The sequence below is a fragment of the Staurois parvus genome, unplaced genomic scaffold (genome assembly GCF_062004578.1).
Source record: "Staurois parvus isolate SC_StPar_1 unplaced genomic scaffold, SC_StPar_1.0 ptg000155l, whole genome shotgun sequence".
NCBI lineage: Eukaryota > Metazoa > Chordata > Amphibia > Anura > Ranidae > Staurois > Staurois parvus.
In genome coordinates, this window is record NW_028317951.1 from 29,311,911 (window position 1) to 29,378,519 (window position 66,609).

General features: G+C 40.8%; 1 protein-coding gene across 1 annotated transcript; it reads right to left on the reverse strand.

Annotated features, from left to right (window-relative positions):
- Positions 1-22,684: 22,684 nt before the first annotated feature.
- Positions 22,685-48,597, reverse strand: LOC149463372 (fetuin-B-like). Its single transcript, XM_089675597.1, has 7 exons — positions 48,346-48,597; positions 44,849-44,959; positions 43,102-43,189; positions 32,699-32,862; positions 31,488-31,595; positions 27,182-27,277; positions 22,685-23,347 (listed from the first exon to the last, which is right to left on the reverse strand). Exons 1-7 carry the CDS (start codon positions 48,562-48,564, stop codon positions 22,799-22,801), a joined length of 1,335 nt encoding a protein of 444 aa, XP_089531723.1. The 5' UTR covers positions 48,565-48,597; the 3' UTR covers positions 22,685-22,798.
- Between the last annotated feature and the right edge of the window lie 18,012 nt (positions 48,598-66,609).

The following is a 66,609-nucleotide window of genomic DNA, read 5'->3' on the forward strand; positions in this document are numbered from 1 at the left end:
ATAAGTAACGTGGACTTCAGGCTTCATCCTCCCTTAGTACAAAATTCCTCAGCCATGCACCTGTCAGTGTGATGACACAGAGGCTTGGGAGGGGGGGCACTGAGGAAGAATGTCTAGTAAGGACACCCCAAACTCAGTGCCTGGCACCCATAGATTCATGTACCTTTCTCAGACAGTTACATAATTTAGGCACAGGCACTGTCTCTTTCAGTGTTGCATCCCAACAGAATTCTAAAGGGTGTCTGTGACTCCCTTTATGAATTCACCAGACTGTCTTTTAGGAACCTTTTTCTAAATACTAAAAAAACAATGGATAGACTAATTTATTCAAAGGCTGCGAGACACCCTGTGCACATCTGAGCCCAAACTATACCCTGCCTAGATTCTATAGGTAATCTGTGAGCATCTAGCCATTTTTCCTGTGCAGAGATTAGCCTTACAATACAAAGGATTGGTGTTAATGTATTACAATGCACTATGGTATGCAATACAATAGAGTTCACCCAAGAAAACATTACTACTGCAACAAGTGCCCATGGGTTATCAGATATGCTCCTGGCATACACAAAACTAAAGCTGCCCACTAACATTGTTAGGTGATCACATGCATCCAATTGCTGAATGATTTCTTTATTTTGTAAAAGTATGGTGCTATGATTGCCTTGGGGTAATGATGTAAGATGCCATTTACAGACAATACGATGCACTCTTCCCAGTTTGACACTGGCGTGATTGGACATCAGTCATCTCAAGACCATTGCTAGTACTATGCTGTTACACAGTTAATATTTATGTTAATGTACATGAGAATTCATATAGTTTATTTTTTGTACCATTTTCTATGGACATTTCTATAGTTAGTAATGCTGCCATCCAGTGGTCTTATTTGGTATACACTTTGTTTTATATTGCCTCCCTGAGATCTATGACACAGTTCCTTTGTATATGAAGCTCCTCCCTTCTTCTTGAGTTCAGCACTTCCTGTGTCATGGATGCAGCTAACAGACCACATGTAACAGGGACACATGTATTCTGCATAGTACGCTACAGAAAGTATCATCTTTTGACCGCATAATACTGGAAACCATTCATTCTGCTGTATCCTGTTGTCACATGTACAGAATAAAGCAACTTCTGGATGAACACAGTATTGGTGAGTTCAGCTATCTGATAAGGATTGCCCACAGTGATTATATCTGCTTATACAGGCTAGGCATAGAGGTCTCACAAGGGATAAATCGCTAACACAACAATCTGAGTCAGAATAGTCAAAAGATGCATAGAATCCCTACAGCCTGCTGTGTATATGTGTGTGCCTAATCTGCAATCAAGCTCAGTGCCATCCGCCATCTTGCAAAGCACATGGTCGCACAAGCTTATTGCACTTCATGTGAATGTTGAAAACTGTTTCTCTGCATTGAACTGTGTTACCCCACCTGTCTAAGCTGCTGTTCGTCTTCTTAAAGAGACAGTACCAATTTTTGCAGAACAGTAAAAAATGTCTAGACAAGGCTCTGAACACTCCTTTATGGCCGAACCAACGCAGATACATCATTCCTCTGAACCAGCAGATGTACAGGGAGGAGATTCTGCAGACATTCCCGAACAGAGCGTAAAACCCAAACATACAATAAAACCGACACAGAAACTCAGGGAAAACTATGAAGCCACTAGAGATGAGTTCTCCAGTAATCTGTCAGACCTTTGGGACCGAACTTCACAATGCATGTCAGTTTTGTCACACTTTAATGATCAACCAGCTGAATTAAGAGACTCTATAAATCGTCTATCTGCTGCGTATGAACGTTACCAGTGGCTGTCTGTAAAATACTCAGCTTTCTTGCAGGACTCTAATATAGAGGATTCTTCAGCAGAACTGACCAGGATTGATGCACTAAACCAACAAAGGGATCTTGCAGTGCAAAATGCTAAGTTTAAAGCAGAACTCCGCATTACTCAACTGCAGGAGACCAGATCTCACAGATCCACCTCAACCAAGCGCACTGCACTTTCTTCTAGATCCTCTCGCTCCAGAAGTTCGACGTTAAGCGATAAGCTAATAGAGGCCCGCGCTGATGCTGAATCAAAAAAGGCACAAAGCTCTTTTACCAGAAAGGAAGCAGAGGTAGAAGCACGCAAGACAGCTCAGCAAGCAGAGATGATAGCTCAGCAAGCAGAGATGGAAGCTAAAAGCAAACCTCAACAAGCAGAGATGATGGCTCAGCAAGCAGAGATGATAGCTCAGCAAGCAGAGATGGAAGCTAAAAGCAAGGCTCAACAAGCAGAGATGATAGCTCAGCAAGCAGAGATGGAAGCTAAAAGCAAGGCTCAACAAGCAGAGATGATAGCTCAGCAAGCAGAGATGGAAGCTAAAAGCAAAGCTCTCCAAGCACAAATGGCTTCTCAACAAGCAGAGGCAGATTCCCAAATAAAGATTCTGCAGATGGAAGGGGAGGAAGCAGCTTCCCTAGCAAGGTTGAAAGTCCTTGAACAACCAATGGGACAAAGTACTAATTCAGACTGCCTTATCCCAGGAGAACTGGAGGATCCAGTTGAACGCACCAGTGAATACGTATTAAAGCATAACATTTGCGAAGATACAGAGTCATCTCCTGTACCTCCTACTAACAACACTGTTCTGACTCTCAACACAGAGACCTCTCAGCTCCATATGCCTAAGCCTCTTCAAATCTACAACACAAGTACATCTATGCAGCAAACCACATCAACTCCTGCCAACAACAAGGTGACTTCCAGTGACAAGTCGCAGCTCAAGCCACAGCCAGCACAAGCCTAAGAGACTACACCACAGTTAAACGCTCATGCAACATCATTTTACCCTGGTAAATCTCACCCTACATCACCAGAGAACTTTCACACCCAAGGGGTTCCACAAGTTACTTTGGCACCAAAGAGTGAGAGATCAGACTTGAATGACTTTGCCAGATATATGATTCGCCGTGAGCTCATTAACACCAGCCTCTCAAGGTTTGACGACTGTCCAGAGAGCTACAGGGCCTGGAGATCAACCTTCAAGGCTGCTATTGCTGATCTCAACCTTACTACTAAGGAAGAACTTGATTTGCTCATAAAGTGGCTGGGATCAGAATCTGCAGATCGTGTTAAAAGACTGAGAACAGTACATGTTGACCACCCAGACGCAGGTCTTGTTGCTGCATGGGCAAGACTTGAGCAAGCCTATGGTAGCTCTGAAGCCATAGAGAGCGCTCTATTCAAGAGACTGCAAAACTTCCCAAAAATAGGAAACAAAGACTATCGCAGGCTCCAAGATCTAAGTGACCTCCTCATGGAGCTAGAGTTGGCAAAGACAGACCCACGTCTATCTGGACTAAGCTTCCTGGACACCGCTCATGGTGTCAACCCAGTGGTGTCTAAACTGCCATACGGCCTGCAAGAGAAATGGGCACAACAGGGCTCAAGGTACAAAAGAGACTATAACGTATCCTTTCCTCCATTCTCATACTTTTGCAGGTTCATTAGTGATCAAGCCTGGACGAGAAACGATCCCAGCTTCAGCTTCAGTGAACCAAACTTGCCTGCTTCATCCTCATCATCATCAAGGTATGATAACACAGCAGCTAAACGTAGAGACTATACTAGAGCAATATCTGTTAAAAGGACAGACATCTCACCCTCCACAACCTCGCCTACTGACCAAGGCATTGTGGATGCCAGAGATAAAGACCCTAATCGTCAGTGTCCTATTCACAAGAAGCCTCACCCTCTTAAGAAATGTCGTGGGCTTAGGGCAAAGCCTTTACAAGAGCGCAGGGAGATTCTCCAGAAACTTGGAATATGCTACAAGTGCTGTGCTTCTTATAACCACTTTGCTAAAGACTGTAAAGTTGTCATCAAGTGCACAGAATGCGGTAGCGACAGACATGTTACAGCCATGCATCCTACTCCACTTCCAGACAACCCGCAGCAGCTACCTACCTCAACCCCTGTCCCAAATTATGGCGGGGAGCAACAAAGTCATGCTCTAGCCAAAAGTAATGTTTCTTCTTCATGCACAGAAGTCTGTGGAGAGGGACTGGATCACAAATGCTGTACCAAGATATGCCTAGTCAAGATATACCCCAAGGATCATCCTGAGGAAGCTGCTAGGATGTATGCCATAATAGATGAACAGAGCAACAGATCCCTGGTTAAGCCTAAATTCTTTGAGATCTTTGGCTTAGAAGGTCACGCCACACCGTATACTCTCAGAACCTGTTCTGGTCGTGTAGAGACCTTTGGCAGAAGGGTCGATGGATTCATGGTCTCTCATATCAAGGATGGAGAAGGCATACCCCTCCCAACATTAGTTGAGTGTGATCAGATACCAGACGAAAGAGAAGAGATTCCTACTCCAGAAGCTGCATATCATCATCCTCACTTAAGGCACCTTGCTGATGAGATTCCTGCGATAGACAAGAGTGCTGAAATCTTGGTCCTGCTAGGAAGAGACATTCTCAGAGTACATAAAGTACGCGACCAATGCGATGGACCTAACAATGCCCCTTATGCACAAAGACTTGACCTAGGCTGGGTAATAGTGGGCCATGTATGCCTGGACAGAACATCAACTGAGATCCACTCCTTCAAAACTTACATGTTGGGAAATGGACGTGCATCCCACTTCAAACAGTGCCCTCACCATTATGAAGTAAAGGAGAAGCCTCTTGACATCATCCAAGTACCTGATGTTACTCCTGTTCTTTGTGATGACAACCTAGGTACCACAGTGTTTTGTACTACAAGTGATGACAACAAAATAGCCTTGTCGGTCGAAGATAGAGAGTTCATCAAAATAATGGACGAAGAATTCTTCCAGGATGAGTCTAACAGCTGGATCGCACCATTACCTCTTCGTGCTGCAAGGGCCACACTCCCAACCAATCGTGAACAGGCTCTATCCAGATTCAACTCACTTCAACGAACACTAAAGAACAGGCCTGAAATGAAGGAACATTTCATCGCTTTTATGAAAAGGATCTTTGATAATGATCACGCCGAACCAGCGCCACCACTTCAAAGACATGATGAGTGCTGGTACCTGCCTTTCTTTGGAGTGTATCATCCACGTAAGCCAAAACAAATCAGGGTAGTATTTGACTCCAGTGCCAAGCATCAAGGCGTATCCCTGAACGATGTTCTTCTCACTGGCCTGAATCTAACCAACAACCTTGTAGGTATACTTATGAGATTTAGAAGAGAACCAGTTGCCATAACTGCTGATATTGAGCAAATGTTTCATTGCTTCATTGTACGTGAAGACCATAGGAACCTCCTAAGGTTTCTGTGGCACCGTAACAACAACATGGACAATGAGATAATTGAATACCGCATGAAGGTACAAGTTTTTGGAAATAGTCCCTCACCCGCTGTTGCAACATATGGTTTACGAAGGACTGCCCTTGATGGAGAAAAGGAGTATGGTGCGGATGCTCGACACTTCGTTGAGAGAGACTTTTATGTTGACGACGGACTTAAGTCTTTACCTACAGACGAAGAAGCCATAGACCTGCTCCAAAGGACACAAGGTATGCTTTCCGAGGCTAACCTCAGACTTCACAAGATTGCCTCGAATAGTGTTGCTGTTATGAAAGCCTTTCAACCTGGCGATCATGCCACTGGGTTTAAAGATTTAAATCTTGGGATGGACATGCCACCTGTACAGAGAAGTCTGGGCCTACGGTGGGACTTATTAAAAGATACCTTCGGCTTTCAAGTCGGCTCTGCAGACAAACCATTTACCAAGCGTGGTGTTCTGTCAGTGGTGAACAGTTTATACGATCCATTGGGATTTGTGGCTCCCATCACCATACAAGGTAAAGCCTTACTTAGACAGTTCTCAGAGTCTATTAAAGATTGGGATGCTCCGCTGCCTACAGACAAGCTTCCAAAGTGGGAGTCCTGGAAACAATCTCTACATGCCTTAGATGGAATCAGTATACCACGCTGTTACACCTCAGCTTCCCTTGCTACAAGTCAGAGGAAAGAGCTTCACATCTTCTCAGATGCATCTACTGAGGCCATAGCAGCTGTTGCCTACCTCAAGGTAATAGACTCTAATCAAACCCACATAGGGTTTCTGTTTGGGAAAGCTAAGTTAGCACCTAAGCCTGAGCACACAATTCCTAGGCTTGAACTTTGTGGAACTGTGCTAGCTGTAGAAATTGCTGATTTCATACTGCGCGAGTTGGACACTCAGATAGATGACACCAAATTCTACACAGACAGCAAAGTTGTTCTGGACTACATATACAACCAGACTAAACATTTTTATGTGTATGTCAGCAACCGTGTAGAAACAATCAGGAAATCATCTAAACCTGAACAATGGCATTATGTCCCATCTGAAATGAATCCTGCAGATCATGCCACCAGGCCAGTGTCTGCAAGTGTCTTTGCAAATTCTTCGTGGTTAACAGGTCCTGAATTCCTGCTGGATCATCCAGAAGAAACCTCAGCTGATATCTTCAGTCTTCTAGAACCTGACAGAGATCCAGAGATTCATCCTGAAGTCAAAACCCTTGTCACCAGAACTGAACAAAGACTCGTCTTGGGCTGTCAACGCTTTGAACGTTTTTCTAAATGGATAAGACTTGTACGCACCATCGCAAGGTTAGTCCATATTGCACACTGCTTTCACACAAAGCCCACCAATGTTCAATGTCAAGGGTGGCACATGTGCCAAAGGCTTCTTTCTGCAAAAGACATTGCTGAAGGTGAAATGATCATAATCCACAATGTACAACAGGATGTCTTTGGCTCAGAAATTAAATGTATCCGTGACAAGAGGGACATTCCAAAAAACAGTTCAATTGCTAACCTGAACCCATTCATTGACAGTGATGGCATGTTAAGGGTTGGTGGACGTTTAAACAAGGCTGAGTTGGGAGATCAGGAACAGAATCCTCTCATTATACCTGCTCGCCATCATATCACCACTCTGCTCATACGGCACTACCATGAAGGGGTTAAGCACCAAGGAAGACACTTCACAGAGGGTGCCATAAGAGCTGCAGGCCTTTGGATTATAGGAGCAAAAAGACAGATTACAACTACACTGCACAGCTGTGTTCAGTGCCGGAAACTAAGAGGTAAACATCAGCAACAGCAAATGTCAGATTTGCCAGCCGACAGATTAAGTACTGACCCACCTTTCACTCATGTTGGTTTGGATGTCTTTGGACCATGGATGGTAACAGCCCGCAGAACTCGAGGAGGCCAAGCAAACAGCAAATGATGGGCAGTGCTGTTCACTTGTATGAGTGTGCGTGCAGTACACATTGAAGTCATAGAATCTATGGATGCCTCAAGTTTCATCAATGCTCTAAGACGATTTCTTGCCATCAGAGGACCAGTCAAGACACTAAGATCTGACTGTGAAACTAATTTTGTTGGAGCCTGTCGAGAGTTACAGCTTAACTCTAGGCCAATCCAAGACCTTTTAGCTGAAAAGGGCTGTACATGGATTTTCAATCCTCCTCATTCTTCCCACATGGGTGGCTCTTGGGAGAGAATGATAGGCATCACACGAAAAATACTGGACTCTATGTTTATGGACTTGAACTCCACAAGACTTACCCATGATATTCTAACCACCTTCCTGGCAGAAGCATCTGCCATAATCAATTCAAGACCACTTGTTCCAGTTTCTACAGATCCAGAGACCCCAACTATCCTTACCCCAGCTACTCTACTTACCCAGAAGCTTGGGTCCGTTCCTGTTCCACCTGGAAACTTTAAAACAGGAAATATGTGCTATGACCAGTGGAAGCGAGTACAACACCTCTCCAACTGCTTCTGGAATCGTTGGAGAATGGAGTATATTTCTACTCTGCAAGGACGCAGAAAATGGCAACGCCTGAACCCTAACATTAAAGTTGGAGATCTCGTTCTGCTGAAGGACCAGCAAGCTGAAAGAATCGAGTGGCCTATGGGACTCATTGTAAAGCGCATTCCTAGTGATGACGGCAAGGTACGCAAGGTGGAGGTGAAAGTTGCAAGACAAGGGACTGTAAAGACTTTCAGCAGACCTATCACGGAACTTGTTCTGCTCTTGCCCTTTGGAGAATGAACTTGATTGCGTATGCTGCTGGATCCAACCTGTGACTTCAAGAAGGAAGTGTCTTGAACTTTATTTGATACAACTTGAAGCCTTACATTATAATTGTTGCACTATATGCATGTTCTCTTTTTTATGTCTTTCAGGTCTTCAAGACTTCAAGCAAATTGCACTGTTGTTTATTTGCAATTGTATAACTACCGTTATGGTTTAAATAGTGACATTTACAATGCCAGACGGGGAGTATGCTGTTACACAGTTAATATTTATGTTAATGTCCATGAGAATTCATATAGTTTATTTTTTGTAGCATTTTCTATGGACATTTCTATAGTTAGTAATGCTGCCATCCAGTGGTCTTATTTGGTATACACTTTGTTTTTCATGTTGCCTCCCTGAGATCTATGACACAGTTCCTTTGTATATGAAGCTCCTCCCTTCTTCTTGAGTTCAGCACTTCCTGTGTCATGGATGCAGCTAACAGACCACATGTAACAGGGACACATGTATTCTGCATAGTACGCTACAGAAAGTATCATCTTTTGACCGCATAATACTGGAAACCATTCATTCTGCTGTATCCTGTTGTCACATGTACAGAATAAAGCAACTTCTGGATGTACACAGTATTGGTGAGTTCAGCTATCTGATAAGGATTGCCCACAGTGATTATATCTGCTTATACAGGCTAGGCAGAGAGGTCTCACAAGGGATAAATCGCTATCACAACAATCTGAGTCAGAATAAGTACTGTGGTCGGGACTGCTTGTTCTGCATAAAGCCAAATTATGGTCTCAATAAAAGAGCTTGTTGGTCAATGGGGTCTCAACTAAGTCTACATAACACAGGTGTTTTGCTTGCATTGCATGCCTTTAATACCATGCCACAAATTTAATCACTCCTGCGCATGCCCATAGTAGGAAATTAAACTCTTAGATTATCTACTGTTTTATGCATAAAACCTTTATTTTACAATGTACGAGGTTTCTTACCCAGACTTACTTATGGTGGGTGCGGTGTCCCTTTAAAAAAATCTAGACTGCAGTTGGAGGTTCTAAACTGGGCAGATGCCCAGAGCCTGTATTTTCTGTGAGCCCCCATTATATACCTCTGTGGCTTCAGTGTGGTAGGATCTCCTTTTCTGGTTTAACTGTGCAGAGCTGTGGTCCCTAGGGCTGGAGTAACCCAAGTTCTAGTACCTGGGAGTGTCAAAAGATACAGGTCTAGGACCCCTTTATATAACACCTTTGTGGTGGGTTTTTCTGTCCTTATTTAAATCTGTATTAAACTAAAAATCAAACATTTATTATTATACAACTTACCAATTCTTAGATGTGACGGCTGAAGTTGTTTTCTTTTTTTAGGCTTTCTTTTATTCATTTTTACCTGGTGATCCTGCAAGTAAGTTTGTTGTTTTTCAACAGAACAAACTGTCCTGCAGATGTAGCAGTTAGGAGGATGAAAATAACCATTGATCACTAACGGGGTACTTACTGTACAATGATCAGCTTTTATTTATGTAAAACCTTTATCCCAAAAAGAAAAAAACTGTTGCTGTAACTGCTTATAAAGTATTAGCTGGAGTTTGGCTTCAATTTGTTTGTGTATCTAAGTTTACTAGTACATTTAATACTCCCTTCCCAACTGAAAATGCTGCTGTCCACAGCTGCCCCCTGTGCTACTTCATCCAGAGTAGGGGCACTATAACACAGAAAGTGTGTTACTGGCCAGATCACCAAGTGAAAACAGAGGGGAAAACTCCTAAAAAAAATAAAAGGAATTCAAACACTACATCTAATGATTGGTAAGCTGCAATATATTACATTTTTGGTTTTGGGTTTATTATTGCTTTTACTGTGCAGAGTGTCAGTGGTTGCCAGGGCTGCTGTGCCCTGAGTTCCACTACCTGGCACTTCTAAAAGATAGAGTAAAGTGAGGAAGGAAGTGATGGAATGGAATGGGCAGACCATCTCTTCAGTGAGAAGCCTGGTCACAATGATTGCTATCAGCTAAAGATCTTCATGTTGCTTGCTGAAGCACTTTGGGAGCTTTAAAAAATGAGTATTAGGCCATTTACACAAGGACCTAAGAATTTACTGAGGTTTATACTCAGGATCTTGTTGACAAAAATGTTCCATAAAGACCTTGAGTAAACACGTGTTTAAAGAGCTTAAAGGTGTATAAGTATATATAAGATGAACTTTCTTCTTCGTTGCCAGTATTGCAATATACACTTGTAAACATGCATATGGGCACAAGAATAGATATATAGTGCCTTGAAAAAGTATTCATACCCCTTGAAATTTTCCACATTTTGTCATGTTACAGCAAAAAATTTAAATGTATTTTATTGAGATTTTATGTGATAGAACAACACAAAGTAGCACATAATTGTGAAGTGGAAGGAAAATGATTAATGGTTTTCAAATTTTTTTTACAAATAAATATCTAAAAAGTTTGGCGTGCATTTGCATTCAGCCCCCCCCCAGTTACTGTCTATTACCACCTTTCACTGTCATTACAGTTGCAAGTCTTTTTTGGGGATGTTTCTACCAGCTTTGCACATCTAGGGAGTGAAATGTTTGCCCATTCTTCTTTGCAAAATAACTCAAGCTCTGTCAGACTCGATGGAGAACGTCTGTGAACGGCAATTTTCAAGTCTTCCCACAGATTCTCAATTGGATTTAGCTCTGGACTTGGCCTGGGCCATTCTAACACAAGAATTTGTTTTGATCTAAACCATTCCATTGTAGCTCTGGCTGTATGTTTAGGGTCTTTGTCCTGCTGGAGGGTGAACCTTCGCCCCAGCGGCAAGTCTTTTGCAGACTCTAACAGGTTTTCTTCTAAGATTGCCCTGTATTTGGCTCCATCCATCTTCCCATCAACTCTGACCAGCTTCCCTGTCCCTGCTAAATAAAAGCATCCCCACAACATGATACTGCCACCATGTTTCACGGTGGGGGTGGCATGTTCAGGGTGATGTGAAGTGTTAGTTTTCCGCCACACATAGCGTTTATCTTTTAGGTTAAAAAGTTAAATTTTGGTCTCATCATTATAACATAACCCTGCTTTAAACTTCTCCACAGCTTTATCCCTGACCTGTCTGGTGTGTTACTCTGCCTTCATAATGCTGTTTGTTCACTAATATTCTTTAGCAAACCTCTGAAGGCTTCACAGAACAGCTGTATTTATACTGAGATTAAATTAAACACAGGCTACTTATTAGGAAACTTCTGAAGGCAATTGCATATATGTAAACTGGCACTTAGAGCAAAAATCTACTCCATAGGGAGCTTTATAGAGAGAGATTTAACCCTTTTGCTGCCAGGCCCGTATTCCATATGGACCTAACAGCAGGGTTTTTTTTACACAATCCAGTGATTTCAGCCACTGGGATTGTGAAATAAAACTGACAGGCAGACTCCTGCCTGTGAAGTAGAAGCAGTCAGGTGGCTCTGCTGCCGCGATTAATTCCACAGCCCCCAACGATGGTGCTCCCACCCACGGGTGTGCTCCCACCATGTAACCAGGCTCCGCTTGCCCATCTGCGAGCCCAGGGAAAGCCATTGTGGGTGTTGGCAGGAGGAGGGGAGAAAGGAGAGCAGAAACATGTCCTCTCTCCTCCCTTTCTTTGTGTGACCTGGAAGGCGACGTCCATGATGTCACTTCCAGGTCATGGCTGTCACTTTCCTGGCTAGAATAGCCGGGGAAAGATGTATTGCAATGCAGTTTACATTGAAATACATCTAATGGATCACAAAGGAGACAAGCAGAGTCTTTTAGACTCTGCATGTCTCAATAAAGAGTACCTATCGTCCAAAAATCATCACATAGCGGACTTTGTGTCTCCTATGTGATGAAAACACATTTTTTTTGTAAAAAAGTAAAGTTACACCCAAGCACATAACATCGTTCACCCCCAAAAAAAATTTGAGACACCCCCACCCCCACATATTTGCACGTACAAATGTATACACACACGTTGGGGATGCATATGCGTGAAAACGTCAATTACGATACACATGTTACATATTGCCACACACGTCGGAGTTAGAGCAATCATTCTAGCACCAGACCTCCTCCATAACACTAAACAAATGACCTGTAGGGGTTGTCTATAGAAAATATAGGATACTGAAGTTTGACATGCACACAAATTTAAGATTTGGCATGTTGAGTATCTATTTACTCAGCACAACTTCATCTTTTATATTTTATCAAAATTTGGGTAATTTATTTAGTTTGTTTGCACTAAAATTCACCTTAGTGTGATTTTTACTGAAAAACCTTTGCAATAATTTCGTGTGACATAAAAAATTAGAACTGCCATAATTTTATTCTCTATTTCTCTATTTCTTTTTTCAGAAAATATATAATATTTGGGGGTTTTGTGTGCAAAAAATGCAAAAACGGCTCTGACAGTGAAAGGGTTATATAGTAAATGGTTTAGAAAAAAACAAAGCTTAAACTGAATGTGATCATGATGGTTAAAGTGGAACTTTAGTTAGAAAACCATGTCCTGCTAGATCACTTAAGGCTGGCCCCTTTTTGCAGGTATAGCTATGTAAAATATTCAAAATAAGTGGTTATACTGTTTAAAATCCAGTCTCTCTCTACTCTGCACATGCTCAGTTGCTCTCTATTTTTTGGCACTGTGCAAAATTTGTAGAGGCCAATCTGCTGACAGCCTAAAGATTTAAAGTGTACTAAACCCAGGACCCTACATTCACTCTATCTGGTCTCCCACAGTACACAGAACATGGAAATGCAATAATTTTAGTAAATATAAGCTACTAAATACCTTTTCTCATCAGCAGTTAGAGCAGTCATGTGACTTCTATCAGTGTTCAGCAGAGCACTGGTTAAAGTTTGCAGGAGGAGTTTTCTTTCTGCTCTAGGATGATGCAGAACCCCTGACCTTTGTCTGGACAGCGCTGATAGGTCCTGTGCTGATCATATGCACTCTCCCAAGAAAAAAAAAACTATCTAGCAAAACACACTAAACTGAGCATGTGCAGAGTGTCTCCACATGATATGTCTTATCAGGAGACAAGAGGGGGACACTGGATAAGGGGGGGATCAGAGGATTCAGGATCAAACAGAATTTTTAAACAATGCATTGGATTAATCCCTTAGCTTCCACAGTGAGTATAACAAGCATGCTTTACTGCATATACAGACTGATTTTACTGTTGTGAGTTTAGTAACACTTTAATGCTGCTCTGAGCTTCAGCATGAAGAAAAAGGAGCAATACTGGAGGCAATTTACAGCATACAGTAATTTTGGTAGCATAATTATAAATGTGGAATGTACGTTCCTTGCTAAAGAATGTTATTTTTTATCAAGTAGTTATGGGTAAAGTTCCACTTTAATGGGTCATAATTTGAGATAGCAAAGGCATGCTACAATGAAGAGTGATGGTAATGATGTTCACAGAACATAATTAATATAAAAAGCTTGATTCCATTGTTTTCTAAAAAATATGTACTGTATATCTCATCAAAAATACAAAAACTGTATATAATTTATAAATGTGAAAATAACAAAAAGTCTACATGTAAAATGTGATAATAATCCAATTGCTTTAAAATCTTTACAATGCTTCATTCATGCGTCCTTGTGAATATGTTTCTCTTCTCTCCAGAGAGTGTTTCACCATTACTTTATAGTGCCAAAAAATGACAGATAAAGTTGACCCAGATAAAGTTGATCCTAAGATAAAAATATCAGGCAAAGCCAGGTCAAGGCCTTTTTATCACTACAGCACGCATTTCACATGTTCCTCCTACTATATAATAAAAATGTTATTATTCTAATAAGCAAGAAAATTTAAAAACATAATTCCTATAGCATTTAAAACTTTTATTTAGGGAAAAATCATTAATATCAAGAGGTGCTCACAAAGAAACTAGATCAGGAATATTAACACCAATCCTTGCCACTATATAATTTTTCACTTTTATTATTTAGATGGATTATTTATCTTACAGTATCCCAGTCTTAGTCCGTAGGGTTCAATATTGAGTTGGCCCACCCTTTGCAGATATAACAGCTTCAACTCTTCTGGGAAGGATGTCTGCTAGGTTTAGGAGTGTGTCTATGGGAATGTTTGACCATTCTTCCAGAAGTGCATTTGTGAGGTCAGGCACAGATGTCAGACCAGAAGGCCTGACTCGCAGTCTCCGCTCTAATTCATCCCAAAGGTGTTCTATCGGGTTGAGGTCAGGACTCTGTCCAGGTCAGTCAAGTTCCTCTACCCCAAACTCGCTCATCCATGTCTTTATGGACCTTGCTTTGTACACTGTCATGTTGGAACAGGAAGGGCCATCCCTAAACTGTTCCCACAAAGTTGGGAGCATGAAATTGTCCAAAATGTCTTGGTATGCTGACATCTTAAGACTTCCCTTCACTGGAACTAAGAGGCCAAGCCCAACCCCTGAAAAGCAACTCCACACCGTAATACTCTGTCCACCAAACCTTACACTTGGCACAAGGCAAGTACCATTCTCCTGGCATCTGCAAAAACCAGACATGCCCATCAGATTGCCAAACAGAGAAGCATGGTTCATCACTCCAGAGAACACATTTCCACTGCTCTAGAGTCCAGTGGCGGCGTGCTTTACGCCACTGCAACCGATGCTTTGCATTGCACTTGGTGATGTAATTCTTGGATGCAGCTGCTCAGCCTTGGAAACCCATTCCAGGATTTTTGTTCTGCTAATCTGAAGGCCACAGGAAGTTTGGAGGTCTTTAGCTATTGACTCTGCAGACAGTTGGAAACTTCTGCACACTGTGCTCTTCAGCATGCGCTGACCCTGTTCTGTCATTTTACGTGGCCTACCACTTCGTGGCTGAGTTGCTGTTGTTCCCAGTTGCTTCCACTTTGTTATACCACTAAGAGTTGACTGTGGAATATTTAGTAGCAAGGAAATTTCATGGATGGACTTATTGCACAGGTGACAACCTATCACGGTACCATGCATGAATTCACTGAGCTCCTGAGAGCGACCCATTCTTCCACAAATGTTTGTAGAAGCAGTCTGCATGCCTAGGTACACCTGTGGCCATGGAGGTGATGGAACACCTGAATCCAGTGATTTGGAGGGGTGTCCCAATACATTTGGCAATACAGTATATATATAAAAATTGATTGTATGCTTATTGAAATATAGCAGAATGTATACATTGCACTAATATTATGATGGAAGAACGTTTTAAGAATGCAATAAAGACGGACTATAATTTGTGACTTTTGTTTAAAGTGGAAAGAACTTCTATTATTTGTTCTCTGTTAGCCTTTTAAATAAATCTTTTTTTGTATAACAAAGAGTTTTATTATAATTGTTTAATAGATGCTTTTTTGCACCTACTGTTTTCCACAATTTGGACATGTCCTGTGCACATTTCTTGTGTCATCTCAAGAAGTCTAAATCGCCCTCCTAGGTCTTGTCTTGTACTACAGAACAATTTGTTGTAAAGACAGTATATTGTAAAGATGAGAGCAGTGAAAAAAATTAGGAGCTGTTTTCACAGGTATTTTTCTGCACTATGACATAAAACAGCATCAAATATGGACACATATGCCCCTTATGGAAAATAATGCATGCAAGATTTGTGTTAGAGCGGAGGTATATATACAATGTAGAGGCTGTTACTTGGTACCCTGAATACGTTTTCTTATATGGAGGAGTTGGAAAAAGGATTTATTGATTAACAAAAATTTGGATTAATGGCATTGGTTCTCTCGACTTTCATTAATCAAAGCTAATACTAAAGTTCTCATGAGATGATATTTAGTTCCCTTTTACCTCTCAAAACTGTATCCAGATTCCTCCCCTCTCTGCTTTAGAGGATGTAATCTTAGGGGTTCCATGTATAAGATATGGTGGGATTGCTCTAGATTTGGGGGATTCTGGCCTTGCTGAGTCGGGTCACTGGATTATCAATGCAACAATCCCCTCAAACTGCTCTTCTTAATGAGCCAGTTAAGAATGCTTAAAAAGACTGATCATCCTCATTTTGTTAGAGGATAAAATAACCATAGACAGGTCATGGAAGACAGCCTTGGTGTCCCTATCTCTGACCAAACAAATCATTTCATGGATAATGACCCATGAGACGATGAATGATACCAAAATTCAAAATTCTAATTTTAAAAGGTATGGAACTTTTGGGTCCAATATTTAGGTATATCCCTATTTTTCTAATCTACAGTGTTATCACAGACTGTGTAAGGCTTCCAGGTCCTAAACTCGATTTTTCCCTCTTTGATTTTTAATTGGTTTCTTTATTTTCACTTGTCTCTTTCATTTCCCTCTTCTTAATTCCTTCTTGTTGAGCCACTGTATGATCAACTGTGGGAAACTCCGATGTTGAACACCCTTCATGCTTCTTTGGAAATGCTTAATTTGTGTGCTTAATTTTGAATTCTACATTTTTTATTGCATTTTGATGAATGTACACCTTTAAATCTGCTGAAGAAGCACACAAATGATTTTCTGGATTTGTTGATATTACCATTTTCAGATCTGTAATGACTTTCTTTGATTTTGTGTGCAATTGCAGCGTTATTTCAGGTGCGATTTCTGAAGACTTTATCACTACTTGTGAATATTTTCAACCATTTCTTGCAATTTGCAGTGCAATTTCCATTATATCTTATGTATGTGAAATTGCAACAAAAGTCCCGGAAAAGTAATGCAAGAACTACTTTAGAAATCGTGCTGCAGCAAATTGCAAATGTTAAGACACTGACATTCACATTCAGATGCAATAGATGCAATTTCAGGTGCGATTTCTATTCCAAAATCACACCTGAAATAACACCGGTATCACCAGGCACTAATAAAAATATTGAATGTAAAATATTGACAAATGTGCATGTATTGCATAGATGTACTGCATATGCATTTTTTTCTTTGCCGTGACATACTGTACACTTTGAAGAAGGCAGAAATTTGAATAATTTTGAGGATGTTGCAGCCACTATGAACAAGGAACTGTAGACGAGGACCTGGTAAAGATAAGTGTAGATACCTTTAACTCAACTGTGAATTAGTATCAGGAAATAGACACAAGACTGTTTAGTGGTAAATTAACTCAATGTATTGGTATAGGTTAGAGTAAATGGTGGTTTGAGCATAAATGAGACAGTATATTCACTATGCCAAAGTAACTTACAGTATAATAGAGTTCTGTATCACTAGACTGAAGTTAACTCGTGAATCAGCAAAGTTAGCAATAAACAGTGCATATACACCCACTGGCCACTTTATTAGGTACACTTGTTCAATTGCTTAGTAACACAAATTGCTAATCAGCCAATCATATGGCAGCAACAATGCTCATTTGTTCATATGCGAAGACTGTACACAGGGCCCCGTTTTTCATTGACAGCTTAACAGATTGTTGTTTACAGAGTTCAGCCTCTCAAGCTGTAATTTAAATAGAGACTTTTATGACTTTTTGCAGTGACTTGTTCCTTATTGGCCAACTTTGACTGAGGTTTCAATCAGACAAAGCCAGCTGCAAAAGTGGTTGTGCAATTTGTTTATAACCAACCCAGAATGCTCTGGGAATCCCTTGTCCTATAATAAATGTTATATAATATATGAGCCAGACAGAAAGTGCATTGATTAAGCCAGCCAACACATGACATGCATTGTGAGAATAGGTAAAGTACAACCATTGAGGTAGATTTACTAAAGTTGGTTCACTCAGAATCTGGTGCACCTGTGCATGGTAGCCAATCAGCTTCTAACCTCAGCTTGTTCAATTATGCTTTAGCAATAAAACCTGGAAGCTGATTGGTTTCCATGCAGAGCTGCACCGGATTCTGAGTAAACCAGCTTTGGTAATTAAACCCCATTGTGTATTGCTGCTAAATAATCAAAGTGTGCATATGTAATAATTAAAGGTGTTTGCACCAGATACACGTGACAAATGGTGCTGGATAACGCAGGGTATAGTCCTGAGTACTATTTATACTATATGGTACCCAATTCTAATGGTGAGGTTCCAGCAATGTAGATGTTATGTTTTTTAGATTTGCTTCCTATAATCCTTTACACAGCAGTACCAGACATAGGCTCCATGCACGCTGTGCGTTTTAACCACTTCCATACTGGGAACTTTCACCCCCTTCCTGCCCAGGCCAATTTTCAGGTTTCAGCGCTCTCACACTTTGAATGACAATTGTGTGGTCATGCAACACTGTACCCAAACTAAAATTTTATCATTTTCTTCACACAACTAGAGCTTTTTTTTGGTGGTATTTAATCACCACTGGGGTTTTTAGTTTTTGCTATATTAACAAAAAAAGACCGAAATTAAAAAAAACCCACGTTTTTCTTTGCTTCTGTTATAATAGTTTGCAAATAAATAATTGTTCTTCCTAAATTTAGGCCAAGATGTATTATGCTACATTTCTTTGGTGAAAATAACCCAAATTAGTATTTATTATTTAGTCTGTAGGAAAGTTATAGAGTTCACAAACTATGGGATATACAGTTGTGTTCAAAATAATAGCAGTCAGACATCACTAACCTGATCAATCACTGTTTTTGGTAGAAATGATATTTCTACATGGCAAATAATTTACTAGCAGGTAGAGTAGAGTAATAGAAATCCAACAGACCCAACAGTCATGACATGCATGCTGCTGATTCTGTGTAATTAAATCACTGATTGAAAGGGGCATGTTCAAAATAATAGCAGTGTGGAGTTCTATTAGTGAAGTCATTCATTCTTTGAAAAACAGGTGGCAATTATTGCCCTTATTTAAGGAAGGAAGGCAGCAAATGTTGTACATGCTGGTTACAGTGCATTTCTCTCTGAAATTCTGAGGAAAATGGGTCGTTCTAGACATTGTTCAGAAGAACAGCGTACCTTGATTAAAAAGTTGATTGGAGAGGGGAAAACATATAAAGAAGTGCACAAAATGATAGGCTGCTCAGCTAAAATGATCGCAAATGCTTTAAAATGGCAACCAAAACTTGAAAGACGTGGAAGAAAGTAAAAAACTACCATTCGAATGGATAGAAGAATAGCCAAAATGGCAAGGACTCAGCCAACAATCAGCTCCAGGAAGATCAAAGAAGGTCTAAAGTTACCTGTGAGTACTGTTACAATTAGAAGACGCCTATGTGAAGCCAAGCTATCTGCAAGAAGCCCTCGCAAAGTCCCACTGTTGAAAAAAAGACATGTGCTGAAGAGGTTACAATTTGCCAAAGAGCACATTGACTGGCCTAAAGAGAAATGGCGCAACATTTTGTGGGCTGATGAAAGTAAGATTGTTCTTTTTGGGTCTAGTGGCCGGAGACAGTTTGTCAGACGACCCCCAAACACTGAATTCAAGCCACAGTACACTGTGAAGACAGTGAAGCATGGTTGCGCAAGCATCATGATATGGGGATGTTTCTCATACTACGGTGTTGGGCCTATTTATCGCATACCAGGGATCATGGATCAGTTTGAATACATCAGAATACTTGAAGAGGTCATGCTGCCTTATGCTGAAGAGGAAATGCCCTTGAAATGGGTGTTCCAACAAGACAACGACCCCAAACACACCAGTAAACGTGCAACATCTTGGTTCCAGACCAACAAGATTGACGTCATGGAGTGGCCAGCCCAATCCCTGGATCTTAATCCAATAGAAAACTTGTGGGGTGACATCAAAAATGCAGTTTCTGAGGCAAAACCAAGAAATAGAGAAGAACTGTGGAATGTAGTCCAATCATCCTGGGCTAGAATACCCGTTCACAGGTGCCAGAAGTTGGTTGACTCCATGCAACACAGATGTACAGCAGTTCTCAGAAACAGTGCTTATACAACTAAATATTAATTAAGTGATTCAAAGGGAAGCAAAATCTTCAAACATTTTTCAGTTTATATAGTGAATGTTTGAGTTTGTAAAAAAGAATACAATCACTGCTATTTTTTGAACAGTCTAATATTCACTTTTCTTCATTTTTTTAGAGGAACAACACAAATTTGATATATTTTTCTTCATGTTTTGATTTGGAATAGAATGTGTAGTGTTCCCAATGCATTTGTGTGAATGAAAATAAAAGCTATTAGAAGAATTTTGAGCTTTATTCACTTTTTTCAACACACTGCTATTATTTTGAACACAACTGTATCTGAAAATTGATCAATCCTGAAGTAGTTACAGCCAATCAAATTTCTTGAGATCCAAGAATGTCAGAACAGTACAGATATCCCCAAAATGACCTCTTTTTGCAAAGTAGACAGTCCAAAATTGATCATTTGTTTTCAATTTTTTCATTTTTAATTTTTTATTACATTTTTTCTCTTTTTTAATATTTTTTTTTCATATTGCACTATGTCCAAAGTAGTATAATGTTACCATAGTAACATTGTACTACTTTGGGGAAGTGATCAGTATTTTCTTTTTTACACAATTTGCTTATAGCAAAGAATTACTTTGCTATAAGCAAGCATTTACCTGCATTACTCCCAGATAGCGCAGTTTGCCCGCTAATGCATGGGATTTTTTTTACCAAAAACATGTAGCAGAATACATTTTGGCTTAAATTTATGACTAACTTTGAGTTTACGATATATTTTTTATAGCTGAAAGTAGAAAATATTTTTTTTTTCAAAATTTTCGTGTTTTTTTGTTTATAGCGCAAAAAATAAAAAGCGCACATGTGATAAAATACCACCAAAAGAAAGCTCTATTTGTGTGAAAAAAGGACGTAAATTTTGTTTGGGTACAGCATTGCATGACCGCGCAATTATTTTAATTAGTGCAGCGCTGTATAGCAAAAAAAGGCATAAATTACAGTATCTATACCATAGTTTGTAGACGCTATAACTTTCACACAAAGCAATCAATATACACTTATTGGGATTTTTTTTACCAAAAACATGTAGCAGAATACATTTTGGCTTAAATTTATGACTAACTTTGAGTTTCCGATATATTTTTTATAGCTGAACTACTTTCTTATATACTTGTATACTTTTCTACTAAAATCGTGTTTTTTTTTTGTTTATAGCGCCAAAGCGCACAGGTGATAAAATACCATCAAAAGAAAGCTCTATTTGTGTGAAATAAAGGACATAAATTTCGTTTGGGTACAGCATTGCATGACTGCGCAATTATCATTTGAATTAGTGCAGCGCCAAACAGCAAAAAAAGGCCTGGTCATTAAGGGGGGTAAATCCTCAGGAGCTCAAGTGGTTAAAAAGTACGTTTTTAAGTGTTTTTGTATTTGCGTTCTGCCACGTTTTTTAGAGTTGTTTTCTGCGATTTACTATTATTTACCGCATTGTGCCGTGTTTTTCAGTGTCATAGCATTTTTACAGCTATAAAACTCCTCTTGAAACCCACTAGTTCTGGGTTTTTTTCCAGCCAAAAAACGCCCTGCCAAAAAACGTTGATAACAATCTATGTGTGCATGGACACATAGGATAACATGCTGGGGGGTTTACTAGCTATAGAAAAAAACATCAAAAGCCAAAAACAGCAGCTGTAAAAACATCTAGTGTGCATGAGGACTTAAAAAGGGAGAACTCTATTGTTATGTACAGTGTTACAGTGGTGTAGAACACAGGTATGACCTCATTAGCAGGCTGCTGTCCATTATGCAGGGTAGGAGCAGGTTAGTGACCAAATTAAATTGCTCTCCTGCAGTGTAATGAGCAAGGACCTGGCTGTGCTCTCTAGTAGGATTGCTTGATATCAAGGCTGTCTAAGCAGATTCTGATAGCCATAAGCAGGTAAAACAGCTCAAATATATGTAGCTCAATTGTGTATTTAGTGGTTTGTTCAACATTCTGAAACTGACATTGCTTTAATGGGAAAGGTGTGGTAAATTGATCCACAGTAGCAGAATTAGGGAAAGTTTGTGATATGGGCATCACCAGCGCAAGACCTGCTCTAAGGCATAATAGGAATGCACCTGAACGTGGCAGAAGCAAAGAAGTGGCTTTTCCCTGTACAGTTATTGGCCAAACATTCAACATTCTAAGGCATGTAAATGCTCAATATGAAAGAAGTGATGCCAGAAGAGGGCTGTTACTTAGAATGCCAATAGCCTCCACTGAGGGAAATCTGGCAATAGGTGTCATTGAATCAGATCAGAGTTAAGATCAATTTCAGAAAGTCAATTAGCTCATCACCTAGGTATTGCACATAGGCCTTGATAACAGTTTTTCTACATATACCTTAAACAATATGTATGATATTTTAGCTAGTAGAACAATGATAGAACAGAGAATACTAGCTAACAATATGCTTGGTAGATGTATACAATTTCAGGGAAGTGAAATAGAAGTTCATCAAATATTTGGTCATATAAAAGGGGCATAGGTATAGCAGGTACCACTATAATTCTACCAATACATACATCAATAGTAAGACAGCATCTTGATTATAGGATTATGTCCTATTATCTCTAGGATCCTCTGGATCATATAGGGTTTATGCAGATACAATTTTTTTGTAATTGTTGAACTGTGAGGACATTTCCCTAACTGCCGAGCCTGGATCACAAGATTCAGGCCATTTTAGTAAAGAAATAAAAAGAGTATATACAGTACATTTACAATCAAATAAAAAGCAAACCAAATTATCCTTTGAGGCTCCACTGTTTCTATTTATTTCATTTCAAATATTAAGCAAAATAGGTTATATAAAAAGATTGAACATTATAAAACTGTTTAATTAAACAAATCGCTTGTATGTATGTCTATTTTGGGATTGTAGTTGGGTCCTGTGGTGCTTCTATAATGGGAATGTTTTCCTCAACTGGAAAGATCTTGGGCTGTCCCGGACACTGATCTGATGTTGAGGCTTTGTCAGGAAAAGCTCTAATGAATGTTTTTTGTTGGTTTCCTTTGCCTCCTTTCTGTGGCTTTCCTCCTTTTTCTTTTTTATCTTCACCCCCTGTAGCAGCAGAGGTTTCATCTCCAGTGAGATATGTAACAGTGCCTTTTGTTTTGGGAGTTTCTGGTTGTGGGCCATGGCCTCCTCTGGATGGGGCATGATGATGCTCATAATTGTGAAGATGTTCATGTTTATGCTCGTGTTCATGTTCATGGCTTCCACTGTGATCATGGTCATGCTTATGGTCATGCTTGTGGTCATGCTTATGGTCATGGTCATGTCCATGTCCGTGTTTATGACCATGCTTCTTTCCTTTTCCCTTATCACTCTTTCCATGGTGATCCTTTTTACCACTGCCTGGTTTAATTTCAGCATGCCCAGCCTGATGATTTTGTTGTTCAACAATAGCAGCCTAAATATTTAAAAAGATATCCATGTTAGTGATAAACTGGTATGTATGTGGCTTTTCTGGGATTACTCTACACAGTAAAAAATGAGGAAGTTATGATGCACCTCATAGCCTGCACATGCACTCAGAATTCTGTTTCTAGGAAATCTGTCACAATGCTAACACTGAAGCTGACATACTCTGAACTCTATGACATGCTTCCAGGTCTGTCCCATTGCTGTCATTGCATTTGATTAGATTCAGTAATTTGAAAAGAATATATAGCCTTCTGTAAGAGAATGGCACAATATAAAGCTGGCCATACACATATGGATTTTCCTTTTCAGCCTGCAGTCAAAATAGAAAAAGAAAATCACCAATCACCAAAAGACAAAGAGAGGGGAAATCCAAAATTTTAAATTTGTCCCTAGAATAAATGGTCAGAGGAAACCTTCCAGTGGGAATCCCCATTCTGAAGACGGTTATTTAAGAGGGGAACGTTCCTCTTTGGACAATTTCCTAACTTCCTGTACCATGGTTACAATACGAAACAAAAGAAAGCTTTCCCAATGATACACAAACAGTAAAAATAACCTGGTAGGGGTTAAGACTTCCACACTCTATCCAAAACTGAAAAAAAAGAAAGTTTTAGCTATAAATACACTTTAATTCAATTGCGTATCAAATAGGGAGTACTTTGAGTGCTAGTATTAACCTCCCTAGCGGTATGATTATTTCAGATTTTTGGTGCTGAAAGCAGTACCATTATTTTGCATGGAAATATGTAGTTTTTTTTATTGTAGGCTGTAATTTTTAGGAATAACTCACTGAAATCTGTCTGAACAAGATTCTAAATCATACATTTAATTCAATAATATAATCAAACCAAAAACACTGAAATTTGAAATATAGCTCCAAGTTCGCACATCGCTGAGCAAAGTCGCAAAATTGTTTTCAGTGTCTGATGACGAATTTCTCCACGAATCATTATCACTCAATTCTGCAAGTGGTTCTGATTTACTATCGCTGTTCTCTAGCTGATCTAAACCCGCTTTTGACCTAAAGGGACACTTTTTGGACGCCATGGACTTTTCTACGTTTCCAGGCAGAAAGAACAATCAAAATGCAGACAGGGGACAGGACAAAGCACTAGGGACAAAATGTATGTGAAATGGTTTGAAACAGCAATGTTTTACTATGTAAAATTGTTTTGAAAAAAATTAAATTTTTTTTAAATTTTCAAATTTCCCGCCGCCTACGGCGCCCGTACGTCCCGACGTCATAGGGACCGGAACACAGGAGGCGGATGCCGGCATCAGCCGGAGGAGATGGCCGGGGATGCTGAATCATCGCGGGAGCCAAGGACAAGGGAAGTGCTGTAGGGACTCCCTATGCAGCGCTGCATGGTAAGCCCGAGTGTAGCTCGGGGTTACCGCTTTTGGTATAGACATTTTACCCCGAGCTACACTCGGGAATACCGCTAGGGAGGTTAATGCTATTGTCAGCATTAATCTTTGGGTTTGATTTATAACCAAATACCAGTTGTAAATCTATATTATTAGCTGTGTCACAGATGTGAGCACTTATTTAACAACAAAAATGAACCTCAAAATTGAGGCAAAAGTGCTAAAGAGCACTTTTGTAAACACAAGGAGCAATGTTCATTTTCAAATGTGGCTAATTTATTACACAAAATCTGTGGCAGTTTCTTTAGATTTCTTAGTGGTGGCACATTAGTCAAATGTTGTGATTTTACTATTGTTACATTAAAGTGATTTTAAACCTTTGCTTTTTTGTAAATCAGAAACATGTGATATGTACCTGCTCTGTGCAATGATTCTCACAGGAGTGAGAGAACTGTGAGAGCCTCTGCTGTCATGCACATCGCTGGATCGAGATTGGGCTCAGGTGAGTATAAGAAGTATAAAAGGGGGGGATGTAGCTGCATGCAGAAGGATTTTTACCTTCGTGTATAGAATGCACGAAGGTAAAAAACCTTCTGTTCTGACTATACAATCACTTTAAACTTAGGAAGGATTTATTTGCTTCCACTTCTGTGTGTGTGTGTTATATTACACTGCTCAAAAAAATTAAAGGATCACTTTTTAATCAGAGTATAGCATCAAATCCACCACTGGTGCCCTGTGCTTTTCACAAATGAGAGCAGGTTCACCCTGAGCACATGTGACAGACATGAAAGGGTCTGGAAAAGCCATGGAGAATGTTATGCTGCCTGTAACATCGTTCAGCATCACTGTTTTGGTGGTGGGTCAGTGATGATCTGGGGAGGCATATCTATGGAGGGACGCACAGACCTCTACAGGCTAGACAATAGCACCCTGACTCCTATTAGGTATCGGGATGAAATCCTTGGACCCATTGTCAGATTATGCGCTGGTGCAGTGGGTCCTGGGTTCCTCCTGGTGCACGACAATGCCCGACCCCATGTGGCGTGAGTATGCAGGCAGTTCCTGAAGGATGAAGGAATTGATAACATTGAATGACCCCCACGCTCACCTGACCTAAATCCAATAGAACACCTCTGGGATATCATGTTTCAGTCCATCCGATGCTGTCAGGTTGCACCTCAGACTGTCCAGGAGCTCATTGATGCCCTGGTCCAGGTCTGGGAGAAAATACCCCAGGACACCATCCATCGTCTCATTAGGAGCATGCCCCAATGTTGTCAGGTATGCATACAAGCAAGTGGGGGCCATACAAACTACTGAGTACCATTTTGAGTTGCTGCAATGAAATTTCAGGAAAATGGACTAGCCTGCTGCATTATTTTTTCACTTTGATTTTTGGGGTGTCTTTGAATTCCGTCGTCTGTAGGTTGATAATTTTCATTCCCATCAAACGATGGGGCATCCTTACATTTCTAGCACATTACCCTATAGATACCCAGCATGATATTTTTCCCCATTGAGATCTGATATGTTTTCAAGATGTCCCTTTAATTTTTTTGAGCAGTGTATATAAAATTCCTAAGGGGAAAAAGTTACCTTTTGTCAGATGTGCTAAATGCTCAGATCAGTCCTTCTCACTGTATACTTCATTAATTTGTATATGCTGGATACTATAGTTTGCACTGTTCAATGCTTTTGATGGATAACATGGTAGAATACTCTACTATAGCACATTATGTAAATTTTGAGAATCTACCATGGTATAACAAAATGATTAGAAATGTCTAAAAACTAACTATGACATATCAACACTGCCCTATGGACATCTATAATATCCCAATAAACAAAAACAGTTGAAACTTGGCTTATGTGAGAATGTGAATAGTCACTCAAATTATTATAAGTGTGCAAGCTTACATAAAAAAGTTTTATTCTTCCCCCTAATTAGTTTTTTGTTGTCTGACACGTTAATTGGAGAATCAGTATTCTATGCTTCCATGTGATCTGTCTAACTTCGTAGAATGTCTTTCAGCTTGGAAGTCCATTCTATACTGAAATAACAGCTCAGCAGCTAAGAGAATCTGTAAACAGCTCCTGGCCTGTAAATTGATATTTTATGCAATCCCTGGAGCTGGCAGTTTGTAAGGTCAGGCAGGTGACTATACAGGCTATACTATGTCAGGCTTCAGGTCACGGTTACCTCAAACTTAAAACTAATACAAATTAGGCAAAGCCGAATAAAGCAAGTGTAAGACATTTTCTGTCTAAGTACAATTTTACAGTAATATGTTTTTAAATGCTAAATATAAAAATTCTTTCATAAGCCCAGTCACGACTGATTGTCTTCACATTCCGGTTGCACCATTTGTGTATTTTTAATGCCAATAGCCATAATAAATAAGATGTTAGTTTTATGATAATGAAACAAAATACAAGTCAAATCTCATACCTCTGGTTCAAATATCTCACAGGAGACAGTTTTCACTTCCCTATCATTTGGAGTACTCCAGTGTGCTACAGCTAGAGACGTACAGTAACCAGAGTGCTAGGGGAAGAAAAGGTATGTATTTTAGTATGCAAATTACCACACCTTTTGGTAGATCCCAATACAACTTAGTTATCCAACAAAATGATTTTTATTAACATCATGGGATGTAAGGTAAATGCTGTATCTTCCAGTGTAAAAATAGAAAAACGATCATCCTTTTTAATGCTGTGTGTAAATATTTGTAGTGGAAAATGTTCTTGATGTGATAGCTAGACTGCACGAAAAATTAACCACTCACATCCACATAAAGGAGGAGAATCATAAAAAAAAATGAGAACACACTTAAAGTACAATTGAACTTTCAGCTGAAAACATTCCAGGTGTATCAAAACAAAAGATGTGCTATTACTGAGATCATATTTTGTCTCTCTATACCCTATTGGTGCACATGTCAATGCTTACAGTTGTTTTTTTAAGGTTTTCTGCTAATGTCCTAACCTCACTTTTGCATGGTCAATTCTGGTGTATGAATATAAATAAATTAGTGTAGCGCTTAAACATAAATAGAACAAAACCATTAATGATATAAATAATAATTAATGTGACAAGTGCTGTGATCTTCTCAGTGCTCATAAACCACTAAGTGCCACTCTATTACAAATAAAGTCATAATCCATAAAAATATATATTTTGTGATAGTGTCACTTCAAACAAAATAAATCAATATCGGGTGACGGTGCCACTTCAACTTCATTCAATGTCCAATATTCCAATTCACATCCATCTATTCAAAGTGTTCTTTATATACATGCATAGTGTTTGTAGGTAGTGCCACTCGTGAACCAACACACTTCTATCCACTTCGGCTGCAGTGCCTGCTCACCTCCTTCCTGCGACCCCAAGGGGCCCACAAGCCTTTAGGATCACCCTGGATCCTCAAAATTCCTGGTTTTGGCACCTTCCTGATATTCCTCCTATCAGGCCTCCTCCACTCCTTCACTGCTATGCCTCCCAGGTTCCTCACCAGCGATTGTCTGCAAGCTCTCTCTCACCAAGATAGTGAGTGAAAAAACAGATCCTCCATTGTGTAGTATTTCCAATCAGTAGGGTTTATTCACAAATAGCAAAAAGAGTGACTTACATTCGGTTGTACAGCCTCAATATGTCCCTCTATGGGTGAACTGCAACCTCTGATAGTACTTCCTGATAACCAGGAAAATGGCGTCCCACACCGGAAGTGCGACACTCCGGATACCGGAAGTAGCGTCTACGTTTTGCCTACGCGTTACGTCACGTACCTCGTGACTTCTTCTGGGTCCAGAATATTGGACATTGAATGAAGTTGAAGTGGCACCGTCACCCGATATTGATTTATTTTGTTTGAAGTGACACTATCACAAAATATATATTTTTATGGATTATGACTTTATTTGTAATAGAGTGGCACTTAGTGGTTTATGAGCACTGAGAAGATCACAGCACTTGTCACATTAATTATTATTTATATCATTAATGGTTTTGTTCTATTTATGTTTAAGCGCTACACTAATTTATTTATATTTCTACACTGATTAGGGGTATTGGTTTGAGTGTTAGCAGCACATTAATTAGGAGGAGGGGGGTTGTCCATAGAAGCGCAGGAGGATTTCTAATCAACCAATTCTGGTGTATGGCTATCAATTTAAATAAAGAATAAAAAAAAACAAAAGATGTGCAAAGTGTTGTGTTTGTTTTGACCATTTGACCATTTTTTAATAAAGAAAATAAAAGTATACATCCTCCAGGGATACCAGCTCAGCACCCCTGGCTAAATGCAGCTCTAAGTAATGTGTAAACTAAATTCTTCTTACCTCTGGTTTTAAAGCAGGGGCAGACTGACCATTTGGAAACTCGGGCACTGCCCGAGGGCCTGGGGTCAGTAGGGGGCCCCATGAGATGCCCCTGGCACCTTTTTCATAGGCTTTTTTGAGTTTGGGCAAAGACACAGGGGCCCCATGATCCCTTATTGCCCGGGGGCCCCATGAGTTGTCAGTCCGCCCCTGTTTTATAGTAATATTTACAAGGGTACAATCTTCAAGTGGAATCAAAATGCTGCCTGCGTTGTGTTGCCATGCATTGTGGCACGCTACAAGACAGATGTATTGTGTTGGGGTGCCATTTAAAATTCATTGAATCAACAAGCTCTACAATGCATTCTGTTTAAGCACTCAGTAACATGCTCATTATCGCCACATAAAAGTGTGATTCAGCATTTAAAGTGTTACTAAACCCAGGACCCTGCATTCACTATATCTGGTCTCCCACAGAACACAGAACATGGAAATGCAATTATTTTAGTAAATATAAACTGCTAAATACCTTTTCTAGTCAGCAGTATATAGCAGTCTTGTGACTTCTAGCAGTGTCCAGCTGAGCACTGGTTAAAGCTTGTAGGAGGAGTTTTCATTCTCCTCTGACTGTCTTATGAGCCTGTGTGACCTCTGACCCGCTGGTCACATGCACCCTCACCCCCAAAAAAAGAACATTTCTCTAGCAATACACACCAAACTGAGCATGTGCAGAGTGTCTCCTAGGGATCTGTACTATCAGCAGATGGATTGGGGACATTAGAAGACGGGGAGGATGAGAGAAGGATCAAACAGGATCAAACAGCCTTTTTACACAATGCAGAGGATTAACCCCATAGGCTCCACAGTGAGTATAACAAGCATGTGCTACTGCATACACAGACTGATTTTACTGTTGTGGGTTTAGTAACACTTTAAAGTTTCTTAAAAAAACATGGCTTAAACAGTCCCTGAGACATAACAAGCATGCAGCCATACAAAAAGCACCTTAGCATTTGTTTTTTCCCATAGACTTGAAGCTCCCATTCAGACACTAGACAGTGTTTTTATATAGCAAGCATATGATGTGCAGCACCAACAGGAAAAAAACACGTTAAAGATGCTGGGGATGCCGGAAGTCGTATAACTCCTATCCTTTATGATCACAGACAGAATCAATGACTCTTAATGCGAAAATGTATTTACCCAGGCTGGACAAAGCAACAGGTTCATTTTATCCTCCATTTCCATCCCTCAGCACATAATAACCATTTCTTCACTCTCTCTCTACTGCATTCAGCCAGGGGCGTATTTACCACAAGGCAAACAAGGCATTTTCCCAGGGCGGTATTTTTCGGGGGGGGGGGGGGGGGGGTAGCAGCATTTTTCAGTGGGGCAGTGCCATCCCCCGAAAGAAGGGATGGAAAAAGAAACACACGCAGCATGGGGATCAAGTGGTGAGAGAGGCTGCGGGCTTCTTGATGGTGTATGCAGAGCCTGACTCTTGTTCCTGGGGATATCCGGAGCTGTGAAGGTGAATGTCTATCTCTTTCTGGGGTGGGGGTGGGGTTGCCAGTGTAAGGGGGGTGGTGGTAGTGGAAATCTCACTTAGGGGGGGTGTTGTTGGTCAATGTCAGGCTCTCTTCATCTTCATGGGGGAGGGGGGTGTTGGTTGGTGTCAGGGTCTCTCCGCGGTGGTGGTGGAGGGAAGCCGATTTTTGTGTTGCCTTGAGCACGAAACCTAAATACACCACTGCATTCAACCACCCCATGTAAGCTACTAGTCACTCAAATTGTCAATTGCTCAGGGACTGTTGGGTTTCCCAGGGAAGTATACTTTCAGGTCCATGATATGAAGTGGCATTTAATCCAAAAGCAAACATTATATTATATTGCAGCTTTCCAGTTCTTAGATGTGATGACTGTATTAGTTTTCTCTTTTTGTCTTTCTTCTATTTTCATCTGTTGATCTGGTCAGTTAGTCTGTTTTTTGTTTTCAAAAGAACAAGCTCTCCAGTAGAATGTTTCAGTTACAGAGATGAGACAAACCATTTAACACTAGCGGGTTACTTACAATGATCAGCTTTTATTTATTTATGGAAAACTTTGCAGTAACTGCTTATAAACTGTTTATAAAATATTAGCTGGAGTTTGACTTCAATGTTAGTGTATTTAAATCTCCTAGTAAAGGTAACACACACCCCCTTTCCCAACTGACAATGCTGCTGTCAAAAAGGTGCCCCCTGTGCTCATTCATCCAGAATGCAGGCTATCTAATACAGGAGGTGTGTTACTGGCCAGATCACCAGGTGAAAACAGAGGGAAAAGTCTAAGAAAAGAAAACTGATGCCGCCACCACATCTAATGATTGATAAGCTGGAATATATTACATTTTTGTTTTTGGGTTCTTTGATTCTATTTATACATTGGTTAGTACTTACTGCGAATTCACAATCAAGAGGCTCACACTGGGAAATGTCTTCAGCTGATTTATTACAGGTAGATTCTTGGATGGTGTATTGTACGTGATAGGCTTTTCCGGCAACTACCTAGAAATTTTCAACATGAACAAAACCAATAATATAAATAGCTACTGTGAAAGTTTATTCTGTTCTCCTAACTTCATTTGAACTAAAGATGAGTGCTTTTATGGTTCTTGCCAACAACCCTTAACAGATGGTGCAGACCCCGATGCATTTTTTTTATTCACTTTCACAAAATTAAAAGAGAACTCGAGGCTATTACTATGCTTTCTGATATATGTAATTTTAATGTGCATTTTGAATTGTCTTGTTATCCTTTGGATAAACAGAACATTATAGAAGTAGAGATTAACAAAGAATGAATCAATCCACTGGCAGTTTGCTTAAAGTCCTAGTTTTCTGAGTTTGGATCCACAGTTTTTTGACCATTTTATCATTTATAAATACAGCAAATGAAAAAGAAAAAAGCATATATGCCACAGAAATACCAGCTCAGCTCAACAGACATACAGGCTGATATACCCATAGCAACAAGGCTGTAAATATGCAGATCTGAATAAATTGCACACTAAATTATTTTAATTTATTGCGAGGTATGTCTAGTTATGGATTTTAGTCATACACAACATTTTTAAATAGTATTTTAGTATTTTATTTATTGTAAATAATGCTATTATGCTTTTTACCAAATTGTAGCATTAGTGTCATTATACATGGCAACATGTTATGTATGTATGTTTATATTTTACAACTTCCATTGGTCAAGCTAAAAAATAAGTTAATTCTTCCTGTCAATAGGTTTCATAGGAAAGTTATTTTGCAAGAAAGTATTGCCAAAAGAAAGCCTTGTTTATATATATATATATATATATATATATATATATATAAAATTTATTTATTTATTATCATAAATAAGTAATCAGACAGAAGTTTGCACTGGCTATTTTCCCTTCAGATTTAATTTTAATAAAAAGAGTAAAGTTGTTCTTTGAACATAGCTTGCCCGACAAATAAAGACAGTCAGGACCTATGACCCCTGATTCTGACAGCAATGCATCAGAAATCATGTCACAGGCAGTGGTGAAAAATCTTTTTTTAATTCCAGATTCCAAATGATAATTTAACAACCATGCATGGTTGAATTAATGTCTTTTAGTAGCCATCCTTACCTGGTCTGCTGCCATTGTGATATTTCCAAGAAGAAAGTATTTGTTGGTGTTGCTCTCACTGTTGAATTTAAGCAAACTCTTCTTTGCAATTTCAACAAAGTTGCTGTCATTAAGTGGTTTAGCGAAAAGACAACCACCACAGTGAACAAACTCACCTCGAGCAGCTGATTGATAGAAAAAAAAAATACAAAACATCATTTCCATAATCCCTTTTAACTGGGATAAAACATAATGATGTTAAAAAGAATAACAGTGATCAAATATACTGATTAACTGTAACGTGCACATGGGTGTTTTTTTTTTTTGTTCAATACATTTTTATTTTAAATGCCATAAAGATACAAAACAGCAAACAGTGAAGCTCTCATTCAGAAAAATTCACTCTCCCATAAGAAAAGGGGTATCAATTAACACACATTTAACATACTCTACAAATGTGGTGCATAGTCATGAAGCAGAGAGAATCATTTTATCCAAAGAAGAGAGAATTAATAAAGGGAAAAGAAAGATGACAAGAAATGGAAAATGGGAAGGAAAGAAAAGGAAAAAGAAAGGAAGTGTGTGGGGGGGGGGGGGTGGATAGATATACAGTCAGGTCCATAAATATTGGGACATCGACACAATTCTAACATTTTTGGCTCTATACACCACCACAATGGATTTGAAATGAAATGAACAAGATGTGCTTTAACTGCAGACTGTCAGCTTTAATTTGAGGGTATTTACATCCAAATCAGGTGAACGATGTAGGAATTACAACAGTTTGCATATGTGCCTCCCACTTGTTAAGGGACCAAAAGTAGTGGGACAGAAACATATATAAAAAATATTTTTAATGGAATACTTAACAGACCAAAAGGTGTGAATAAGGGCTCATTCACACATGTGCAAGCCAATGTTGTGCCTTTTAAAATGCCTTGCTTAAAACAGCCTATTAGTTTAAATGGGTTACCAAAGCACCATAACAAAACTAAAAACGTACTTGCACCTTTTTTACTGATGCAGCCGGGGCCGATGCTAGACTATTTTTCGCCCTAGGCAAGACCAGCTACTTGTGCCCCCTTCAAAAAAAAAAAGTTTAAAAACAGTAGAAAATATTAAATCAACAAAGCATGAAACTTCTAAACTTCTTTTAATTTGCAAAAATAAGTGCCATAAGATGCTGCCAGCACCAATATTAAAGACAAAAGCAATGTCATGGACGGACTGTATCTGTGGTTAGCAGTGGCAGGGTGACAATTGCAGTGAGTTGAGGATGATGGATCCATACTCTGACAAATCCCAGGCTGGAATTCCGCAGGCAATGGGGGGAAATAAAACGCTGTGACAGCAGGCAGCTGAACTGAGTGATCCCACACAGTGACAGATAAGACACAACACACCACCACCAACACTGACACAGATCAGCATGCCCAGCAGGCACTAGAAGAGCAGGAGGTGGGATTGTGATGATGTCATCACTCATTGACACATTGCACATGTGATGGATGGCCGGCTGTCTGGGTCACACTCACACAGACATCAGAGTAAGACATTACATTCCTCTGGAGGCGCAGCTCTGCCTCCACTGATGAATGGGAAGAGAAGACCTGGAACTCAACAGTGATCAGCAGCCGCCAGCCGCCTTGCGGTAAGGGACTGAGTCTGAGAGGAACACTGTAAGGAGCGATTGCTCGGCTGCTACACTGGCCCCAGACACTTGGCATCCTCCTCTGTCCTTTCTTCCTCCCCTCTGCTGCCCCTCCTCTCAGCTGAAGGATCATTCATGATGTGGCGGCATCCCACACAGAGAGTGCCAGCCTGTGCTGTGCCCAGGCGCTTCTAGGTGGCAGCGCGCCCTTGGCGGCTGCCTAGTTTGCCTAGTGGAAGCACCGGTCCTGGATGCAGCACACCAAAGTAATACATTGTGATGTGCTACAACAAATATGCATTTAAGATGCATTGGTTAAGTGCATTATCATGCCATTGAAAATAAAAGAGATGCCCATAGCGAAAAGGAAGAAAAAGAAAAATAGCGCAGGGCAGACATGACTAGGTTGAGAGGGGGGTAGGAAAGACAGGAAAGGGTTAAGGAAAAAAGGTGGGAGTTAGAATATGGGCAAGTTACCTGATTGGTGACGGGTGTGCAAGGTGGGGTCTTCAACACCTTTGGGTGTGGTTGGGAGGGTTGTCCAGATCAGTGCAAGAGGAGATAGCAGTGGAGCGAGCTTCAAGCTTCTGCCCTTCCAGGTGTTCGAGGAGTTTTGGTGCCCGGGGCTTCATGGATCTGGAGGGGCAGATGTCCCAGCTGTGGGAGGCTGCTGCTTCCCGGGATGCTGCCTGGCTGCAGAGTCAGGTCTCGGCGGTGCTGTGTTACCTGGGTTCGGTGTCAGCAGCAGGGGGGTGGGAGTGCCCACGCGCTCTGAGGTCTCGGCCACCAGAGCGGTTCAGGCCGGGCTCCTCCCCCAGGGCTCAGCACCAACCTGGGAGCCTCGATCTGGACCCTCCGGGCCTGCTTGCAGGGCGCTCTCCTGCCTCTGCTGCTCTCTGGGAGGAATCCCCGTCCATGGCAGAGCTCGGCTGGCGGGGGACCTTGTGGTGGCAGTCCCTCCCTCCCACCCGCTTGGCGGAGTGGTCGCCATAACAACAGCTCCTCCCCTGATGAGGTGCCGGTCAGGGAGGAGGCCTGGTGAGGGAGACGGTCTCTCATGCGGCCAGCAGTCTCCCAGGAGGGTCGGGTGCCTCGGCTGGGAAGTCTGGGAAGAGGAGCAGTGCTGGGCAGAGAGCAGCTGGGCGTACGGCTGGACGGTGATCCGGGACTTCGGTAGGTGGGACCTGTGGCTCCTGGGGCTGGGAGGTCATGCTACCTGTGAAGAAATGTGGACCGTTCTGAGGGCGAGCTGTCTGGATCCGATGCGGGTGCAGCAATCAGCCATTCGGCGGCGGTGGAGTCTGGACCTGCGGCTGATGGGACCTCTCCTGGGCAGCCTGGTGAGTTTAATGTTTCTTGTTCTTCTTTTTCTTTTGTTCTGCTCTGTTGGGGGGTGGGGCTATGCTTTAGCGACGTCTGTTCCGGAAGGTGGTGCGACCTCTGCCTCTAGGTGGCGGATGTCGGTGCTTCCCCGTTGTATTGATGCGGGTTTAGGTGAGTTGGTTTCCGGCTTGCGGGACTTGCTGCTGCGCTTTGAGCACGGTGGTGGTGTTTGCTTTGTGTTGGCTTCTGCGTGGCTCCTTCGTGATAGTGGGAATGTGGTTGGGGTCCCGGGGCGGGGCCTCACTGAGGTTCGGGGGTTAGCAGTTTCTTCTTCTCCGTGTTCTGGGTCTGGGGTGGTTTCGGCTAAGGCCTCTGCTCTCGGTCCTGTGGGCCCGTCCACGCCATTGGGGGATGGTGTGCGGCTTTTGGAGCCACTCTGCCTAGCAGACTCTGCTAAGTGTAGGTGTATGTTTGCTTTGAGGGCCTGATGTCTGGGAGAAGATTTGGAGAGGTGAGTATGTCGAGATATTCAGGCTCCTGCCTCTGGAAAGATTTCCCTTGGACGGGTCACGGGTTGAGGACGGCAGGCGGTAGGATGCGGAGAAGTGGCGTTTTTTGTTTATCTTTTGGAGCTTTTTGAGCCAGTCTGCCTAGACGACTCTGCTAAGTGTGAGGTGTATGTTTGCTTTGAGGGCCCGATGTCTGGGAGAAGGTTTGGAGAGGTGAGTATGTTGAGATATTCATGCTCCTGCCTCTGGAAAGATTTCCCTTGGACAGGTCACGGGTTGAGGACGGCAGGTGGTAGGATGCGGAGAAGCGGCGTTTTTGGTTTATCCTTCTTTAACTGGTTGCAGGCGTTCGTGATTATGGCTAGTGTCATTGGGGAAAAGGCTCCGGAGCATTAGCAACAGCTCTTCTGTTATCTCTGTTATTAGCGAGGCTCACAGGGTTACGGGGGCACTGCTTGGCTCTGTTATGATGAAGAGTTTCAGAAGCGTAGGGCCGTCTGCCCATCCTTGCGTTGGGACCACAAGGACATTGGCCTTTGGATGCGGCTTATGACTCCGGCGTGGACCCCTAGTCAGTTTTTTCAGGACAGGGCCGGTAGTTCGTTTTCACTGGGACAATAAGCCACAAAGCGCAGGGGTTTCTGCTGGCAGTTCAACGAGGGATCCTGTCGGTTTGGTGGGTCATGTTGGTTTAAACATGAATGTTCCGGTTGTGGTGGCTCCCATTTCTTGTCACGCTGCTTCAAGCAGGTAAAGGCTGTGCCGGCGAGCATGCAAGTAAGAGGGACGCCGCCGGTGAGGGTGGAAAGGATGCGGCTTTTCCTAAATAGATACCCTGATTGGGAGGGTGCCTCGCTGCTGGCAGCGGGGTTTTCTGGGGGTTTTTGGATCCCTTGTAATTTGGCTTTGATTCCGCCGTTGGCGCGGAATTTGTGGTCTGCATTGCAGCATCCTGAGGTGGTTTCTGCTAAGTTGTGTAAGGAAGTGGGGTTGTGATGCATGGTGGCCCATTTTCTTGTGCGCCATTGCCAGATCTGGTGGTTTCTCACTTGGGGGTCATACACAAAAAAGAGCCCAATGCTTTTCGGCTGATTCATCATCTTTCCTTCCCCAAAGGGGGGGGGTCGGTGAACGACGCTATCGCTCTGGAGTCGTATACTGTGTCTTATATGTCTTTTGATGCGGCTATTTTCTGGGTTTGCCGTTATGGGCAGGGGGCTCTCATGGCCAAATCAGACATCGAATTGGCATTTCTGCTGCTGCCGGTGCATCCTGACAGCTTTCGTTTACTGGGTTGTCATTGGTAGGGCGCGTTTTATGTTGATCGGTGCCTTCCCATGGGGTGTTCCATCTCCTGCGCATTGTTCGAGACGTTCAGTTCCTTTGTGCACTGGGTGTGTTGGATTCCGGCACTATGGAGTGTAGTCTGCCTGAGGACAAGCTGTTGGCCCTCCAGGTTGACATTCGTGGAGTCTTGAACAAGTGTAAGATACAGCTGCGGGCCTTGCATTCATTGTTGGGCAAGCTTAACTTTGCTTGTCGCATCCTGCCGATGGGTCGGGAGTTTTGTTGCTGGTTGTCAGCAGCAATGTATGGGGTCGCCTTTGCATTTCATTCGCTTAATTCGCATCGGGCGGACTTGCGGATCTGGCACAGTTTTTTGGATTATTTTAACAGGTGGGCTCTGTGGATGTCTGGCCCAATGAGCAATTTTGATCTGGAGCTGTTCACGGACACGGCAGGTTCCGTGGGCTATGGGGCCTTTTTCCAGGGTCAGTGGAGTGCGACTCCATGGCGGGCGGTGAGTTTTCTTCACAATCTCGTTTTGTTGAAGCTCTTTCCGGTTGTGTTGGCGGTGGAAGTTTGGGAGGAGTGTTCTCAGAATTTGAAGGTTCGCTTTCACTGTAATAATCTGGGGTGATTCAGGTCATCAATCGTGTCTCTGCTTCTTCGCAGCTGCTGATTGGCTTGCTTCGTAACTTGGTGTTGCATTGCTTCAGTTGAATATTTTTCTCTATGCTGTGCATTTCCCTGGGGTTGATAGCGCTCTGGCTGATGCTTTGCCTCGTTTTCAGTGGGACAGATTCCGAGAGTTGGCACCAACTGCAGAGCAATGCGGGGTTCCCTGTCCCGACTGGCTGTGAGAGATTGCCTTGGGGTCGTCTCAGGCTGGATCCGGCCTTTGGTGAGTGAAGCGATGTGGTCTGTGTACTCCAGGGTCTGGCTGGAGTAGCTGGAACTGTTGCACCATGTCAGCCTTGATCCATGGGGGCCTGAGGTGCAGCTCGCTGTGTTGTACTTTGTGGCTAGGAACTGGTAGCATGAGGCAATACCTGGACCCTACAGAGGTTGCACAGGCAGTCCAACTTCCCCAGGATGGTACATCAATATGTGCTATTGTCAGAAGGTTTGCTGTGTCTCCCAGCACAGTCTCAACAGCATGGAGGAAACAGGCAATTACTCTAGGAGAGCTGGACAGGGCTGTAGAACATCCTTTACCCATCAGCAGGACTGGTATCTGCACCTTTATGCAAGGAGGAACAGGATGAGCACTGCCAGAGCCCTACAAAATGACCACCAGCAGGCCACTAATGTGAATGTCTCTGACCAAATAATCAGAAACAGACTTCATGACGGTGGCCTGAAGGCCCAACATCCTCTAGTGGGCCCTGTGCTCACTGCCCAGCACCATAGAGCTTGATTGGCATTTGCCACTGAACATCAGAATTGGCAGGTCTGCCACTGGCGTCCTGTGCTTTTCACAGATGAGAGCAGGTTCACCCTGAGCACATGTGACAGACGTGAAAGGGACTAGAGAAGCCATGGAGAATGTTATGCTGCCTGTATCATCGTTCAGCATGACTGTTTTGGTGGTGGGTCAGTGATGGTCTGGGGAGGCTTATCCATGGAGGGACGCACAAACCTCTACAGGCTAGACAATGGCACCCTAACTACCATTAGGTATCGGGATGAAATAATTGGACCCATTGTCAGACCGTACGCTAGTGCAGTGGGTCCTGGGTTCCTCCTGGTGAACGAAAATGCCTGGCCTCATGTGACAAAAGTATGCAGGCAGTTCCTGAAGGAATTGATACCATTGAAAGTCTCCCAAGCTTGCCAGACCTAAATCCAATAGAACACCTCTGGGATATCGTGTTTCAGTCCATCCGATGCTGCCAGCTTGCACCTCAGACTGTCCAGGAGCTCAGTGATGTCCTGGTCCAGATATGGGAGGAAATACCCTAAGACACCATCCGTTATCTCATTAGGAGCATGCCTTGACGTTGTCAGGCATGTATACAAGCACGTGGGGGCCATACAAACTACTAAATACCATTTTGAGTTGCTGCAATTCAATTTTAGCAAAATGGACTAGCTTGCTGCATCATTTTTTCACTTTGATTTTCAGGGTGTCTTTGAATTCAGTCCTCTGTAGGTTGATAATTTTCATTTCCATCAAACGATGGGGCATCCTTACATTCCTAACACATTACCCAGTCTATATCAGTATAGATATCCAGCATGATATTTTCCCCCCATTGAGATCTGATGTGTTTTCGAAGTGTTCCTTTAATTTTTTTGAGCAGTGTATAAGTTAACATATACTAGCCGCAATTGCCTGAGAAGATTTGGTAAAATCTGGTCCAATTGGATAAATGCCTCACTCCAAATGGGGCAAGTCTCCATATATCGATTTGTGTGCATAACTGGCTACTGCCTTTTTGTTTTTCTCCTCCCTCCCATCCCTTTTCTCTTCCTCTATCTCCAAGCTCCATCTTCTCCCTTTCCCCCCTCATCCCCCCCACTCTCCTTACTCCTGGCTCCCCTTTTGAATAAGATATCTGTGATCTGTTTAAAGCTGCAGTTCAAACTGTTATATCTAATGTTCTGGATATTCAGGCTATTATTATTACAATGCCTGTCAATATTTACTCAATATTTCCTCCCCCACGTGCACCTTCTCCTGAATTCTTGGTCAAGATCAATGGCACAACCATCAACCCGTCCCACCATGCCCGGGAGCTGGATGTAATCTTGGACTCTGAACTATCCTTTTAGCCCCACATCTAATGACTGTTCAAAGCTTGCTGCCTCAACCTCCGCAACATCTCCAGTACATGCCACTTCTTAACCTCCCTGGCGGTATGATTATTTCAGATTTTTGGTGCTGAAAGCGGTACCATTTTTTTGCATGGAAATATGTATTTTTTTTATTGTAGGCTGTAATTTTTAGGAAAAACTCACTGAAATCTGTCCGAACAAGAGTCTAGTAAACATCCCGGGGATGATAAAATTTGAAACACAAAATCATAAATTATAATTTAATAAATAATCATAAAAATAATATAAAAATAATAAAAAATTTAATTCAATAATATAATCAAACCAAAAACACTGAAATGTGAAATAGAGCGCCAAGTTCGCACATTGCTGAGCTCAGTCGCAAAATCGTTTTCAGTTTCTGATGACGAATTTCCCCCACGAATCATTATCACTCAATTCTGTAAGCGGTTCTGATTTACTATCGCTGTTCTCTAGCTGATCTAAACCGCTTTTGACCTAATGGGACACTTTTTGGACGCCATGGACATTTCTCAGTTTCCAGGCAGAAAGAACAGACAAAATGCAGGCAGGGTGCAGGACAAAGCACTAGGGACAATATGTATGTGAAATAGGTTGAAACAGCAATGTTTTACTGTGTAAAATGAAAAAAAAAAAAAATGACATTTTTTAAAATTTTTAAATTTCCCGCCGCCGGCGGCGGCGGCGCCCGTACGTCCCGACGTCACAGGGACAGGACACAGAAGCCGGATGCCGGCATCGGCCGGAGGAGATGGCCGGGGACGCTGCAGGGGACACATCGTGGGAGCGCAGGGTAAGGTAAGTGAAGAACACATACCGGAGCAGCGCCGCATGGTATTCCCGAGTGTAGCTCGGGGTTACCGCTTTTGGTACTGAAATGTTACCCCGAGCTACACTCGGGAATACCGCCAAGGAGGTTAACCAATGACACCACAAAGCCTCTAATTCGCTATCTGGTCATCTCTTGCCTTGACTACTGCAACTCACTGCTCATTGAATTACTTTTACATAGGCTACCCCACCCTTCAGTCCATCATGAATGCTACTGCCAGGCTCTTCCACCTTACCATCCGTTCAATGTTTGCTACCCCTCTCTGCCAATCTCTCCATTGGCTGCCACTGACCTAATGAATTAAATTTAAAATACTAACAATAACTTACTAAGCCATCCACAACTCAGCCCTCAGCTACATCACTATCCTGATCTCAAAATACCAACCAAATCATTCTTTGTTCCTTCCAAGACCTCCAGCTCTCTAGCTCCTTTGTCACCTCCTCCCAGGCTCACCTCCAGGAATTTTCCTGAGCCTCCCCATCCTATGGAACAGCCTATCTCGATCTGTTTGGCTATCTCCTACACTGTCCACTTTTAGGCAATCCCTGATAGCCCTTCTCTTCAGAGAATCCTATCCTACCTCCACCTAACAACTGTACTTCCACTTTCTGCATCAGCTCATCCCCCACAGTTATTACCTTTTGTATCACTTGACCCTCTCTTTTAGAATATAAGCTCTAAAGAGCAGGGCCCTCTGATTCCTCCTGTATTGAATTGTATTGTAACTGTACTGACTGCCCTCATGTTGTAAAGTGCTGCACAAACTGTTGGTGCTATAAAAATCCTGTATAATAATAACAACAATGTATTCTATTGCACTTGACCTGTGTTCTGTGTACAACCCCAATAAAGATTTTTACTAACAAAAAGAGTGGTCAGTTTGTGTTTGCTGAGCTGGCCATCCTCTAAAGTCTGTAGCCTGTTCTAGTAACTAAGCCTGTTAGTGGGGTGAATAAAGAAACATCCTAATAGTACAGTATAGGACACTGGCTGAATATTCATAGACTCTGGACTATAAGCTGGTACCTTCAGGTAATTGGACACCATTGAAGGCCTTTAGTTGTCTGTAAATTATAAATTATGCATGAATAAAGGTCTTGTATTACGGTTTCAAAAGCAAAGACAAGTATAAAGGTTTACTGCATACTTGGCTTCTCAGCCACATAAAAATGCTTTAAGGCCTCATTCACACAGGCACTTAGCCCTATAGTCTGTGAATGCACAGACAGTGTGCATTCAGAGCCACTCATCCACATCACATAGCTGTCAAATTGGTACAAGCAGAAGTGTCCGTTCAGCCACTGCATCCCTTTAGACTTGAATGTGTTGTGTGCACCAGGGGCGGACTGACAACTCATGGGGCCCCCGGACAATAGGGGATCATGGGGCCCCTGTGTTCTTGCCCAAACTCAAAAAAGCCTATGAAAAAGGTACCAGGGGCATCTCATGGGGCCCCCTACTGACCCCGGGCCCTTGGGCAGTGCCCGAGTTTCCAAATGGTCAGTCCACCCCTGGCGTGCACACAGCACCAGGCTGCTCAAGCTGCATAAACACATGGCCCATTCATGGATTAAGACTCCTAGCATCTATATGAATTAGGCCTAACTCTTTATCCATAAAAAATGGGAAACAGACGAGAAAAACTGATATCTCCTGTTAGTTTAAGTTCACACCACTGCATTGTGTGGGTGCATTTGTGTGGACACAGCAACCCATTCATTTGACCCCCAACAATTACTTTCCAAAACGCGCCGTACAAACCTTCATGGTGCTATGATACCATGCAATATCCCACATCCAAAAATGCACTGCATTTTCCAATGTAATTAAGAATTAAGAAGACACCCCGCATGTTTGCTAAAGAGCAGTGCATTTTGTATATGGGTCCAGAAATGGTGTGTGAACTTTAGCTTTAGAGTTACATATGTGAGGGTCACCTTGAAACTTTTTTTTGTGCAATCAGGAGTTTTGTAGCATTTTGTTATATTATATGTTTGTTATTCCAGTAGGACATTTACCATACCTGGTGTCATAGTGCAGTCATAATAGTGGAGGTGAGCAATCCTTTTTGGTTTGTTAAGTTGAAATATGACCTTGCACTGTCCAAAAACCTTTAAAAATAACATTGTTCATTAGTATATCTGTATCAAAACAAAATAAAAGTATTTTTACAAAGCTGGGGATAAGATGTGATCTGCTAAGTGAATAGTTACTGTCCCCTTGGCATGAAACACATTAATAAATACATCCCTTGAACCTGTTACTAGTTTACAGGCAGAAAGACCAGCTTCCCAGGGCAGATCTCCAACCCTGTAATAGTATTCTGTAATAGTGGTACAATTGCAGCCATTGTATCTATACTAGACATTGATTTAATGTAAACACTTTAAACTCAAATCGCCAACAATTGTTTTATTAATGAACGCCTCTATATCTAACTTTTCTTTTCAGATTATGAAGCCCAGGTAAGTGGAGAGTTCTACCATAAACAACTACTTTTAAGGTAAAAAAACAACATTTATTTGGTGTAATGATACAGTGGCAGAAATAGCGCCATGGCAAAAATCTTGTAGATGTCTACATCATCAAGGATAATTACCCTTTAGGTTAGTCATACTGTTCAGATGGAGCCTCTTCACCAGTATGTCAAAGGGACTGGTTCCTATTAGATATTGCTATTCTGATTTAAGCAATACAAAAATTAGCACTCACTTCCTCTACCAAAACCCCAATAAGTTACTTAACATTCCTTCCCCTGAAGTACAAAAATAATAATAATAGTAGTAAGCAAACTTAAATAAGTAAATAAACAAAAATATAAAGTCCCATACACCTAAAGTCCAAAGTAAAATATAAAAAGTGCATAATTACCCCAACATAGATAAAATCAGCATAGAATCCATAGTATAGATGAGAATGCCTCCAAACATAGTTCTATTATCTTCTCCAGCCATTGCCCATAGACCTCATAAACAGACCAGGGATCAGTATGTGTATTAAAAGATAAACATATTTTATTGTAGCAACTTACATTGAAATTTGATGAAAACAGCTTCCATGTAGTGAGATAGTCCAAAAAGAACCCACTCCTTAGCGGTAACTCTTTTTCCAAAACCCCTTATTCTATGCTGATTTTATCTATGTTGGGGTAATTATGCACTTTTTATATTGTGTGCAGTGGAGTTACTAATTGAATTATTAGCCCTGAGATCTCACGATTGCTGTGGCACTTTTTGTTTTTGTATCTGCATGTGACACGTGTGGCACTTTATTTTAATATCTGGGGTAATATACTATGTTGAGATTTTTTTCTTTGAGGTATTTGAAGATTTTCTGGAGTATATCACCAATCTGATCCGGGGATAAAGAGTAATTGGGAAATCACTTGCAAAGATCTTTTTGGACATTTGGACTTTACTTTGGACTTTAGGTGTATGGGACTTTATATTTTTGTTTATTTACTTATTTAAGTTTGCTTACTACTATTATTATTATTCTGATTTAAGGTCATTTGATAAAGAAGCACTTTTTGATTATGATCAAACAAAAGATACAGTTCTACAATAATGTCCTCCTAAGTGATCAAGTTATGGTATTAAAACGTTTCAGGAACAAAAGTATCACACCTTTGCAATTATATATCAGTCAGGTGAATTGTTTTGGCCCATATATGTACAACTTCTGCCCACCAACCTGCTTCTTTTATTTAAAAATCACTTTATTTTCTCCAGAGAATATGCAGAATCCTCAGGACTTTCTGATGTACTTACAGCCTCATGTCGGGGCTTGGCTCGACATTCTTTCCACAGTTTCCGGCTCAGGACATGACAGTCAGCCTCTAATACATCCAGTGTAAGGTATAATACAGATCCATTTTCCTCCTGCAGGGCAAAAGTGACATTTCTTTGGATTTTGGCTACACAACACATATGGCTTTGTGTTTAACAGAATTATGGAAAGCAATATTCTTTCATGTTAAAACAGGACCAGGGACATATTTACCACAAAGCAAACAAGGCACTTGCCTAGGGCAGCAGTTTCCAGGGGGGCAGCACCTCCCCCCAGAAGAAGGGATGAAAGAAGGGGCACGCATGCCATGGGAACCACGTGGGATCCGAGTGAGGCTGCAGGCTGCTTGATGGTGTATGCAGAGCCTGACTCTTGTTCCCAGGGATGTCCGGAGCTGTGAAGATGAGCATCTTTTTCTCTGTCGCCGGGAGGTGGGGGGTAGTGGAAGGGGTGTTGTTGGTCATTGTCAGCAATGTCAAGCTCTCTTTGCTGGAGGGGGAATTGGGGGTGGTGTTGGTCGGTGTCCGTGGGGGCAGATGATTTTTGAGTTGCCTAGGGCAGCACAAAACCTCAATACACTAATGAGCAGGACATCTACCCTGAAAGCACTGAAAGGCCTGTGATTTTACTTGCTATATACAGTATCTCACAGAAGTGAGTACACCCCTCACAGTTTTGTAAATATTTTATTATATCTTTTCATGTGACAACACTGAAGAAATGACACTTTGCTACAATGTAAAGTAGTGTGTGTACAGCTTGTATAACTGTATATATGCTGGCCCCTCAAAATAACTCAATACACAGCCATTAATATCTAAACCGCCAGCAACAAAAGTGAGTGCAGCCCTAAGTGAAAATGTCCAAATTGGGCCCAAAGTGTCAATATTTTGTGAGGCCACCATTATTTTCCAGAGCTTCTGTTCACCAGAGCTTCACAGGTTGCCAATGGAGTCCTCTTCCACTCCTCCATGTCGACATCACAGAGCTGGTGGACCTTGCACTCCTCCACCTTCTGTTTGAGGATGCCCCACAAATGTTCAATAGGGTTTAGGCCTGGAGACATGCTTGACCAGTCCATCACCTTTATGCTCAGCTTCTTTAGCAAGGCAGTGGTCGTCTTGGAGGTGTGTTTGGGGTCGTTATGTTGGAATACTGCCCTGCGGCCCAGTCTCCAAAGGGAGGGGATCATGCTCTACTTCAGTATGTCACAGTAATTGTTGGCATTCATGGTTCCCTCAATGATCTGTAGCTCTCCAGTACTGGCAGCACTTATGCAGCCCCAAACCATAACACACCCACCACCATGCTTGACTGTAGGCAAGACACACTTGTCTTTGTACTCCTCACCTGGTTGCCACCACACACGCTTGACACCACCCGAACCAAATAAGTTTATCTGGGTCTCATCAGACCACAGGATATGGTTCTAGTAATCCATGTCCTTAGTATGCTTGTCTTCAGCAAACTGTTCGTGGGCTTTCTTGTGCATCATCTTTAGAAGAAGCTTCCTTCTGGGACGACAGCCATGCAGACCAATTTGATGCAGTGTGCGACATATGGTCTGAGCACTGACAGGCTGACCCTCCACCCCTTCAACTTCTGCACCAATGCTGGCAGCACTTATATGTCTATTTCCCAAAGACAACATCTGGATAAGACACTGAGCACATGCACTCAACTTCTTTGGTCGACCATGGCGAGGACCGTTCTGAGTGGAACCTGTCCTATTAAACCGCTCTATGGTCTTGGCCACCGTGCTGCAGCTCAGTTTCAGGGTCTTGGCAATCTTCTTATAGCCTAGGCCATCTTTATGTAGAGCAACAATTCTTTTTTTCATATCCTCAGAGAGTTCTTTGCCATGAGGTTCCATGTTGAACTTCCAGTGACCAGTATGAGAGAGTGAGAGCGATAACACCAAATTTTATACACCTGCTCCCCATTCACACCTGAGACCTTGTAACACTAACAAGTCACATGACACCAGGGAGGGAAAATGGCTAATTGGGCCCAATTTGGACATTTCCACTTAGGGGTGTACTCACTTTTGTTGCCAGCGCTTTAGACATTAATGGCTGTGTGCAGGGGTGGACTGACCATTTGAGCACTCTGGCACTGCCCGAGGGCCTGGGGTCAGTAGGGGGCCCCATGAAATGCCTCTGGTCCCTTTTATAGGCTTTTTTGGGTGTGCTTTGAGTGTGGACAAGGACACAGGGGCCCCATGATCCCCTATTGCCCAGGGGCCCTATGAGTTGTCAGTCCGCCCCTGGCTGTGTGTTGAGTTATTTTGAGGGGACAGCAAATTTACACTGTTATACAAGCTGTACACTCACTACTTTACATTGTAGCAAAGTGTCATTTCTTCAGTGTTGTCACATGAAAAGTTATAATAAAATATTTACAAAAATGCACGGGGGGGGGTCAGTTTTGTGAGATAATGTATTTAATTTCCCAAAAGTCTCAGACTGGGAACACCATAGAGTACAGTCTTGGGCAAAAATCTATATCACACAGATTCAGTACATACAAAATAAAACAACCAATCCAAATTCAACTGTAAATAATGAAATTCAGCTGAAAGCTATTTCACTGTGCTACACTCTATAAACTATCTTTGCTGTGTACACTATTTTATTTAAAAAAACTGTATAGCTGTAACAGGACTGTCAGTTCCAGTTTAAAATACCATAAGTACTGTGAAACCCTTATATTTTGATGCTGCTTGTGGAATTTTTATGATTTTGATGTTTTAGATTTTCTTTATGAATAATTATATATGTGCATTGTACAATTTGTTCCCCTCTTAGTACACAAAGAATTTTAGAAGAAGAAAAAAACATTTTTCTAATGCTGAACGCATATGTATTTATACATTTTAATATGCTATCCAAAATTAAAAAAAAGACATTATGTAGTTTAAACAAAACTAGTACTAAGTCTTCCTTTCCATCTAGTGTTCTATTTTTTCTTATGTGGCTGTGTTTACTATTTCAAATAAAAGTGAAGTCTGGATGGTAATCTCTACAAACATGAGAAGTGTATATTTATTCATTTTTATATAATTGTAAACTACAGAGAGCAAGAACATGTAGACTGTTAATAGTCAATTGCAAATTAATAATATTTAACAAGTAACATGAGCTTTGGTCTCCTATGTATGTACCAGTAAAAAAATGCTCTTTGTGTACAGAGTATGGCTAGTGGATAGCAACTGAGGAAGTGATGTAAATTCTCGTCAATCTATAGTAAAGCAATGTGGTATGCATATACTATATGAAAAAATGAAAAATATAAAAAATTCAAGTTTTTCTTAAGAAGTCAGAGGAAAAGCTGCTATTTTAATTTCAGTGCAAGATAGACTGGCTTAACTTATTTTGGCAGTGCATCGGCATGGATGCAAGACAGCAAAAAAAAAAAAACAGTCACCAATTACAACACATCTGCATATTCTGGCAAAAGTGACCATTATCCTACTTACATCATATTGCTCTTGCGCATCAGAAATTCGCTTGAGCCCAAAGACAAACCCTTCTTTCCGATGTGCATTGAGCTGGCGTAGAGACAAATCTGCAGCAGCCTCTGCTTGTGCATCATTGCAAGCAATGGACGTCAGTTCAGGTTCTGGAGGACCTCGGCTTGGCTTTGCTCTACTGCAGAGCACATGGATACAGAGAAGCAGTAAAACAGAGACCTTCATTTTTCCCCAGAACACATGCAAATTATTTATGGAACTGACTTATATACAGAGTTACCATCTCACCTGCTAAATCACCTTTAACCCCTTGCATCCATCAGCAAACAAGAAAGTCAATGATTAGGTGAATGTCCAACACTAAGCTGCAATCGTAGGATGAAAGCTTAAGCAAAAAAAACAATTACTTGATCCAGTATGTGCCCTGATAACCTTGACACTGTGTACAGAATTTACTAACTTGTTTTGCCCTTAAGATGACAGTATATTGTCTGAACACAGCAATTTGTTTGCTATGAAAAATATAAAACATCCTGAATAGATCTAAAAAATGTAATTTAACCACTTGCCCTCCTTAAGATTTACCCCCCTCCCTGACCAGGCCATTTTTTTTGCATTAGGGCGCTGCGTTAAATCAAATTTTGGCATAAATTTAGGCCAAAATGTATTCTGCTACATGTCTTTGCTAAAAAAAAAAAAAATCCCAATACGTGTAAATTAATTGGTTTACGTGAAAGTTATAGCATCTACAAATGGCTGTATATATACTGGAATTTGATTTATTTATTTTTTACTAGTAATTGCGGCAATCAGTGACTTATACAGTCACTTAGTGACTGTGGGACTGTGGGACTGCGGTGGGCATTCTGACACTGGGGGGAACTGACTTGGTGTCACTGACATCCCCAGTGACACCAATACAGTGATAAGTGCTAAAAAAAAGCACTGACACTGTACTAATGGCACTGGGCAGGAAGGGGTTAACATGAGGGCGATCAAAAGGTCAGCTGTGCTGGGAGTGTTTTACTATGGGGCCGTGTGTTTGTGCTTCACTGTAAGCACACTGCTTTGTATGGCTGTGCTGTGCCCGCAAACCCCAACAGCCACGGTGCCAGGGTGGTGGGGAAGAGGTCCTTGTCCCCATGCCGAGGGCACGTGGCCTGGTAAGTCCCAGTGAGGGGGGGTTCTCAATCGTCCCTCCTCTTCCTTGCCCTTCTAGGCCTGTGCTCGTCTCAAGGATCTGGTAGGAATTTAGGGGGCACCCCACGCACATTTTTAAAAAAGAAGTTTTACTGTGGGGTCCCTCCTAACCTTCCTACCAGATCTAAAGGGTCTGGTATGGATTGGGAAGGGCACGCTGTTTTTTTTTGTTTATTTTTAATAAAAATGTAATTTTCTTTTAAAAAAATGTCCAGCCTGCTGCAGCAGGTTCTACAGTATACATTGTACAGATGTGCAACTTTGTAGGTAGTTTAAGGGGACCCCCCCAGGCATGATCTTTAAAGGAATTTTAATTTTTTTTCTACCTTAACCCCTTGACGCCGACGTAACACAAATACGCAGCCTCACAGAACTGGGCTTTTTTTCCTTGGGGCCGCATATTTGTGTAAATGTCTTTCTGCTGGAAGCGCACCACACAGCGTGCTCCCAGGACACAGTCCATGGTGTTACTGAGAGCCCTGGGTCCCGTTCTAATGATCGGGACCCAGGACTCCTGAATGGCTATCACAGTGATCAGTCACTGTACAGCCCGGCCTCCTTGTGTTTTTTTTTTCTCTCTATGAATGGAGGAGAGATATACATTGTATCTCTCTAACTCCTGGCATAGAGGGAAAAAAATGTTTGAAAAAAAAAAAAAGAAAAAGAAAAAAAAAAAGCTAAATAAATAAATAAATATTAAAAAATAAAATAAATAAAGAAAAAATACCTAGATCAAGGTTTGATCTAGTACAGTGACAGGGTAAGTGGTTGGGTCAAGGTCAGGGTCAAAGGTCAAGGTCAAAAGATCAGGGTCAAAGGTCAGAATTTTTTAAAATTCATTGTTAGTGTCAGTGTGTCTTAGGTAAAAAAAAAAAACAAAAAAAACCCTAAATTTGCACTATTGTTTATGGGCTGTACTACAGGTACAAACAACAAATAACATACATATATATGGTATTACTGCGATTTTCAAAGAGCTGGAAAATTTATTTTGGGTTGTTCTCTGGTGCTAGGTTATGGTAGTAACACACAGCTAAATTTAAAAAATATATATTTTTTTACTATTTTCGGCCAGTTTTCCTTTGATAATAAAAAAAATCAAGAGATACGCATTATCATTTACCACCAAATGAAAGCTCAATTTGTCCTGAAAAAAACAAGGTATAATCCACCTGGATGTACAAAGCAGTTGTGATGATATGTAAGGTTTTACTAACACATGTCAACGTAGCAAAATTGTGCTTAGGTGTTAAGATTTGTTTTACCCTTAGGCATGAAGGGGTTAAGCAATGAAAAATGACGGCCCCTTTAAAAACAGTACTTTTTAATTTTGTTTTCACTGATTCATGTCCCTCAGGGCAGTACCCGAGTCCCTATACCACTTTAATTGGCCAATAACTTGCATATGATTGTAAGCTCCAAGGAGCAGGGCCCTCAAATTTATTATTATTTATTTATTTCTGGTACTTATATAGCGCTGTCAATTTACGCAGCACTTTACACATATATATTGTACATTCCCATCAGTCCCTAACCCTCAAGGGGTGAACAATCTAAGGTCCCTAACTCACATTCATACACATACTAGGGCTAATTTAGACAGGAGCCAATTAACCTAACAGCGTGTCTTTGGAGTGTGGGAGGAAACCGGAGTACCCTCTTGTATTCAACTGTATTGTTACTGTATTATCTCCCTTTATATTGTAAAGCGCTGAGCAAACTGTTGGCGCTATATAAATCCTGTATAATAATAATATTAATATGAACCTTCAAAATGGGCACTTTTGAATTTACAAGTTTGAGTCCCATAGACTTGCATTGAGTTCGAAGTTTGCGGTCGAACATTCATTAGGTCCATCACTAATGGCCTACACACCTCCTCTATTAATCTGTTGTTGAATTACTTCAGTGTTTTTGGTCATTGTCCTTTTGATGAAAAGTAATACATTCATAAGTGTAAAAGTTTTTGATACAGTTATGCATTTATTGCTCTCTATGTGATAGCAAGTCATCAAAAAAGTCCTGCACTAATACTCTCCATTCCCATGTGGTGATCTAAACGTAACAACATTTACAAGATGGAAGATTTGACAGCCACTGAAAATGGTTCTCCGAATAGAAGGAACTGTTGGAGGATTTACAATCGTATCTACTTCCTGAGTTGCTGGAGGTGGACTTCTTGACTTTAGGTGGAGAGGAGCAGACCCCCTGCTTTCTGCTCTTCTCTTTCACCCCTTATCTGATATTTATTCTTTCTCCACTTTCTTCTTTTTTCCTAGCCTCTTTTCCCCTTGGTCTTTTGTTTGGACTTTCACACCTGTTCTAATCCCATCTTCACACCAAACTGTGTCCAGAAAGGATATCTACCTGATGACATGATACTACCAGAAGCATTTAAATAACCGCTTCACCTCCAGAAGGTTTTACCCTCTTCATGACCAGACCATTATTTGCTGTTTAGCACTGTGATACTTAACTGGTCATTGCACAATCATGCAATACTGTACCACAAAAATATTTATATAATTTCTTTTCACACAAATAGAGCTTTCGTTTAGTAGTATTTGATCTCCGCCGTTTTTTTTATTTTTATTATATAAATAACAAAAAAGGCCAAAAATGTAATATTATATATATATATATATATACACTTTCTGCTATAACACATATCCAATAAAAAAATTTGAAATATCAAATTTCTTCATAAATTTAGTCCAAAATGTATTCAGCTATGTGTTTTTGGTAAAAAAAAAACAGCAACCCAATAAGTGTATATTGATTGATTTGTGTGAAAGTTATAGTAGCTTCTACACATTCTATGGAATATATACTGGAATTTTTTTCGTTATCTTCTACTTATGGTGACTTATAGTGGGACTGTGATAGTGCGGCCAGCAATCTGACACTAAGAAGGTTATTTACAAAGGCTGGAGTGTGCAAACTCTGGTGCAACTCTGCATATAAACCAATCAGCTTCCAGATTTTATTGCCACAGCTTAATTAAACGAGCTAAAGTTAGAAGCTGATTGGCTACCATGCACAGCTGGGCTAGATTCTAAGTGCACCAATTTGAGTAAATCCCCCCCTAACTGACAATGGATGGGAACTGACAAATTGACACTGACATCACCAGTGACACTAATACAGTGATCCGTGATAATACTATACATTGTCACTGTTCTAATGACACTGGCTGAGAAGGGGTTAACTTCTCTGTGTGATCAAGGGCTTCACAGAACAGCTGTATTTATACTGAGATTAAATTACACGCAGGTGGACTCTATTTACTAATTAGGTGACTTCTGAAGGCAATTGGTTCCACTAGATTTTAGTTAGCGGTATCAGAGTAAAGGGGCTGAATACAAATGCACACCACACTTTTCACATATTTATTTGTAAAAAATTTTGAAAACCATTTATCTTTTTCCTTCAACTTCAAAATTATCTGCCACTTTGTGTTGGTCTATCACATAAAATCCCAATAAAATACATTTACGTTTTTGACTGTCACATGACAAAATTTCAAAGGGTATGAATAATTTTTACAAGGCACTGTATCTTGATGATCATTTACATGTCTTCTGCTGCCATTGGATTCTATACAGTATGCTCTAGGAATCAACTGTTGTGCATACATTTTGTATTGATAATTATTTATTAGAAAAAAAAAATAATTACAAACAACCCCCCCTTCCATATTCCTTCCAGCATTCTTCCAATTTGAGTGCAATTTGGAAATAGCGAATATTGTGTTTCTTTATTATGTAGGTCTTTGTTTTTCTGTTAGAAAGATCAACCTCTGCCTCACATATCTATTGCCCCATATACATTGTGGAACGTACAGGTGGTCCTTTGTAAACATTAGATTTCCTCTGTGACATCTCCCTAATAAAACCGATTCTGTTTAATGTTGATGTTATAGTAGACTTTAAAGCAAAAGCTTGGCCAAGTTTATGGGCTGTCTACTGGTCATTTAATGTCACTCATGTGTTTCTGCATGCAACTTACAGAGATGGGAATCAAGCAAAGCATATGGGGCTGCAGTATGCATGTGCCAAGTGTAGCCTCCCTAGCAGTCTGATTATGTCAGTATTTCTGTGCTCAAAGCGGTACATTTTTTTGCATGGAAATATGTATTTTTTTTATTGTAGGCCTGTAATTTTTAGGAAATCTGAAATCTGTCCGAACAAGAGTCTAGTAAACATCCCGGGTATGTTAAAATTTGAAACACGAAATCATAAATTATAATTTAATAAATAATCATAAAAAATAATAATAATACATTTAATTAAATAATATAATCAAACTAAAGACACTGAAATTTGAAATATAGCGCCAAGTTCGCACATCACTGAGCAAAGTCGCAAAATCATTTTCAGTGTCTGATGACGAATTTCCCCACAAATCATTATCACTCAATTCTGCAAGTGGTTCTGATTTACTATCGCTGTTCTCTAGCTGGTCCAAAAAACGCTTTTGACATAAAGGGACGCTTTTTGGACGCCATGGACGTTTCTCAGTTTCCAGGCAGAAAGAACAGTAAAAATGCAGGCAGGGCGCAAGACAAAGCACTCGGGACAAAATGTATGTGAAATTGTTTGATACAGTAATGTTTTACTATGTGATTTTAGTGAATTTAGTGAATGTCACTTTTAAAACTTTCAAATTTCCCGCCGTTCCTTCCCCCCGTACGTCCTGACGTCGCAGGGAACGGAACCAAGAAGACAGATGCCGGCATCTGCCGGAGGACATTGCCAGGGACATTGCAGGAGGGACATCGCGGGAACGCAGGACAAGGTAAGTGAAGAAGAGATCCCGGAGCAGCACTGTAAGGTATTCCCGAGTGTAGCTCGGGGTTACCGCTTGTGGTACTGAAACTTTACCCCGAGCTACACTCGGGAATACAGCCAGGGAGGTTAAGAAGAGGTCTGCAGCTTTGGTGTTTTTATGAAAATCCAATCACTGAATATCCGGGTGGCATGCAGTGGCTTCTGTGTGGAAGGTGAGTATTTTTTATTCTAATATGGCAGATTAGCTGTGGAAGCAAAATGTTTATTTTTGGAGGGCAGTCATAAAGTTATCCTTTAAGGCTCCATGCACACTGGGCGTTTTAATAATGCTGGTAGCGTTAGCTGTGTAAAGTCGTGTTAAAAACGCATGTTTTTCAGCGTTTGTTTAGCGTTTTTGCATTAGCGTTTAGCTGTGTTTTTCCGCATTTGCGTTTTTTAGCTTTTTTGGGTTTTTTTACATACAAAAAAATTTTTTTGCAAAAGCCCAAAAATTCAGGTTTGCAACCTTTTACCACATTTTTCTGGGTTTACCAGTGTTAGAGAGTTTTTACAGATAAAATAACTCTAGAAACCTACTAGTTCTGGGTTTTTCTCCACCCCACAGTGTCTGTAAATGCGCTAAAGTGTATCTTTTGATTGGAGTGTCAAGGGTGTCTCTGTTGACTAAATATATTTGCAATAAATACGAGTGGCATTCATATTCAACCACGACTTTTGAGTTTATATAATAAAAGAACAAATTTCAAAGAGTGGAAACTGCAATTATTTTCCACATACTCCCCTGCTACATTTCTACACTTATCCCAGCGTTTAAAACCTGGAAAGTTTCGGCATAGAAAGATTTGGCAGTACGCATGAGCCACCCTAGGACAGCCTGCTTCACTTCAACATCATTGTGTTCACCATTCTCACAGAAAGATTAGTCTCTTGTGCAATTTCATGACAGGTTGTGCTCAATTTTCCAGGATCAGGCGTTCCATGCGCTGAATGTTCACCGGAATGACTGCTGTAGGCTGGGAACCACCACGGCTGGGATTATCGCTGATGGACATACGGCCATCTTTGAAATGTTTACACCATTCAAATGTCTTACTGTGGCTGAGCGTCTCATCACTGTACTGTGCTTGAAGTCTTCTGCAGATATCTACGGGTTTTACGCCTTCATCCACAAAAAAATTTATTACCATATGCTGTTCCATGCATGCACTGACACTATTAAAAAAGGGAAAGCTTGATAAAGGAGTGCATCGCCTGGCTGGTGCGCATGCCACGAAACGTCACATCACTTCCAGTGATGCGATTACGCCGTACGCTGCGCGTCACCTGTATTCTACCACCTTCATGTGCTACTTCATCTGTCAGCAAGCTTCTGGACCCAGGAATTGGACACCTTGACCCGCAGCAGATGCCAACTGCTCCCAGATGTATTTTATTGGACTCCAGATGTGCCTTATTTTATCCTTCACAATGTGAGTGTTCATTCACACTATTACTATCACACTATCATACACTATTGTTTGTAATAAAGCATCTATGGTCTGCACTCAGTGGCGCTTCCTTTTTCCCTTTTTTTACATGTGACATCGGAGACCTGCTTCTACTCTATCCTGAAGGCTGCCTTGAGGTACCTAACCATTCTGGTGCCCCCATGGACTGCTGGATCTAGAAAGTGATCCTTGTTTTCCCTCCCTCCCCCCCCCCCCCTTTGCTCCTTTACCCTCCACCCCCTAGTGGGGCTATGGACCTGATTGTGGACGGACATCTAACTTGCCCCAACTCATTCCTTGTATGTACTAACACTGTTGTCTGCCCTCTCTGTCTCAAGACTGGCCCTTGACATGTGTGCCACCTATCAGTAATAGGACACACTTGACACTTACTATTGCATGTAGTAACACCATGCATGCAAGTCTTTTAAACATGTAAAATTAAAAGTACTGGTTTGACTGAAACACCCTTTGTAGTTTCCCTCTTCTCCATCTCCTAAAGATGGAAGCAGTACAGCATGTCAAGCACACTTGAATTACTCTACATCCTCATGCATGCTGGACGTTTTTACAGCGGCTGTTTTTTGCTTTTGATGTTTTTTCCTACAGCCAGTAAACTCCCCAGCATGTTATCCTAGGTGTCCATGTACACATAGACTGTAATCAGCGTTTTTTTGGCAGGGGTGTTTTTTGGCTGGGAAAGAAAAACAGAACTAGTGGGTTTCTAGAGGAGTTTTGTAGCTTTAAAAATGCTCTAATGCTGAAAAACGCGTCAAAACGCAATAAATCACGGCAAACCGACTCTTTGCACGTTATTTGAGTTAAAAAAATGCTAAAAACCAATATAAAATGTGGCAAAAAGCTGCTAAACGCTAATGCAATAATGCTAAAAAACGCTGAAAAATTCACGTTTTTAGCCTAACTTTACACAGCTAATGTTACCAGCGTTATTAAAACACCCAGTGTGCATGGAGCCTACTTGTCCAACATGCTGTAGCATCACTCCGGATAGCTGTCCCTGACATTGAGCTGACACTTTGTTTGTTGACTATTGCCTTTTTGTTTGTTATTTTGCCCTACTTTCTGTGAACCCTGTTCAGTTTGAATACTTATATTTCTGCCAATTCTGCTGTGGGTTTGTACAATTGTGTTTTTCGGCAATGGTCATATAGTAGAGCAACCTGTCCACTATGCCTATGTACACCATTTCAGTCAATATCCTGTAAGACACATTTGGGTCTCCTTGTTTACACAGCCTGTTTCCTTGTCCCCCAAATTGTTTATTTTCCATTTTTGTTAACTCTTCTGTTATCCCTGTTTGGTTGGTTAGAGGTAGAGGTTCTTTTCTGACAATCTCACCATCCTATTTGATTATTTGCTTTAGGAGTACACATTATTGTTCTTATTTCTATATGTGTGCATTTCCTTATATAGCTTACTTTTTAGATTTTTTTTTGTCATTTATAGTCTGTTCCCAGGCAGGTAAATGGTTCCAATGTAAACAATGGGGTTGATTTACTAAAACTGGAAAGTGCAAAATCTGGTGCAGCTGTGTATAGAAACCAATCAGCTTCCATTTTTTTTTGTCAAAGCTTCATTAACCTCTTGGCACCTACGTAATATAAATATGCGGCCTTAAAGAATTGGGCTTTTTTCCGTGGGACCTCATATTTGTGTGCCTGTCTTTGTCCCTTGACTGGGGTGTCACTGAGAGCCTCGGGTCCCGTTCTAACAATTGGGACCTGGGACTCCCGTTTCCGGGTTGCTTGATCACTGTGGTAGCCTCTGATTGACTATCACAGTGATCAGTCACTGTGAAGCCCGCCTCCGTTGATTTTTCTCTCTCTCAATGGAGGAAAGAGATACATTGCAGAGAGAAAAAAAACAAACAACTGTTTAAAAAAAAAAAAAAAAAAGATAAATAAATAAATACTGAAAAATAAAAGAAAAAGTAAAAAAAAAAAACTAGATTAAGATTTGATCTAGTTCAGTGCTAGGGTTAGTGCTTGGGTCAAAAGTCAAGGTCAAAGGTCAGGATTTTTTTTTTATTGGTATCAGAGTCAGTTAGTGTCAGTATTAGCATTTTTTAGGTAAAAAAAAAACAAAAAACAAAATGTGCATTATTGTTTATGGCCTGTACTACAGGTACAAATAACATACATATATATGGTATCGCTGGGATCGTCAAGAGCTGGATAATTTATGTGGGTTGTTCTTTGGTGGTAGGTTATGGTAGTAGCAAGAAACATTCAGCTAAATTATAAAAAAATTATTTTATTTATTATTTTGGTCCAGTTTTCCTTTGATAATTAAACAAAAATATCAGGAGATATCCATTACCATTTACCACCAAATAAAAGCCCAATTTGTCCTGAAAGAAGGTATAATTCACCTGGATGTACAAAGTAGTTGTGATGAAATGTACGGTTTTACCAACACATGTCAAAGTTGTAAAATTTTACTTAGATTTGTTTTACCTTCAGGCATTAAGGGGTTAAACAAGCTGAAGTTAGAAGCTGATTGGCTGTAATTACACAGCTGCACCAGATTTTGCACTCTCCAGTTTTAGTAAATCAACCCCAATGTCTCCACATACTGGATCTCCTCGCAGCCAGCCAGTTTACATCACTTCTGTGAATATTTTCCAAAATATTGCCTAAATCAGGTAAATGGTTCCTCATATCTGGGCATTGTTATGGGGGTTTAAATGAATTTTCTTCTAAATGTTTAAAAGTTCATTGGAAAATGTATGTGACTGTGTAGATTTTAGCAATTATTTTGCATAAGAAATATTTTTGTACTCTGGGTTTTGATGTATGGGAAGTTTCTTTTTTTGGGTATTCATTTTAGGTCATTAAATTTCCCTTCTCCTTAAAAAAACTATATTTTTCTAGATCTATTATTGTATTACTTAAAGTCATAGGGTATCAGAAAATGTAAGGATAAACACAAATCTCAAACTAACTTGGAAAAACACTCCAAGATGAGTGTTTCCTGGATTGCTCCTTTATCACTACCTAAGATGTGAGTTGTAACCAATAAAGACTATTGGATAGGCTTGCTGAGTGCAAAATCTTTGAATTATTGAACTTCATAAGGTGCACTTTTATGAGATCTCAGAACCTTGGGTACACAACTGATGCTATGTGTGCCTGATAATACCCATCTCAGTTACATTGGACTGTATGGGAGCAGTAGCATGTGTGGCCAACTGCGTTTAACTTTCTGGATCCCAAAATAATTTATACTGGTAAGTTCCATCTGATTTAGCAACATATTTATCTCTGCATGGTATCATTTGTTTAAACTAAGGTTTTACACAATGTTTGTCCTGCTGTTCTATCAGCCATCCACATGGAGATTGCATAGCACTTTGTGCTGCTTGTGCTTGAGAACTAAATGTTTGCACGCTGTATTTAGTGGAGGACTAAGTATTATTCTGATCCCTGAGCACACAATCTAAAGCTGTAGGAGTAAAGACATTTCACAAAATGCTGTGTGTTTTTGCATTAAATAACATAGCATCCTTGACTTACTGAAAGTTTGCCAGTCCAAAAAATTTTTTGTAATAACATTTATATACCTCATACTTTATAAGTTTTACTAAAAAAAAAAATCTAAGAGAATATTACAATAAAATTAGTGATGAAAAGCACAATTTCATATATGTATATTTAACTCAAAAAGTAACATCTAATTCTCTCATCCTCCTCCAAACCTCCATCCAAATTCCTTTTTTTTTTTCTGCTGTAATCTGACTTCTTTTTCGGAAGTTGTCTATGTTCATTCTCCATGGCCCCACTGTATATAAGAGCAGGGGCGGACTGACAACTCATGGGGCCCCTGGTCAATAGGGGATCATGGCGCCCCTGTGTCCTTGCCCAAACTCAAAAAAGCCTATGAAAAGGTACCAGGGGCATCTCATGGGGCCTATATACTATAGGTAGTTATTAAGAGGTTGTTAATTAAGTTATCGTGTCACCCAATGTTTGGTTTCCATTCAGTAGCCAAAAAAGGCATTCAAAAAAAGGGGGTTTGTGAAAAGAGATTCACAGAAAAGCGGCTACATTATGAACAGACCGTGACACTCAGTTTGTAATTTGTGCTACACATTGTGTCTTGCACTGTTAGGTTTGTGTTACACTATTGGCCTGATATGTGCTATTTTTAATACTTATTCCCATAATGGTGAATCCCGAACGGGATTCACCATTATGATATTGGTGTAAATTCATTATTTAATATTATGGTATACCTATGGTATAATTTTTGGATACACCTCTTTTGGGAAGTGTTTACCTATGTGTTTGTACTACAGAGATATTAGACTCTTGCAGTCACTTTCTCTGTTGCACATACATTTAGACCGGTCTTGATGTCATTTTATATGGTTTTAGGTCTGTGTGTTATTGTCTCATACTGAGGTGATGGTAAACCAGGGCGAAAGCCCATATGTCATATTTATATCTGTGTAATAAAGCATAATTTTTGGAAAATTTTCTGAGTGTCACGGTCTGTTCATAATGTAGCCGCTTTTCTGTGAATCTCTTTTCACAAACCCCCTTTTTTTGAGCATCTCATGGGGCCCCCTACTGACCCCCGGCCCTCAGGCAGTGCCGAGTTTCCAAATGGTCAGTCTGCCCCTGTATAGGAGTGTAGTCACCTTCTTTTGTTAGAGACAGTGGATTAGATGGACTAGGAACTATAGACTATGGACTATGGGATGTATAGTGTGCATTTAGTAGTGAACTAGCGTGGACTGCTGATTCCAAACAAGGAGGAGAAGTTTAGAAACATTTAGAAGTTCAGATGGGATGTTACAAGAAAACAGAAACACACTGTGAAAATAATTTAATGAAAAATAGATTACAGAGCCATTAAGCAATCCCCTGTTGTGGATTCCTGCAGTCGGCCATGCTCCAGGGCAGACTCGGTGTTCATTACTTCTTTGGCATCCTAACCTGCCATTGGGTTATTGCACATATTCAAAACCCCTTTTTATTTTTACCATTGCTGGATTGCTTTTACATTTTGGATAGGCTGACTAACACATATTTTTTATCTACGGGCAGCACAGTGGCTAAATGGTTAGCACTTCCGCCTGGCAGTACTAGGGGCGTTGGTTCGAATTCCAGCCATGGCACCACCTGCCTGGAGTTTGCATGTTATCCCTGTGCCTACATGGGTTTTTTCTGGGTACTCTAGTTTCCTCCCACACTCCAAAGACAAGCTGGTAGGTTAGTTGGATTCTGTCTAGATTGGCCCTAGTATGTGTATGAATGTAAGTTAGGGACCTTAGATTGTACGCCCCTTGAGGGTTAGGGAGTGATGTGAATGTACAATATATATGGAAAGTGCTGCATAAATTGACAGCGCTATATAAGCAACTGAAATAAATAAATACTCTGTCCAATTTTGCCCCTGAAGGAGAGAAATTCAAAAGACGTCAATAGTGAATATGGAAATCCCTTTATGTTGGGGTCTATCTGTTGACCATTTAGTTTTGACAGTTGCATCAGCATGTTTATATCTATAAAAGTATAATGGTATTGCCTTATGTTCAGCCTATTATTTTTATCTGTTTTTAATTAGAGTTATAGTAAAATTTTTATTATATGGGTTTAGTTGAGTTGGTGCATTTAAAATCCTACACACCTGCTACATACTTTGTTTTATCATTTGTAATCCAGGGGATGTCAGCACTATCTTTGGTCTTAAGTCACACTTACACCATTTTTATATCCATTAAAGGAGAAGTACAGGCAAAGCTCTTTTGGCTGTACTTGTCATGTGGATCACAGGAGTGCAGTTTGTTCTGCATTCCTGTGACCCATTTTCAGTTGACAACTGGCTGAAGCCTACCTAGGTAAGTATAATTGGGAAAAAACAAAAAAGCCCATACTTCTCTTTTAAGTAGTGGATGTGTATGGATTCTTTTTTAGAGTAAGGATATCATTTGGTGTAATGCAGGCCATAGATCGGGTCGTTTATCGGCCGAATTTTCGTCCGCACAAAAAATTGGCCGATATTCACACTGTTAATGGGGCAATGCCGTCGGCCATTTTTCGTGGATCTTCTTGTTTCTTTTTATTGGTCCTGCTGGAAAATCCACGAAAAATGGCCGTTTTTCATAGACATTGGCGGCGGCAACGGCAACGACCGATTTTTTGTTTATCGGCCGATAAAAGGCCCGTCTATGGCCAGCCTAAGGCTATCCTTGATATCATTTAAGCTTATAAAAGCCTGAAATTTTAAAAAGCAGGTATGATGAAAAAATACAGTCATTCTTTATTTGTACTGGTCTCAGAATGTATTAAACCTTTGTCCAAATAAGTATTAAAAATAGCACATATCAGGCCAATAGTGTAACACAAACCTAACAGTGCAAGACACAATGTGTAGCACAAATTACAAACAGCCTTTTCAACGTAGATGAGAACAGATAGGATACAAGCATATAGACTCTGGTATCTATGAGGTCCAGAGACTGACAAAATTACCCATGTCATTTTAAGGTGTCAAGGTGGACCTATCTAATTATGCAATGCCTGTCCATTTAAAATGACCCTGTAACCATGTAACAAAAAAAAAGCTGCATGAAGAAACTCAACATTCAATACTTCCAGGTGTGTTAGATACCTTGTACTCCTCTGCACTTTGTCATTTTTCTTATTGGCCTGATGTTAAGAATTCTTAAGGCAGCTGTATCTCTTTAATACGGCAGAGAAAGCAGGACAGGTATTATAGTATATAGTCCAAACAACAAAATTACATGTTGTATATGGTGTAGCATACATTTCTAAAGCTATTCAATGCACTACTACTGTATTTTACATCTATTTATCTCATAAATGTTCTGCCAGCAAACTTCAGTAAAAGCCTCTTCCAGTTGGTGTGTGGCTACACTTTTGCAGTGTGTGTAAATATACATACATGTTACCATATGGTCAAATGTCTCCTCATTAACAAATGTGCGTCACAATGTTGCCAGCATTGTCATCATAGCATTGCCGTGCTCTATTTTATCTCACATTATAATGCATGACTGCACCCCCCACACACTACCTGTGAAGTTTCAGCAAACCAGTTTGGGAAAGTACATATGGTGCTACAAAACAAGCTGTTGTTGCAGTAACGCTGCTGTATGGTCATGGAGAGCTGAAGTAAGAGGTAAGTGGCAGTGCAGCTGCTGGACAGCTACTACTGCAGTGGTGAGTTTTTCTTTAGCAGAATTTTATTTTGCAATAGGTAGAGAGTTATTTTTATTTAAAATCATTATAATTTCAACAATACATTACCATGGTGTGCTAAAATGTGTCATAGGATGGGGATTATGAAAAAACATACACCATTGTACATATCCAGATTTTTTTAATTTTTTTTGTTAGGTAGTATATTGAAGTCACCATCAATACCACGGGCAGATTAGGAAGTCACTAGTGCTTGAATGTACAACTCAGTCGTCTCAACTGTGGCCCGAGGGCTGGATGCAGCCCTTTGCTTGCCATTAGCTGGCACTTTGGGTACTTTTCCTCCCAATATTATGAATCACTATTCATACCACTGCCACCAGCAGAGGGGCTTAATTCCTGCCACTGACACCAACGATGGGGCTCTATTCCTCCCACTGACACCAATGATGGGGCACTATTCCTCTCACTGATACCAATGATGGGGCACTATTCTTCTCACTGATACCAATGATGGAGTACTGTTGCTCCCACTGACACCAATGATGGAGCACTATTCCTCCCACGAACACCAATGATGGGGCACTATTCCTCCCACTGACACCAAAATAGCACTACTCATCCTACTGAACACTAACCCCGAGGCCATGTTTATTCTCACCGATGCTGGGCCCAGGACAATTAATACCCCCACTAAACACAATCCAGCCCTCCTAAAGTCTGGAGGACAGTAAACTGGCCCTTTACTTGAAACGTTTGGAGACCCCTGGTATAACTGTTCATCAGTTTTGACTTGAGAACCACATAGAGAAATATAGGAATGTAACTTTGGTTTTATACCAAACAAGGGTACACAGATCAGTACCGAATTTTACCCTAGTAGATCAGTAGGACTGACTGACAGATAATTCATTATTTCAGAAGCGACTCAAGAATGACCACCCCTCTATTTCTCTTAGCTCAGGTTTTTTTCAGCATCTAAGAAGATGGGTAAAGGTAGAGTGGCAAGCATGCTGGGTTCATCTCAAAGGTAAAAGCGATAGAAAAAAAAATAACTTGTTTTAAGAATGATCACCACTACCTGCAGACATAAAGATTGCTACTTGATCAGGTCAAAGCCGCCCTGGACTTGACAATAGCTATTTTGTGTATTTTGGATACCTTCATGATAGGCTCGGTGTTTTCATTTTTTTTTTTGTCACATTTGCTTTGAAAATTTTTTGAAATGTGAATAACCCATGTGAATCTTTATACTGCAGTGATCTCTGGGAGGTAAGTACATCTTTATAACTTAAATCTCTAAATAACTCAAATCCTTATTATACCTGTAGTCAGGGGCGGACTGACAACTCATGGGGCCCCCAGGCGATAGGGGATCATGGGGCCCCTGTGTCCTTGCCCAAACTCAAAAAAGCCTATGAAAAAGGTACCAGGGGCATCTCATGGGGCCCCCTACTGACCCCGGGCCCTCGGGCAGTGCCCGAGTTTCCAAATGGTCAGTCCGCCCCTGCCTGTAGTTCTCTAAAGCAAAATATGCACTATATTGCCAAAAGTATTGGGATGCCTGCCTTAAGTCTAGGTTCACATCTACGCGTTTTCCGCTGCGTTTTGCATAAACGCAAGGCAGTACATTTAACATGATTTCCTATGGGACAGGTTCACATCTCCGCATTTTCACCCAGTGCATTTTTTGGAAAAGGTCAGGGACTTTTTTAAACGTTAAATGTTGTGTTTTTGGTTCTATAGAATTCAATGGAGACGCTGCAGAAAAGCATGTATTGCATTATTGATGTGTTTTTGACATGTTTTTGATGTGTTTTGCATTTCATTCTGCCCAGCAACAAGCTGAAAAAATACCATCACAAAACACAGCAAAAAAGCATGTGAAAAACTGCAAAACGTACCGCAAAAAGCACTGCAGAAACAGATCAAACGCAAACTACATAAGTGTGAACCTAGCCTTACACACACATGAACTTTAATGGCATCCCAGTCTTAGTCCATAGGGATCAATATTGAGTTGGCCCACCCTTGCAGCTATAACAGCTTCAACTCTTCTGGGAAGGCTGTCCACAAGATTTAGGAGTGTCTATGGGAATGTTTGACCATTCTTCCAGAAGTGCATTTGTGAGGTCAGCCACTGATGTCAGACCAGAAGGCCTGGCTCGCAGCCTCTGCTCTAATTCATCCCAAAGGTGTTTTATCGGTTTGAGGTCAAGACTCCAGTCAAGTTCCTCCACCCCAAATCTCCAACACCTGGCATGACTGGACCGGGGCTCATACTGCATGTTGGATATAGGAAGGCTCACACTGTATCCTCAGTTTATACACAGAGTAGGAAGGAAGTGGCGCCGAGATCTTCCAGCAATATGTCTGGAGACAAGAAACAGGGACCTCACTTTTAAAGGGCCAGGCTCCCTATGTTGGACAATCTGAACTGTTGACATAGGAGAGACACCAGTAAAAAGAGGCTATATATAAGAGGAACCAATTTAAAGACTGCATATAAGGGGAAAAAAGCGCATATGACCTGAAATTGCACAGGTCCATAATAGGAGGTGAGTGCAGGATTGAATGGTGGTGATAAACACGTTGCATGATTTGGAGTGAGCCCAGGAGGTGGAACACCAGATATTCTGAAAGAACTGTTTATACTCCTAGAAGACTGTGGATGTTGTTTCATATTTATATTGTTATTTCATTTATTACTTTTGCATGATGTATGTAGCATGGTACATGGCGATTGGTTTGGTGGTAATTGTGATATTATCTACAATACATATCTTGGGGATAAAATATAAGTATTTTTTTCAAACAAAAGCTTTTCCTGTTTAACCCTCAGTTAGTCTGAGCTAATTAGTGAGAACTATTTCCTCCTCTTAAGTTTTGATATTTTTTTCAGATTATTTATTTTAACCAGTTGCATATAAACATTTAATTTTTGTATTTTTTGTTTATTGGCATTAAAACATATTGCCACTTGAAGATCAGCATAATAAACCCCTTTCCTGTCCCGGCCATTTTTCAGTTTTCAGAGCTGTCATACTATGATAGACAATTACTGTAGGTGTACAACACTGTATTCAAATGAATTTTATATGGGACAGCACAGTGGCTAAATGGTTAGCACATCCGCCTGGCAGTACTAGGGTTGCTGGTTCGAATCCCAACCCCGGCACCACCTGCCTGGAGTTTGCATGCTCTCCCTGTGACTGCATGGGTTTCCTCCGGGTACTCTGGTTTCCTCCCACACTCCAAAGACATGCTGGTAGGTTAATTGGCTCCTGTCTAAATTGGCCCTAGTATGTGTATGTATGAATGTAAGTTAGGGCCCTTCGATTTTACACCCCTTGAGGGTTAGGGACTGATGTGAATGTACAATATATGTATGTAAAGCACTGTGTAAATTGATGGCGCTACATAAGTACCTGAAATAAATAATAAATATCAGTTAGAGCTTTCTTTTGGTAATATTTAATTTTTACTATAATTATAAGGAAAATAGACCGAAAATGTAACTTTTTCCTTAACAGTTTCTGTTATAAAACTTATCAAATAAATAATCTTCCTTTAAGAATTTAGATAAAAAAATTATTCTGATAC

Bases quoted from the DNA above. Each gene is read 5' to 3' on its own strand.
- LOC149463372 (XM_089675597.1), bottom strand. From the start codon at position 48,564: ATGAAGGTCTCTGTTTTACTGCTTCTCTGTATCCATGTGCTCTGCAGT. The intron at 27,278-31,487 runs GTAAGTACTAAC...TTCTTCCCCTAG, and splicing joins CTCTTGATTGTGAATTCGCA to CACTCTGGTTACTGTACGTC. The intron at 23,348-27,181 runs GTATGAGATTTG...TTAAATATTTAG, and splicing joins GTGAGATATTTGAACCAGAG to GCTGCTATTGTTGAACAACA.